General features: G+C 45.2%; 3 protein-coding genes and 1 long non-coding RNA gene across 5 annotated transcripts; 1 reads left to right on the forward strand and 3 right to left on the reverse strand.

The window, feature by feature from the left end:
- The first annotated feature begins 7,312 nt into the window (after window positions 1-7,312).
- Window positions 7,313-16,892, forward strand: LOC117032971 (uncharacterized). The gene is made up of 3 exons (XM_033124764.1): window positions 7,313-7,408; window positions 11,513-12,102; window positions 15,331-16,892. Exons 2-3 carry the CDS (start codon window positions 11,741-11,743, stop codon window positions 15,767-15,769), a joined length of 801 nt encoding a protein of 266 aa, XP_032980655.1. The 5' UTR covers window positions 7,313-7,408; window positions 11,513-11,740; the 3' UTR covers window positions 15,770-16,892.
- Window positions 16,893-22,266: 5,374 nt separating this feature from the next.
- On the reverse strand, window positions 22,267-23,887 carry POU3F3 (POU class 3 homeobox 3). The gene has a single exon (XM_033124763.1). It carries the CDS (start codon window positions 23,885-23,887, stop codon window positions 22,409-22,411), a length of 1,479 nt encoding a protein of 492 aa, XP_032980654.1. The 3' UTR covers window positions 22,267-22,408.
- Window positions 23,888-24,042: 155 nt separating this feature from the next.
- LOC117032972 (uncharacterized) lies at window positions 24,043-26,131 on the reverse strand. 2 transcript variants are annotated; one of them, XR_004424818.1, is made up of 3 exons: window positions 25,687-26,131; window positions 25,402-25,462; window positions 24,043-24,800 (listed from the first exon to the last, which is right to left on the reverse strand). It is a non-coding gene; the product is annotated as an uncharacterized LOC117032972 (long non-coding RNA). The 2 variants fall into 2 exon arrangements; XR_004424819.1 differs by having other exon boundaries at window positions 25,588-26,131.
- An 8,177-nt stretch (window positions 26,132-34,308) lies between these two features.
- Window positions 34,309-36,482, reverse strand: LOC117033291 (translation initiation factor IF-2-like). The gene is made up of 3 exons (XM_033125369.1): window positions 36,166-36,482; window positions 34,920-36,056; window positions 34,309-34,420 (listed from the first exon to the last, which is right to left on the reverse strand). Exons 1-2 carry the CDS (start codon window positions 36,480-36,482, stop codon window positions 34,967-34,969), a joined length of 1,407 nt encoding a protein of 468 aa, XP_032981260.1. The 3' UTR covers window positions 34,309-34,420; window positions 34,920-34,966.
- Window positions 36,483-70,799: the final 34,317 nt, after the last annotated feature.

Below are 70,799 nucleotides of genomic sequence, written 5' to 3' on the forward strand. Positions count from 1 at the left end.
TGTGGACTAGACCGGATGAAGGAGAGAATCTGGCAAGAGGGAGCTTCTCCATCCTCCTGGCTGTGGAGTGAACAGGTGGCCCCAAATCTGTCTATGTGCTGGTGGGGGTGGGGGCGGTGCATGGAGAGAGGATGACTCTGAAAATGTAACGTTCCGAAACTTAAATCCGAACCACATAAAGGAGGGGGTATAAGTTCTAAGGTAGTAGTCTCAAAATTTTCCACCAAACTATCACTGTCAGAAGAAACTGCCTGTGCTTGGATGCGAAGAAGGGATAGGTATTGGTTCAAAGCCATCATCCCCAGTCACAAAACGCATTTCAAGTCTTGGTTTTTGTTTTTTAAATTATATGATGATTTCGTATGCTATTGTACAATAGATCCATGCTGGTTTTCACATAAATGTGTAGTTTGAAATGATCTTTCAGTTAAATTCCTGAACTTGTCCCCCAAAGAATCATGTAGTAAATTGTTACTCCAGGAAGGCACATCATGCTCGTCCTGTAACTTGCTTTTTGTAACTTGGACACACCGCCTGCACCCCTCAGTAGGTATGGATTTAATAAGCACAGCCATGGGACAGGACTTCTGCTATGAAAAAAAAGCGCAGAGGCTGCAGTTTCAGCGGGAGGATACCCAGTGAGGAGGGGGAACCAGTGCCCTCCCCCCACCCCCGGCGGGCACCTCTGACTTCATGATTGCTGCCCCATTCTGTTTGCCAAAGGACTACACAGCTATCTTTAAATATTCTGGCCCAAGTGGGAGAAAATCTTGCTTCTGGGGATTTCTCTTAGCCTTGCTGAGATGGGTAATTTTTTTTTTTTCCAGGGAGACTTAAAAGAAAATAAGGAGAAAACAAATTATAAATTAAGTACAAGAAACACAAAAAGTCACCTTTCTTGCCTCATCCAATTGCTCTCAACTGAGGTAACCACACTTCATCTCAGAGGACTAGCAGGGCTTGGCCACCATTTTACCTGATGCCAACTCAGGTCCCCCTTCTAGGACATGGTCCCCTGGACACCCAGAGGAAGAAGAGCAGTGGCCAGAGACCCGATGTGACTTAAGACACATATGTGTTTGTGTTGTGTGTGTTATGTGTTGTGTGTGTTATGTGTGCATGTGTGTTGTGCATGCATGTATGTTGTGTTTGGTATGATACACACACACAGAAATTTTGGAACATAATGCAGTAAATCTTGAGATCAAACAGAGCTCAAGTCTATCTTTGCAGAGTAGAGAGTTTTTCTTTCTTTTCTGGGTTCTGGAACCATTCGTTGTTATGGAGAGGCAAACAGATCAGAATGGATTTGAGGGTACCACCTGAAGAAACAAGGGTGGAGTTATATGTGCACTTACAGGGAAGAATTCAATGGCACCAGCAACAAATACAAACACAGCGCCCAGCACCCAGAACCCTCCCTTAGTACTGCAATGTGAGATCTATTTGTTTTCAGGAAATGGTAAAGATAAAGTGACTGCCATATTGAATAATCCCAAACCTTAGACGAGATGCTAAGTCTTACTATACACAGGATCTGCCTCCATCTTGTATTCTACCAAGTGTAAAATAATATAGATTCACACAGCAAGTACAACACTCAGACACAAATCCTAAATGTGGACCAGTAAGAGTGCAGCCTTATCACAAAGGGACGATGCAGAGCAACAGCACCGAGCTTCCGTCGAGAAGACGGAGGAGATGGGAAATAGTTTAATTACTTTGTTACAGTCTATCCTATGGTATATGCAGGTAGACAACATTTATATAACAATATGAATGATAAATCTTCAGCTTTCCTATACCACTGTGAAGAAACTGGCAGAGAAGAGAAAGAATCCACTTAGAAATAATTCATCCTCATTTCCAGAACAAACCCTACAGCTGAATTTAGTCTCTGAAATTTGGGTAAATTGCATGATTTTGTTTCTGTTCTGATCTTTGGAATCTAACTGATGAAGGCTGGGTCTGCAAGCACAGCCAGTCCATCCTTATACTAACCTGACTACTGGATAGAAACCATCTAGTTCAGCCAGGCAACCAGCTAGCAATCGGCTAGTTAATCTTTGCTGCTTACAAGTTTTCTGATTTTTCAGCTGCTTGCATCCAGGTGCTCGAAGGAGCCTTTTCCTTTAATCCTTGTCAAGTCCCACGAGGCCAGGAAGGACAGTCTTCTGTCGGAAGGGTCCTTGTACAAATTAGAAAAGATCCAGTGACAGCAATTGAGCCATGAGGCCACAGCCTCCCAGCCAAGCCACATGCAGAGGGCACAATGCTGGCTTGCCTCTGATAGAGCTAGATTCCATTTCACAGTGGAGACACTGGGACTGGACTGGAACCGTGGAAATATGGGTGGCATTAGTGCACACTGTGTCATCAGTGGAGATCCTCATTGCAGACTATAAAAATAAGACACCAGAATTAAGCACGATGCCTGTCCTGTCTGTGGTCTCTGGGTTAACGGGAAGGACATTTTGCAGGTTAACTGTGTGTTAAGGATAGACTTTGGCTATGTCCCCTGGCAGGGTCAGTTGGAGGGAGAGCTAATCACTCAATAAACAGAGAAGAGAGATGCTTATACTTAATAAGCCATTGCAAATGGAAAAAACGAGCTCCTACCCAATGTGATTCTCTCTAGAAACAAATGGCTTGAATCCAAACACTACAAAGCCCTTTCAGAATACTGAGAGGTCTCCCGGCCCCAGAGTCCCCCAGAACGGTAATTCTTCTGCATCTTCTCTTTCACATGGAAGTAGCTTTAACAAGAGAAGAGGAAATGATTGTGTGTGAACGTGTGTCACAGTAGTGATTTTTTCTTTTGTCTTAAGTTACGGAGCTCCTGATGTGAAGTAAGTCCTCTCTGGGGAGCAGACACAGCAGTTAAAGAGGAGGGCAAGCCAAGTACTGGAGCTGAGGTACTAAGATCTGCCTCCACAAAACCCCTCCCAAAGGGGGTTCCGAGCCGCCTTCCTCCACACCCCTGAATCCCAAAGAGCTAAACATCACTGACCTTCAGCAGTTCAGCAAGTGGAAAGTCTGCCTGCTGGCAGGAGGGAGTTTGAGGTCTCTGCCAAGGCCTGCTGCTCTGGTTTCTCCCATCTCTGTCCTGTGCCAACCCTCCTGTCACATGAAAGAAACAGTGTGGTTCAGTGGGCCAAGGAAAAGCTCAGGCTAGGAGCCTCGGCCATGACCTTGTCACCACAGTCCTTTCCATTTATTACCTTGTGCCCACTCTGGATATTTTCACTTAATGTGTGGGGGAAATGGAAACCAACCTGTTTCCCCAGGCTGGAATATAAAAAAGAAGAAGAAAGGATAATAGAGCACTCTGTAAATACTCTACACATAACTACTAAATAAGGCTGACCTGAGATTACCAGTCAGTAGGGCCACGTAAGGAAGTAGAGGGGTGCTCCGCGTGTGAGATAGCTCCCAAACAAGGGGCAGCGCTGCTGCTTACATATTTGCTGGTTCTCAGCCCCTTTCTAGGAAAAAGGACTTCAAAGATTTCTACCAGTCCACACAGCAAATGTCTGGGACCCTAGCTTCTCTTTCAATTGGAATAAGTCAATGAATCCAGGAAGAAGGCAAACACAATTTTTTTTCTCTCTCTCCTCTGCTTAAGAGAGGGTGATTCTCTGGTCTCCATTTGGAAATAAAGAAAGGAATAGATTCACTAAAACTATATAGTCCCTCGATTTTCCAGCTTGGATTAGAGAGAGGCCAAAACAGGATCACGAAACAGCGTTGGTTCTGTGCACCCCTCTATCTGGGCCATTTCTCCTCTTTCCCTTTTTCTAGAACTGGACTCAAAAATTAAAGATCAGAGATTTGAAATAGTAATCAGGTTATTTCCACTCTGCTAAACCTGTAGTTAATTTGCTCTATTAGTATTATTTCATTATGTTTTATATTTATACTGAAAAAAACTGTTTCAAAACCACAATTGGATGCCACTCCACACCCATTGTGCTGTTATTTCAAAAAACAAAACAGAAAATAACAAGTGTTGGTGAGGATGTGGAGAAATTGGAACTTGTGCACCACTGTTGGGAATGTAAAATGGTGTAGCCACTATGGAAAATGGTATGAAAGTTTCTCAAACAATTATATGTAGATTTACTATGTGATCCAACATGGGTAATCTTTTGGCGATTATCCAAAAGAAAGTAGGATCTCAAAGAGATGTTTGTACATCTATGTTCACGGCAGCATTACTCACAATAGCCAAAAGGTGTACACAACTCAAGTGTCCATCAATGGATGAATGGATAAACAAAATGTGGTCTATAAACACAATGGAGTATTATTATTCAGACTTGAAAAGGAAGGAAATTCTGACACCTGCTACAACATGGATGGACCTTGAGGATATTATGCTGAGTGAAATAAGCCAGACACAAAAGGACAAACACTGTATGATTCCACTTATATGAGGAACCTAGAGTCAAATTCATACAGACAGAAAGTAGAATGGTGGTTACCAAAGATTGGGGTAAGAGGGAATGGGGAGTTAGTATTTAATGAGTACAGAGTTTCAGCTTGGGAAGACGAAAAGTTCTGTGTGATGGTGATGGTGATGGTTATACAACAATGCAAATGTTGTATATGTACTTAATGCCACTGAACTCTGCACTGAAAAATGGTTAAGAGAGTAAGCTATATGTGTATTTTACAACAATAAACTAATGTGTAGTTACCGTGTATTCCCGAAAATAAGACCTAACTGGAAAATAAGCCACAGCATGATTTTTCAGGATAACATCCCCTGAACATAAGCCCTAATGAGTCTTTTGGAGCAAAAATTAATATAAGACCCGGTCTTAATTTCGGGGAAACACGGTATCTGACTTCATGTTTTGCCCTCATAACATACTTGAGGGAGGAACAGGTATTCTAATCTCCATTTTATAAACCCGAGAGACCAGGGCAGAAGGCTCTCAGTCCTTCAACAACTCTTGGCCTAGACTGGGGAGATCCACTGCTTTCCCCTGGAATCTAGACTCCAGCCCAGCCACCTCTGGTGGCATCACCAGGGCCAACTACCAGGTGTTTAAGACTGCCCACAGACCGTCTCTGCCATTGGCCTTTTGCTTGGAGGCAAGGAGATGGGTCACCCATTCACACTGTTAAACAGCAGGACAGATGGCAGCTGCTCGGGTGTGAGGAGAAGATGCTTTGGGCCTGACTGGCACTTCTCCTCCATTTTCATCCTTGTTTCACAGCTGGTCAGAGACACCAACCCTTCTGCTACCTTCCCACACTGCATGATTGCCTTGAGCTGACAAGAGTGCAAGGCCCAAATGTGTGTCTCCTATGACCACTGGCCTTCACAGTGGCCTAGAATCCTCAGAGGAGGCCTTCTCAAGCTCCAGCTCACTTTCTAGGTAGGTGGGTCCATTTTTTCCATCCCTTCCTGCGCTGGACTTTCTTCCTCCTCCAGAAGCCCCTCCTGGGCATCACCACGTGTCAGGCTCCTCAAAACAGCATCGCCCAATTTCCTGAGAACCCAATCCTTCCCTCTCCGGAGACACTTAGGCCACTGAGGCCACTGTAGGGCCAAATCTTCCAGTTGGGCCCTTCTCCTGTTTCTCCACCATTATCTTTTTTCACCTCCTTTCCCCATCCCTCTGGAAGACCTCTTCATTAGGTAGCTGTTCCTTTTGGAAAACAAGTACGACCACCTGGCGCTACTTGGGACTTTCCATCACAGGCCAAAAGGAACAAGACAGAGCTTGAATGACATCAGGGCCCTATGAAGGCAGGTGCAAGACTATTCTTCCTCTTCGGTGGCCTGGGGTTACGCGGAAGGGAGGAGAGGACAGGGGTGCAAGGGACGGTTCCAGGCTGGCAAGGGCGCTGCTTCCCGGCCCCTGGGAAGACGGGCTTCGGGGGACTCCTGAGTTCCCAAACGTGTGTGTGTTTTGTGTGTTGGGGTGAAGGGGGTGACGAGCCCCGGAGTGCGAAGAGGGTAGGGGAGAGGGCCCCCCACGCTGGTCCCCGCGCCTCTTCGGTCCTAAACTCCACCCGTCATCAACTTTGTGCTGCTCCCGTTAGATGGCGCCCAAGACTTTCTAACCACTTGTGAAAGTGCGCCTGGCCCTGAACAAAAAGAACCGCGGGTGTGAGTGTGAGTGTGTGTGACTGTCAGGGCGCGGCGTCAACCCTGGCACCATGCGTGGCCCCGTCACGGGTCGGCCGGGCCCCGGCGGGGACGCACTCCCTGGCGGGCCTCCGCTCGGCCAGCCCAGAACTCTCGCCTTTGCCCTCCCTCTTCCCACTTCTGCTCGCGCCGGGGGCCCTGGCCGCGCTCCCCGGGGAGGAGCCGGGCGCTGGCTGCGGACTGGGGAAGCTGACTCCGGCTGCCGGTGACCGCAGGGCCTCTGGGCGCGGGAGTGAGGGCTCAGGGGCGCGCCGAGGCGAGAACTGGGGCACCGACAGGAGCCTCGATAACGCGCTCATTGCAGCCCCCTTTCCCGCCCTGACTTGCCGCCACAAACAGGGCTCACTTTTTGAGAGACGGGGACAGGTGAAGGTGTGGTTGTTGTTTTAATCGTTCAAATGAAACTGTTGTTTAGGGTAAGGATTACTCAACTTAGGGCGTGCGTGGGTTCCAACAACACAGGGCCAACTTTCTTGCTGCCACCAATGCCTGTGGAGCCTGAGGGATGTCGGACAGTCTCCTTTATAAAAACCAAAAAGCCCCTGGAGACCCTAGGGTGTAAGATGCGAGAGCTGGTTTGAAAATAACTATTTAGGGATTGGGGGGGGCAAGCTTTCTCTCCTCCGCCAAGTCCATCGCTCCTTCCACATCCTCCAAGAAAAGTCACTTAAGGCTAAGATGATTCCTTCCTCTAGGACTCTCCTTAATGTCAGTCCGAGCGGACACTGAGCGGAGAGGGGCTGCATCTCCCCAACCTCGGGAATATGCAGGAACGGAGACCTTCCTTTGTGCGTCCCCTTGGCTGTGAACTTTCCCGCGCGGTAGATTCTCCTTTAAGAAAGTAGCGGTCTCTATGAATATTTAATACCGAGCGCGGCCCGGCGCGCGGGCGGAGGGGAGCCCACCGGCCCCGTCCCCGCGCGCGGCGGTCCCGGCTCAGAGCGAGCGCTGCGACACCCGCCGGGCCAGGGACAACCAGGGGCTGGCAGGACCGAGGTCCGGGAGCCGGGCTCCGGGAGAGCGGCCTTGGCGGTCATTTCCATAAGAAAGCTGGAGTCGTGGTTGGCCTGAGGATTTCTAACCGCCCTCCCCCGATCCCCGGTTTTCTGCAGGAAGCAGGCTCCCGAGCTCAGAGCCTGAAGTGTGCGCTCTTGGCTTCGGCGATATTGATAAACGGCAGTTTCAAATGGTGCCCCGACCGAAGCTGGTTTCCTGTCCGGGTGTGGAGTGGAAGGACCGCGCCGGGTGAGTCCAGAACGCGGGGAACCGGCAGGAGCAGCAGGGGACGAGGAGAGGGCGGGCGAAGGCGAGAGGCGGACGGCACCCTGGCAGAGGAAGTTCTCTGGTAGGTTCCGAAAAGCGGTGCCAGGCTGGAAGGAACGCGGACCCCCAGCACAGAGGAGTCTGTGTGTTGGGCGGGGGGCGGGGGTTGATCGGGGCCGAGAGGTCGCACCACCCAGAGTCAGAGCGGCCGCAGGTGGGAAGGTCTGGCCCGATTCGCGGTGTCCCTCTTTAAAGACCCGGGGAAACTTTGTCTCGCAACGGCTCACCCTCTTCCTGCGAAGGAATAAAGTGGACTTGCTCAGATACCCGATTCCACTAGCGATTCAGTTCTTTCTGCTTTCACATTGACTTTCTTTTCTGCTTTCCGTGTGAACAGCAGCCATGTGTCCTCAATTCTACAGCATATTAAAAAAAAAAAAAAACCTAGGTACTGTATGAGCCCATCTGGATAAATTAAAACCCAGATCTGTAATGTTTATTCTTAGATAGTTTACAAAAAACAGGAAAAAAAATGTGTGAGACACATGTCTGCAAATATAACAAAAGTACTTCCCCTTCTGGTGAAAAAGTTGCCTGCAAATGCCTTCCCTTTACTGATTCTGAACCACCTGTACTTCCCCCTGAAACTAAATTGGGTCAGGAATAAATCCACAATCACATCAAACAATTAAATACCAATTGTGACTATTAATGACTTTATTAGTAATGATTGGAGTTGAGCACTCCAACACTACTTAAGGTCATCGAGCTGTTTTAAAATTCTGCTACCCAAGATTTTTATAGCACACCACCCCAATAAAGGAGGTAAGAAGATGAAGTTTTCAGAGAGTTTTCCAGTAGGTATCCCATAGTCAGTGTTCAGTTTATTTCTTCCAGTAAAGTTTATTGCTACTTCTGGTAAATAATGGAATCTACATTGCTGGCGTGTCAAGTATGCAAAGTGTAATTAATGGTGGTGGTTACAACGTATTTGGTTTGGATGCAGAATTGGGGTGGGGAGGGTTCCTTCTCTCTCCAAGTAGTCTGTTAATGCTGAAAACCTCAGAAGATTCTAAGGAAGTGTTTTAAGTCTTCAGTTGGGGTGTGGATATCGGGACAGCTGGGCGGCGAGGCAGTGAGGCATGGTCAACTCAGGGGAGCAAAGGAGAAGTAGGAACTTGGTCTACACTTTTAAATGTCTTGTTTGCTTATGGGTTAAAATGGTTTTGGCCACTGGATGAGTGACTGAAAAGAAAAGGTTAGTGAATATAGTCCGTTGGTGTAAAGGCTCCTGTGGCTGGGTTTATTTATTAGTGAAGATGGTTTGCCACCCTGCACTGCTTCTTTATTAACAACCTTCTTATCCCAAATGGAAATCCATGCTCACTGCTGGGATGGGAGGAGGAAGCAGGGAGGAAGAGAGGGGATGAATCACTGCTGGGAGTCCATAGCAAGAAGAGAGGAGAGGGCAGCTTGCAGGAAGGAGCTCTGGTCAGCCAACATGAAGCAGGCGGCGAAGGGCCCCAGCAGTTGGAGGACCCGGCAATTCATCTGGGTGTAGGTCACCTCTGCTCAGTGCCCCATAGTTCAGCCCTTCATACTGGCCTGTCAGGACACTGGGTAAGTTAGGGCAATGAATTTCAAGTCTGTTTTGTGGGGGACATCTCCCCAGAACCTCAGCTCCTGGGTGGACGCCCGCAGCGGCGGCAGCAGCAGCAGCAGCAGCAGCAGCAGCAGCACACATCTGGTTCTGATGTATTCACCAGGCTGGTATGGAAATGCCCAGGCTGCATGGCAGAAACCTGAGCTGCTTGGGACAAACAAACGTCTCTGCTAAGCAGTGTAAAAGTTTGGGTAGTTTTAGAGTGCTAAGTGGCCCCTTCTGTTGATGTGAAGCACATGACCCCCTCCCCCATAATATTTTGTTAGAGTTAATTGCTCAGCAGTGAGGGCATTTCACACCTCATGTAAGGAATACCGCAGAGAAGGAATCCTCCACAGGTAACAGGATGGCACAGGTAACACGGTATCCTCACGTGAAAAACCTTACCTGAGTAAAATGGGCCTGGGGTATTCTCCCTGGGGTATTCAGTGGCTCCCCTAGGTACAAGCCTCTTTGCCTGTTAGCAACCTACGTAAGACCCTGAGTCCTGACCAGAAAGCTACTAGAGCTTCTTCGAGTGGGCAGCCAACCCCAGAGGCAGATAGTATGAACTGGACAGCTTCGGATGTCAGCAGCAAATTCCCTGCTGTCCCTAAGAACCCAGAGGCACCCTGAGAACAAATGCCCTGCAAACTCTGAGAACCCCATGAAAGAGAGGACCAGAGGCTGACACACAGCTCAGCAAACTCCCAGCACTTTGGCTCTGCCTACCACTAAGCCTGGCATGGGGGACAGGGGCAGGGCTTGGGAACTAGGCTGAGAAAATCCACTGTTCCCTTTTCTTGGGTCAGCGGCAGACAAGCCCAGAACAGCAAATACCTGTGAGGAGGGGCAGGGGTGGAGGGTGGAGCTGGCCCTGTGGTCCTCTTTGGCTGTCCTGGGGCAGTTTTCAGGCTCTGAGCTGAAACACCAGAGCTCTACCAAAGTGCACTGTGAACCTAGGGAGGTGGCCTAGGGCAGAACACCAGAAGCCTTTTGGTCCTTCAGACCTTCCACCACTCCCCTCCACCCCACCCCTTACCTTACTAAGGCAGGCATCACCACCTAGGTCTGAGAGACTTGCTTTCTGAGGAAACCTGATCTGGTGAGAGTTGGAGGCCAGTTTCCTGCACTTACAATTTGTTTGGAAATTGACATATAAAGAAAGAGGAGAGCCAGCACCCTAACCCAGATAGGGCCTACATGGTGTCAGAAAACCTCTTTCCTCCTGGTGAACTTCCTGAGACCCCCCCACCCCACCAAGCAGCCCTACAGCACATTGTTCAACATGTCAGGTCAGCTGGGAGACGGAGTTTGATCTGTCCCCTGCACCCAAGTAAATACAAATGAATTTTGTTTCTTAAAAAAAATGTGTTATGGCTTTAAACTTTTCCCAGCCAGAATCCACCTAGTTTTGTCAAGGTTTCTTGTCAGCAACCACAGCCCACCCCCACCTCTTTTTCGTTTCTTCTTTGTGGCTTAAGTTCGCATTTTAGGAGGGTTTATAAACTGTTGTTTGTGTCAGCGAGCCGTCCTGTCCCCACTCTCACCCCATCTCCCTGGATGCAATTGCAGTTGGAAATCACACACACAAAAAACTCTTTTTAAAATTTTTTGCTATTCTTCCTGACAAGTAGAGTTGACAAGACATAGACACATTAAGTTGCATAAAATACAGTGGACTGATCAGCCAGCATGCATCTCATTTGCACTTGTATGTAGCCAGGGGTAGGCGCTTGTGTCACTCAAGGCCTCCAGCCCTCTCTGCCATGCTGGGCTGGCTGGCTGGAATTTCTGAGCAGGCCCCACCGAAGGGTCCATTTGTGAGGTGGCAGCCCCAGCCCAGCCCCGGCCAGGCCAGGCCAGCAACGGTGGCGGGAGTTGCAGAGGGCACTGCAGGCCTGGCCTGAGGGCTTGCACCAGCTTTGGCAGACTGTCTGCTCTGGGCAACTGGAGAGGCGGGTGGTGAGGGGGCTAGAAGGCCTGGCAGGGTGGGTGCAGACAGGTGGATGCCTGGGTCTGCAGCAACTCTGAGGGGCTTGACCTGGGCAGAGTTAAAGAAAAGGGACACTGTGAAGTAGAGCATTTAGTCACTGAGCAGATTTTATACCCACTTCTACCCCATCCCAAAGTTTTGTCCTCTTCATCCGGTTTGTCACCAGTGGAGGGACACCTCTGCCTGATGGATTCCTCCACCTACTCCTAGTCCTGAACTGGAAGACCCTGAGCTTCTCACTTCCTGAAGGCCTGCACTGAGCCCCACTCCTGGGCCCTAGGTTCCCAGAGAAATACCTCTCCTATGAACCCGGAGAGGGAGGTGGGAGCTGCACCAGAGCCTTGGGGGAACCTATTGGGGCATCAGGGCGAAGTCATGGGTCATTATGGTGTGGCCCCTCACCACCCACGCACTCCCCTGTCTGGGTCTCGATTCTTCCTGTCCTCAGGTGTCACAGTGCAATTCCTACCCACCGACAGGAGGCCACGGCTGCACTCAGATGCTGGGTCACCGCCAGGCTTCCCCGCCCGTGGGGTAGAGGGGCCAGAGGAACTGAGGTCCTCCAAGAGCTCAGCGGGGGCGGAGGAAATGCCTATGTAGCCACTGTGAGCGCCCCAACAGCGCATCCTGGGGGCATCCTTTCCACAGTGTCCTGCTTGCTTTCCTTGCAAAAATCATGGTGACAGACCCCGCCATCCCCAATGCGCTTCCTCTCGCCCAGCAGGGAGGCCTGTGGCATGCTTCTGGGCCTCCATCTCCAGGCCCAGACTGCAGCCCCCGACCTTTCCTCCCGGCCAACCACAGGGGCAAGTATGCTGCCCCAAAAGACCACCGCCTCACCGGGCAGCTGCCTGAAGAACAGACCAGGCCATGGACTCAGGCGCAGCCATGCACCCAAGCCCGCGGCGGCCGCAGGAGCACAGGGGCCGAGGCTGAGAGGCCTGCCAGCGAGCCCTGCACCATTGACAGCCGGGGCAAGTCTACGGAGTCCAGGGAAACAGTCAACGGACTTTATCCCCGGGAGCTGGGAACAGGCCTGTAAGGTGTGATCCTTTAAAGAGCTTTGGTACTACTTTTGCACGAATCCTTTGTTACAGCTCTGTCAGCCTGCAAGCCCTCAGCAGCTCCCGCTCTCGGGCCTCTCCACCACCCTCCCGTTTCCTCCTTCAATCCCCACTGCGGAGAGGGTCTGGTGCCCGGGATCTGCCCTAATGAACTGCCCTGCTCAGATCCCCTCCTGCAAAATACTTCTCTCTTTGTTACCATCTCCCCTTCGTGCTTGGGGCAAATGAACACAGTTTGCACCGCCTTCACCTTTGGGGCAGGTTCTCTTCGAAGAAAAGGCTTTCTAAATGTGACCTCCGGCTGCTGCAGCGGCGGACTCCTGCTGCTGGCTCTCTGGCCACCAGCAAGGGTGACTGGGTGGGCATAACAGGGCGCATGGGTAGGGGGTAACCTGCCCTCCCACAGTAAGGATCTGGGGATTCTGACAAAAAGAGCAGGGTGAGGATAACACAGCTCTGAACTCACTTGGCTCCTACTCGATACAGGGCAACCAGGTCCCACTTTTCGGGGGCTATATTGCACACTCCCAGTCCCCATTTAGGTTTGACTCCTCTTAAATCAAAGTGCAGCCCTAGGCAAGGTGTTTAACGGAGGATGCTCTGGCGCACAGGAGGGTTGCAAGAAAGGAGTGTTTTCATGCACAAAAGCTGACATGCATCATCACATATGGCTACACAGTTCCCCATAGTTTTTTCTTTTTATTTAATTTCTCTTCACTCCTTCTTTCTGGGCCATTCTCCCTGCACATAGTCATTAGGAGAAAAATCAAATGTGAGCGCCTCCCTGCAGAAGGCTCTGTATGTTATGTAACACACACAGGGAGTCCTCAAGTTACCATTTTGCTCCAAATCAGCCAGCACAACGTTTTCTGACCCGGGTGGGGTGGAGGTGGGGTGTCAGTGTGATGCAAAAGGAGGTGAAGGCTTCATTCCCTGGGGCGTTTTACTTCCCTCCTTGAAGCCCCAGCTCAAGGCCCAGGAACAAAGGGGATAGGTAACTGACCCATCTTTTCGTCTCTCTCCCCTCACTTCCATTTCTTCCTCTTTGATAAATAGGGGAAAGCCTGTGGGGTCAGGTACCTAGGTAAGTGGTGCTGATCTCCTCTGGCCCCTTCTCACTGAGAAGCAGAAAGCCCATTTTAGGTGCAGGCAGCCTGGGCCTTTGAGAACCCACTACTTCCACTGCCCCAGACCTCACTGGATTCAAGGCTACTTACTCGCTTAGCATCCCTCTCTTGTTACAAACATCCCTGACAACTATTAAATAGTTCTTGGGAGAGTTAAAGACATTTCTCAGGTTTGAAACATTTTTAAAGCCCTGTTTGGAAGAAATCATCGAGGAGTGCAAAGTATAACCAATAGGATTGCCTGAGAATGTTTTAAAGATTTCTCCCCAAAAATGTTCATTAAAAATAGTTTGTAGATGTTATTTTGTTCATGGATCGGTTTTCCCCTATTGTAAGTTACAGATACTCGAGACCAAGCTAGTAACACCTTTCTTTTCATTTTGGTAGTTTCTGGGTGATACTATACTTTCTGATTAGTCCTATTTAATTAAAAAATATTTTTTAGGCTCTGCTGGAGGGTTTTCAACCTTGGAAATATGATTCAAAAATAGATTCTCCACTGGAGATTCTTAAACGGTCTGAGTGGAACAAACCTGTCTGGCCCCTACTCCCACCTCGACGAAGCAGCCCTGTCTGAACTTGGGTAGACTGACAGTGGCAGGTTTTGGCATCTTTTATTTTAGTGCTGGCACAAGGTGAGCTCTTTGAAAATGAATATCTATTCTATTTCAGTGTGCAATGCTCCAGCCGGCTAAATGGGCTTGCCTTCTGCGGAGAGGCAGTCCTGAAGGACAGAACTAACGTGTGATTTCCCAGGAAGCTCTTCATCAGAACATCCATTGTCCTTTTGTTTTTGTATTAAAAAGATGTTTTTGCTTTCCTCTCAGTGTCCTTCCTGTTATTTTGTAGCTACAGCAATGAAATGTGGGCAGCAGTTACCATTCTTTCTGTCCTTCGTAAATATGCCCTGTACTGGGAACTCACAAAGCCTGAGACATACTTCAGGTGTGTCCTGTGCTTCTGATGTTTACTTAGGACTCCACGGGTCACCTAGAGATTCACACCTGGTTCTGCCTTCCCCTGGACAGCTCTCTCCCAAACAACGCCCCTCTCCTCTTCTCTACTAACTTACAGGGGAAGGGGTTTCACTTAGAGAAAGCTTCCAGAATTAAAAAAGACTAGACTTAGATTCTCCAGGTAAGTGATACTGGCTTATACTGGTAACTAGGAAGCCCTCTCAGAAAGGAGGGAGGGCAGCAGGCACATTTCCACAGACGTTTCTAAAACTATGGCAACTAAGTGAGTTTTACAGATAAAATTCTGGTATAGTCCCAGCCAGCTCAAGTTATTTAAATGTAAGTTCTGTTCCCATGTACAAACACACACACAAACACACACATACACATACCACACAATACACACACACACCAACTAAGGCTATATTACCAGCGCATTTCTGTCGGCCAACTCTGGTGACTGCAACCATGACCAACAAACTTTTTTTCTGAAGAGTGAAAAAGAAAAAAAAAAAAACACCCCAAACCTCTCCACGTCTTGTAAATGGTTATTTTATACTGTTTAACATCCCCACAGACAGGAATTGGCCAGACACCCTTGCTCCTTTTTCTAGGAACAGGTAAATTAACCACTCTCCCTTTCCCTCCCCCAAGACCCAGCTATGTTTAAAAGCTAAAATTCCTCTTTCCAAAGGGAGGAAAAGGAACAAATTCCATTAATGAATTACGTACATGGAATGCGGCTAGTCTAGGACAATTATATTTGTAAATAAATGGCTTCCTGTTTATTATGTCCGTTTTACCAAAAAAACGAACTTGGATGCCTCTGGAGCACTTAATACAACAAATACTCAACTTATGGCTTGATTTCCACTTTTCTTTTCTTTTTTTTTTTTTTTTGGTACTCACTAGAAGGAAATCGAGTTAAATGGAATCAGTTGGGGCGGGGGAGGGGGTTTCATCGTTCTTCCCCTTCCAGGCTGAACGTCTAAAGTTCTCACTTTTGCCAAAGTGTGAGCGAAGGGGGGAGGCTCCCTGGCAATGTTACTGGAATCAGTCTGGAAAGTTTCAGTTTTACCCGTGGATCTTTCTAAAGCTGACCACGGCCTCCTTTTGCAGCTTCAAAAGCGAAGCCGTAGCGCGATCTTCTCAGCGCTTGGACTGGGCACCGACCTGCCGCCTGGCACCCTTGCCTTCCCTGCCGCCCGCGCTTGCCCACCACCGGCTCAGCATCGCTGCGCACGCCCAGGGCCCGCAGTCCCTGGGCGGGGACCGGGAGCGGGAGGTGAACGTGACGCGGCCGAGCACTGCCTGCCACCCTAGCGTTCGCGGGACGCTGGAGTTCCCCGTCGGCGGTCAGCAGAGGTGCGCGGGCCAGGTGCCTCGGGCTCCCCAAGATCTCCCTCCGGATTGCTACGGCGCGCAGAGCATGCGGCCGAAACTTCACAAAGCCGCCGGCCTCCTCCCGCCCTGCCCCGGCTCCATAGGCCAGTTTCCGAAACCTCGGCGCATTTCTAAACAATGCGACCCACACGCACGCGAGGCCAGTCCTGGTTGACCCCTGCTCCCCCCTCCACCCCCACATTCGGGCACATTCTGAACCAGCACCACCTCTTCCCTGCGCTGCACCCTTGGGGCTAGACTCAGATTGCCCCCCTTATGGAAATCCCAGGCTCCGGTGTCTAGGCTGGGTCACAGTCTTTGAAGACTCAGAGGACCCAGCTCCGTCTTGACTTTTGCTCCAGGACTCCAGGGCTGGGGTAGCGAGGAGGTGGAGCTCAGAGAGAGTCGGGCACCAGGCCCTGTACTCAGCCCTTCTGATCTCCACGGTCCGAGGAGAGGGAGGCGGCAACTGAGGTCCCTGGTAGAGGAGGCTGGATCCCAGGACGCAAAATCCGCCAGCGTCGAGCAGAGGTCGACAGGGATTTCTGCCTTTACTTCCCAGCTGCGTTCAAAGGGTGAGCGCCAGAACCTCTGGAACCTGAGTCCACCGAAGCTCAGCAACTCCCCCAACCTTCCAAGAAAACTTTCACAACTTTCTATTCTGTCGGTCCTCAATTTTTTAGATTATCTGCAGCCACCGGCTTCGTCGATTGTTCTGCCAACCGGGAACCCTTTTAGTCTCTAGGGCTCCCAAGGCCAGAGTATTTCCAGAATAATCGTAATTGTTATTATTAGGCTGGGAACCAGAACAGGCTCAGAGAATAGTGTACTGAGGGGGAAGAGGAGAAATGTTGCTGAAAAGGGACATTTCCACCTGTGTTTAAAAAGGTTTCATCGGACAATTATCAGTAACCCCGACAGACAACTCTATTAAAAAAAAATTTACTACTGCTCTTGAAAAGCCGTTATTTTTACATCGCTTTTAGGAAGATAGATGAACAAAACATCGCGTTTCAAGCCATTTTGATCTGTAATTAAATGGCAGGATCGGTTTGTATTCTCCTACAGCTTTTACAGAAGTTGCAGTGATCCAAAGTCGGGTTGCTGTGTCAGAGTGGCATTTTTATTAATGAGAATACAAAAAGCTTGCATATTCTTAGCCCCGCTTGAATTTAGTTGCTAAGCAACCGCTGTATGGTAATTCATCCGCGAAATTTAAATCTTTGAGAAAGGATCCTGCGTTTTCCTGAATGGTCGCCACGAGGAAAACAACTTGTGGGACTGGCCAGCTGTTAAGGCCTGGCCAGGCCAAGCAGGGATCGGGCCAACCCACCGCGCCCGCCACCTCCCCTCCTCGCCGCCGGGCCCTGCCCTGAGTCCCGACAGAAGCTGGGCTTCTGGCGGCCGTTGCCCCAGGTCCCTAGAACCACCCTCCTTTCCGCTCCTCTGATCTCCCATTTCCATGTGAGGCAGGCCCTGCACCTGAACAAGCCCTCTGCGTCCCTAGGGTTTGAGAGACCAGGCTGCGACTTTCTGCTGCCCCCTCCCCTCACCTGCACACGCAGGCGAGCGCGCGCGCGCGCGCGCGCGCACACACACACACACACACACACACAGGCTCACACATCGTGTCACTGCAAGAAGGCCAGTTGCCCAGACCCCTCTGAGGTCACTTCCAGAGCCGGCTCTTCCTTGAGGAAGACCCGGCTCATAAAGAACTCAGCCCACAGACCTCCAGAAGGCCAGGAGGCCGCCGCTGGCCGGCAGTGACATCATAGGCTCCTGCTCGCCACGCTCGCGCCCACATTTTAGGATACAGGAACAAACACGGATGTGAAATCAAGAATGAAAGAGTAATCTAATTAATAGGCCATGAGCCAGGCTAACAAAATCAAAGAATCTGATTACACAAGTACCCCTCTTGCTATCTCCGCTGCCCCCGCCCCCATCCATCTCTTCCAGCCTCCGCACGATTTCCTCTCCCAGACTGGAAAGTTCAGGAGGCAAACCCAGAGCCCTCTGATTTCCTTATTGAAATCTAGATCAAGCCCATGGTGGGGCTCCGCGGCCGGGAGGTCACGTGGGTGACCTTCAGGCCCTCAGACCAGCCGCCTGAGGAACTGAGATGATCAAGAGGCCTACAGAACTTGGAGAGTTGGACAGGTGGTCCCCACACTTCGTACATATCACTCTTACAAACAACATCACCACCTGTACTGATTGCTTATGCTGTCAGGAACAGGACTAGGAGAAAGAGGTTCTTCACTCACAGCCATTTTAAGAGGACTATATTTTTTAAAAAAAACACACACAAACAACATAACACAACTCTTTTTTCTACGTCACCTTGTTTCTTGGTCACTGATAACCTCAAAGTCTGAACTCTCTTTCAACACCCTTCCCCAGGATAGAAGTCTGAACACAGCCAGGTATTAAGTTTTATCACTGATACATAGCATCTGTTCTAATCGGTCCAGTCAGCCACGTGCATTTCATGAAAGAATTCTTTAATTTCTACCCTTCTGCCTTGAAAAAAACCAGTCCACCTCCTAAATAATTAATTTCAAGCCTGCATCCAGTGCCAATACTTGTTGCATCCATTTTAGAGTGTGATTAATTACCCTGGAACTTGGGCAAACTAAACTCCATGTGGAGAGAATGTCTCTTCCTTCAATTTAGTTCTGAAAGCTACACGTTATTGATGGATCTTACTCTATTTACATACAAATTGGTGCAAATATGCCCATCTCTTAAAATGCATTTTGTATAAATATATAAAAGTGTCATTTTTGATTTAGCTTGAAGAGGTTGATCATTTATTACAAAAATAAACGAATAAATACAACAGTATATTGTTGCTTCCAACAGGATAAATACTTTACAAATATATAATTTAAAAAACAAATTTAATTGTTAAAATTATTTAAAATAGTACACTTATCGATAAAACTATCAATCGTATATACTGCATTTAATATTAGAACCAATTATTCTCTGAAGGTTGAAAACCATTCATACAAAACAGATCATGAGCATGGAAATGAGCACACACTGGAGGCTACAGGGAAGCAGGGGGACTCCCTACGATCGATAATGAACAGTTCTGTTTTGGAACAAAGAAGTAGTCCTTGGCTAAGTACTTAAAAAAGAAAAATAAAAGGCAGAGCAACAACAGCAAAGTGACTATTTTAAATACACCTTGAATGATTTATCGCCCAGACTTGCAGGGGAAGACTGTTGGGTGAATGGGATGACTGTGGCTTGGACAACGGATCAGGAGCCACAGGGGACCGACTACAAACTATAAATGGGCCTAGTTTGGGATTAGCCAGATTGATGGAACAGAACTTTGTCACTTTCCTTTGGGTTGGAACGGGAGGAGGGGGTGGATGGAAATGGAGGAAACAAATGGGCACTTTACGAAGCACAAGACACTTGCTCTGCAAAGGAACACAATGACCAAATTCATTAAAAAGATCTGGTGATATATAACAATATTTTCATTATTTACGTGTGTAACAGTATCAGCCTTAGCACAAAACCTCTCAGTTGTATCTGCTCTCTTTTGTTTTTAACCATGAATTTAATTTTGTAAATACATTCAAAGCGTTGATTTTAAAAAATATGGAGTGCAAGCATTAGCTCACTTTTAAAAATGCAAAATAATGAAATAAAATGGTCTTGCTTTTCCAGATTCCCCAATTAAAAGTTACTCTGTTACCCCTAAGCCAGGGCTTCTTCCAAAGTAATCAGCAAAGGTTTCTTTTTAATAGAAAACAGTGCGAAATCTAATGGTAGCTCTTTTGTCATCAGCCAAATCAAGTAAGCAAATAGCTCCTAAAATTTTAAATAGACCCATTCTCTGTCTAATCAACCACTACTATTCCTGTAGGGAAAACAGGAGTTCACCTCACATGCCAGTAGTATCCACCATATAAAAAAAAACACCACACCCAATCCTCAGCTTTCCAATAAGGCCTTCTTTGCTTGCCCCTGTAGACCTTCAAAAAATGATGAAGTTTGTCCCCACCCTACCCCCCACTCCAGGTTGTAAATTTGCTGGGCAGAGTGATTACAACAGCAAGAGAAATAGGGAAACAAGAAAGCCCAGAAAAGTAAATTGTGGTTTCTTGTTTTCATTTTTTTCTTCTCTCTGTTTAATAAATATGGCCTTTTTCAGATTTCACAAATCAAAATGATTGTGATTTTTAGTACGATTTGGTGTTTAAAATAATGCAACCCAATACACGGCCATCTGGCTGGGCTTGATTTATGAAAGTGACACAGGGTCTGTCTGGAAGAAATAACCGTTCCTTGTTGCTCTCACAGTTTTCCGGGGTTTTTAACCCCTGCATCGATATCATAGGGAGAGGAAGTGGAGATGAGAGAAGAAGGCAAAAAGTGAATGACAGCTAAATGAGGTTAGGGAGAAATTAATCTATAAAAATCACTGCTTTATCACCCCAAAATACTTTTTTAAAAGTACAATATGAAAGGACCCAACGAAGCAGAGACTTTCGCGTCTTCAGTACTCACAACCTGAGGCATCACACTTCCATTTTCCCACATTGTAAATATTGATACATTAACATGATAAATGTGACCACTCTGTAGGGTGTATCTAAGGAGTGATCCAAAAAACTAAAACCCCCAGCACCATTAAAGAAATTACAGAATCACACTAGGGAAAGACCAGAACACAGAAATGTAGAATCTTATGTCTGAGCTGGTAATCACAGAGGGTTATGCAGTGTGGACCATATTCAGGATTTTAGAACTACATTCTTAATTACAGGAAAAGCAAACAAAACAAAAAAACCAAAAACAGCTTAATAATTTAAACTTAATTACATATAGTTATTAATGGGAAGTAATCGATATAAAATATTTTATAGACTTGTAAGCTATTCTTCACAATTATTAGCCTTCAGAAAAAGAGGAAAGAGACATAGCAATATGGTGGGGGACGAGAAGATAAAAAGGCTAAACTTTGGGGGGGGGCTCTGTATTAACTATTAATAAGGAGTTGGCACATTTTTACTGGTGACGTAGCCCAATCTTCTGATAAAGATGGTAAAGGACACAGGTATCCCCAAGAAAAGTACCAGTATTTAGACAATCTCCCCTAAAAACACTAAAAACACCCACTAAAATTAAGGGAGAGAAAAATATTGCGAAATTTACAGTTTACCAAGAAGTGACTACTAAGTTAAAGTACTAGCGGTTTCTGGCACGTCTGTCCTTTACTCTAGATTTCCAAATACACCTTAGGTGGAGAAGGCTCGACTTCACTTTCTCAGCACTACCACTTAAGGATTTGCATTAGTAAAAAAATATTTTCTAAAGAATTCTTTTCTTCCCACACAGTGTTTATGCATCAGACACAGACTATTTCATTCTAACAAATTTATTTTCTCGATCAGCTCTTACGGAATCACTACTCAAATTAAATTACAATCAAATGATCACATCAAAAGATACCCTTATTACCTAACAACTGTCCATATTTTCATTTCATTTTGATTTGTGCTCGTCTGAAAAAAACACGTAATACAAGATCTGGGGAAAAATAAATTACCGTTTTGCAGCAGTTCATAAGTATTCTGAATAAAATATTAAAAGAAGTCATTTAATGAAAATATAAAGCAAATATTTTTAGATCAACAACGGATCTAACAATTCTATATTGCCGTCTTTTGAAAAGTCTGTTTATTAAAACCTACCAAAAACACTGCTTGGAAATGGCAGTATTATATAATCACATCCACAGCACCCATTCAATCAAAGTTGGCAACAGATTGAGGAGCGAAGTCCAAGAAGTGCAGCGGCTGGTGCTCAGTCTTTCTAAATCCCTTTATCTGAGTCAGTCCAGAAATAAAAAATTAAAAATATTAATAAAAAAAATATTAGCGGTGGAATCTTTAGGCATCGCCAACCGAGTGACAGCCGTTGCAGCCGGGGTTGGTGGCCGGGCCTCGCTCCGTGCCCAGTTCGCCGGCCAGCGCCCTGGCTCGGCCCGGCATCTCTCACTGCTCGGCGGATGGGCGGATGTCCCCTTCCCCTTGCTCATCCTTCTGCTCTTTTGTGATGCTATTATTTCCAAGGTTATTTGGAGAAAACATGTTTTTTCTTTTGGCTTTGCTCTTCAGTTTGTTAATTTCAGAAGCTGTGAATATGGTTTTTGCTGGAAACTGTACCTTTTTTTCTCCTTCCCATTTCATAGTTTGTCCCCAAATGACTTTAATATGGCCAAGAAGAACAGGGTTCCGGAGCACAGAGTCATCCCTGATTAAACCCGGTGCCTGTGCTTTCTTTCAGGTGGCTCCCAGGAAAGAAAGTTCCGGTGGGTCACTTTAGGCAGCCCTTTGGAGGGAGGGGCGCTTTTTTCAGAGGAGAGGACGAGGCAGGTGCCAGGTGCTGTCCACCTTCGCCTTGTGGGACTTGTGAAGGTGGGAAAGACCTCCCGAGTGCAGGTTTGGTGCGCTGGGCATCTTCACCCTTCTTTCAAAAACAAAAACAAGAACCAAAAACGAAACACCACCACAGTATAAACGAGATCTCGCGATCGCCCCCTTTTTCTCTTCCGGTTTTGTTTGTTATATATGTATCTAAAACCGTCTGGGTATTTATTATGCTTGTTTGTTTTGCCCCTCCTTCCTTGGGTTTCAAAAAATGTCTCCTCGGCCCGTCTCTCTTTCTCTTTTTTTTCCTCCAAGGGCCTGCATGCCGGTCTTTGGGCTGCGGGGACGGTGGCGGTGGTGACAGCGGCAGCGGAAAAAGCGGCGGCGGCCCTCTCGTCGCGGCGCCCCAGCCCTCACTGCACGCTAGTCTGCAGCCCGTGGTGCGGCGGCGGCGTGTCGGCGCTCACGGCGCCCACCTGCGAGTACACGTCGTCCGGCGTCTGCTGTTGGATCCCAGGCGGCGTCATGCGCTTTTCCTTTTGGCGCCGGTTGCAGAACCAGACCCGCACCACCTCCTTCTCGAGCTGCAGGCTGTCGGCCAGGTTGGTGATCTCCTGCGCGGAGGGCTTGGGGCACTTGAGGAAGTGGCTCTCGAGCGCGCCCTTGACGCTCACCTCAATGGAGGTCCGCTTCTTGCGCTTGCGGCCCTGCGCCGCGATCTTGTCGATGCTCGTGGGGCTGCCGGTGCTCGAGTCCGCTTCCTCCAGCCACTTGTTCAGCAGCGGCTTGAGCTTGCACATGTTCTTGAAGCTCAGCTGTAGGGCCTCGAAGCGGCAGATGGTGGTCTGCGAGAACACGTTGCCATACAGCGTGCCAAGCGCCAGCCCCACGTCGGCCTGCGTGAAGCCCAGCTTGATGCGCCGCTGCTTGAACTGCTTGGCGAACTGCTCCAGGTCGTCCGACGTCGGCGTGTCCTCGTCCGAGTGCGCGTCGTGGCTGTTGAGCCCTGGCCCCGCGCCGCCGCCGTGGTGCGGGGGGCCCTGCGCGTGGTGCGGGTGCGGCGGGTGCGCGTGCGCGTGGTGGTGGTGGTGGTGGTGGTGTTCGGCCAGCTCGGGCGTGTCCCCGCGCACCAGCCCCGGGTGCACAAGGCTCTGGGCACCGCCGGCAGCGCCGCCGCCGCCTCCGCCGGGCCCCGGGGGTGCGCTCAGCATGCCGTTCACCGTGAAGCCCCCGGGCTGCGAGTACAGCAGGCTCTGCGGCGGCGGCTGCTGGCCCGCGGCCATGGACGGGAGGTGCGCGGCGGCGGCGGCGGCAGCGGCGGCGGCAGCGGCGGCGGCGGCGGCGCCCCAGCCCCCGGGGTGGCCCTGGTGCGGCGGCGGCGGCGGCCCGAGGTGCGGCGGCCCGCGGTGGTGCAGCGCGGTCCCCGCGTGCAGCTCGTCGCGCCCGGCGCCGCTCTTCACGTCGGGGCCCTGCGGCGGCGGCGGCGGCGGCTGCTGGGGGCTGCCGGCCATGCCCACGGCGCTGCCGGACCACGGCGAGCTCGCTTCCACGGCGGCGGCGGCGGCGGCGGCGGCAGCAGCGGCGGCGTGCGGCAGGGCCGTGACCCACTGGTGCGCGTGGCTGAGCATATGGCCGCCGTTGCTGGCGGCCATGGCCCCCTGCATGAAGTCGCTCTGCACCATCTTGACGGAGGACGGGTCCCCTCGGTAGGCGCCCGAGGTCACGGCGGCGCTGCCGGGCTGCATGCCGCCGCCGCCGCCCCCCGCGCCGCCGCCGCCTCCGCCGCCGCCGCCGCCGCCGCCGCCGGCGCCCGCCGCGTCCGAGTGGACGATGGAGCCGGCCGCCAGCAGGCCGTTCCCCGGCAGGTAGGGGTTAGAAGCCGCCGTGGCCATGCCGCTCCGCTCCCGCCACCCCACCGCCGCCACCACCGCCGCCGCCGCCGCCGCCGCGGCCCCCCGCCCCTCCCCCCACTCCCCCGCCCCGGGCCCCTGTCGGCCCTGCGCCTCCGCCGCCGCCGCCGCCGCCGCCGCCGCCGCGGCCCCGGCAGCAGCTGCAAGGCCACTCGGCAGGGCGCAGGGGTCGCCGGCCGGCCTCGGTCAGCAGCCGCGGCCGCAGCCGCAGCACTCTGGGGAGGGGGGCTCGCTTCTCGGGGCGCGCTCCGTGGCCACCCCCTTCAGGGGGGGTCGTGGCCGCCCCCCAGCCCCGGCGCGTTCGGCTCGCTCCAGTGGGGCTCGGGGCCGGAGCGTCGGGTCCCGCTCCTCCTGAGGTCCCGGCGGGCAGGCGCGGACCGGCCCGGGCGCGGGGCTCGCTCCACCTGCTAAGCGGCGATCTCACGGGAGACAACAAAGAAAGAAGCCGTCCCTCGCTTCCGGAACCAAACTGGGGACAGCCCGCAGCCGCCCGCTCCTTCCCCTGGCCGCTGTCCTTGTCCTCAGGAACACATTTTACGCGTTGTCCCTCGGAGTCGTAAAACTTTTCCCGTCCTTGAAGGCGTGGTGATGCTGGCTCCTGCTGTCCCCGTCCGGTCCCTTCAAGTTTTGTTGTGTCCTAGGAAAACTTCTTGCGACGGTGCATTTCTCTGAAGTTGCTATTGCCGGAGCTCTTGGTTACCTCTGAAACAAGAGTCCTTTTTCATTCTCCTCGCAACAGTCACAGTCTGAGGCGACATCTTTCCTTTTGGGCAGAAATGAGGAAACACATATAACAAGGAAAAAAAATGGAACAGGAGAAAAATGAGGTCGAATGGCTCTGTTACCTTGTTGCTGAAGGTTGGGGTTGGTGTTTTATTTTTTTCCCAGCAGTTGTCTGGAGGAGGAGGAGGAGGAGGAAGAAGAGTGCATTGGTGGAGATGGAGGGGTGTGTGTGCATATAGGGGATCCTGGATACACAACCAACTCCAGTGGGTACGTTGCGCGGCTCGTAGGGCGCGCGGACGGCGCTGGCGCGGGCCCTGCCGGAGCGGAGTTGCCGCGGGAGCTCGCTCTCAGCCCTCGTTCGCGCTCTCTTCCTCTCTCACTTTCCCTCTCCCTCCCTCTCTCTCCTCTCGCCCGCCCGCCGGCTCGCTCGCGCTTGGATCTGACAGTTCGCTCTCCGTCCCTCCCTCTCAGAGCGGGGACTGTCGAATGTTTACCCTCCGCCGCGAGCGCGCACCCACCACCACACTTTCCCAAATACAAGGAAGTCGAGCGCCAGGGCCCCCGCTGATTGGCTACCCGCTGGGTGATTGGCAGGCCCGGAATGACTGGCTCAGGACGCGAGGCCCCCCTTCCGGCCGTTCCGATTGGTTGCTTTTTAATTTAGGCAGAGCATCGTAGATGCTGGAAATCTGTCGTCCCCCAGGCTCCCTCCCCCTCTCCACTTTCTCCTCCCTGCCCCTCCCCCGCCACCCCCTTCGCCGCATCTTAACTCTTAGTGTCCGGCTGAGTCGTCGGCGTCCCCTCGGTGGTTCTGGGCGTTCGCTTAGAGGTCTGGGAGGAGGGAAGGAAAGGGGAGAGAAAAGGTAGGGAGTGACGGAAGAAGTTGGGGGTGGGTGGGTGGTGAGAATCAGAAGGAAAACGAAGAGGGAAAAAAATCATGAAAAATAGTAACCTACCCACTCTACCTAGGACTGCGTGGTGTCGCCGCCCTCCCCACCTCTCCATCTCAGAGATTTGTAAAGCGCGCGGCAAGGATGCACCATCCACGCTAATACCTATAGACAGATGTGTCCCCAGTGGTTTCAAAGTTTCCTTTTTCCTTCACCAGCAGGCCCCCATCTCTGTCTCGGCGAGGGTGGGAAGGGGGTTGCTCGCCGCGCCAAGAGCTCGGGTCGTGGCCACGCTCCTTGGAAATCCGCCACCGCAACTTTCCGCAGCCGCTGCGCTCCGGCGGCGGCCCCCTTTGTTTAAGTTCTCGGATGCCATCATCTGGGAAACCTGCAGCCCCGGACCGGCGCGGTGCCCGCGCGTGCGAGACGGACCGCTAGCTGCCGCGGCTGCGCTCCCCCACCCCCCTCTGCCTCGCTCCCCCGCCTTCCTCCTCTCCCTCCTCCCTCCTCGGGGATTCAGGCAAGTAGAGTGCGTGCCCTTGTGAGTTTGGAGGGTGCGGGTCAGCGGAGGCAGGCGATGTATTTGAAAAGCAATCAGGCCGACCTTTTCCCATACATACATCGTAAGTGTATTCCACCGCAGTGGCTTTAGGAATTCCCGTTCAAGCAGGAGCCGGCCTGAAGACCCGGGATCCACACGCCGCGCCCTCCACCGTTCATTCTCTGTGTGTGTGTGTGTGTGTGTGTGTGTGTGTGTGTGTGTGTGCGCGCGAGCGCATATATATTTTTTTTCAGTGTGGTTATTAGTGGTGGGGTTTGCTTGTTCTCTATTCTTAGGCACGGTGTGCTTTTTCTTTCTTTTCTGTCTCCATTGGGTTGGCGTAGTAGAGGAGGCTGGCGGCGACAAATGTTTTCTCAGCCCCAGCCCGGCTGAAAGAGTTAAGGGGGACGGGCGGGGGAGTGCGCGGGGTAGGCGGGAGAGGCGGGGGTGGGGGACGCGGCCAAGCGGAAACGCTGCACTGAGGAACCTCAGCGAACCAAGGAAAAAGAGAAAGTGGCAACGAAAACAAGGGCAAATTGAACCCTCCTCTGGGATTTCCAATGAACTAACCCAACTCGGACATTCAATAAATACATCGTTCCTAATGAGTGTGCGTGTGCTTGAACCCCGCACCCCGGCTGCGGTGTGCCCGCCCTGTGTTCGCCGCCTTAGCCTGATCTTGCGACCGGCAGCCCCCAGCTCCAGCGGCGTGCGCCGGAGCCGCGGCCCTGGACGTGGATGCGGAGCCGCCGCTGTGCTTCGATTAAAATGTGAACCGGGCTGCCCTTCCCTCCCCAGGAATATCTTCCCTCCCTATCTGCTGGGAGCAGTTAGGTGAACTCAGTTAAAGCCAGAGAGCCCAGCCGCAGTTACGCAGCTTTTGCGTGATCTCCGGATTAACAGTAGACGCGTAGAATTTATGTAGAATCTTGTCCAGCTCCTGCTTGCCGGGGGAGAGAGATCATCGTAGGTAGGTTTTAACAAAACCATTATTGCTAAGGCATAGATATGAAAGGCAGCGGTAACCAAACCCCAAATAGCACGGATGTTTTCCTCTGGGTCCCCCTAAGGTTCCTTTTCATATTTATGTATGCGTATATGTATATATAAAAGATGGAACACAGATTTCATTGAATAAATCTAAGATCTCCAGGTGCAGACGTTTGAATAGTCTGTGCCCGCACCCCGTGTTTTCCTTTCCTGCCGATTTTGCTTGGATCCGGCTCAAAAACCGAGAGAGTCTCGTGGTTTTGTTTACACTGAATGGGGAGGATAGGAACAGAGCCATGGGGCCGTCTTTCATTAATATACAGTGAGGATTTTGTCTAAATTACTGCTATGAATTTCACAGTACACGCTTTCAAAAGCAGTCTCAGGTGGCCTGATGAAACGTGATAGCGCCTCTGCAAACAGATCCACTTTCTTTCTTTTCAAGGAGGGTGTGTGTGCGCGAATGGGAAGCCCCCCAAAACCCTGTGCTCCTCGGTAAGAGAAATGCACTTCTGTTCCGAGGTCTGTCCCCTGCGTACCCCCCTTTCCTCCTACTTAGTTCTCCAGTCGCTCCCCAGCCTCCCCCCAGCCCCACCCCATCCGCCCCCTCCCTTTGCGAGTGTGATTGTTTTGTCTGGAAAAAAAATCCAAAGTATATAACAAGGGGAGAACAGTTAGTGCTGATTTTCATTTGCATACATTTTCATATATTTTGGTGAAAATAATAGACTAGTGGAGAGCTGGGCTTAGAGGAGTCAGTGTAAAGGGAAGGCTAAGGATGCATCGGTTCTGGGGAGTTGAGAATATGCCTTCCCCCCCTCCAGTCACCTTATTAAAAAAATAATAAAACATCTTTATTTTAAAGTCTAACCCCGGAATTTTGCTCGGTAAGTGTTTTTTTATTTTCTTTCCCTGCTTTCTCTCCCCCCCCCCTTTTCCCGGTTTATGTATGGTCTTTTAGGTTTGCGAGCTTATTTTCATTGCTTGGGACAAGAGAGAGTTCACAGAGCAACCGTTTTGAAGGAAGGGAGGGAAAGTGTGTTGGGGGGAGAGTAAAACAAAACAAAACAAAACAAAACAGCCCTGCTAAAATATTACATAAAAAGATGGACTCACTCCAAAGCTCCCACAGAAAGGCACTTTTTGGGAGTGGGGGTTGGGGTGGGAAGGGGAATGCTATTAAATTTAATTGTTGATTGTGAGAGGGAAAAGGCCCTAGAAAAGCAGTGATTAAAAAGCACACAGTATTACAAATATTTCTTGTTTGGGGAATTGAAAAAAAATCAAGACCAGAGGGAAGAAACTCCCTTTCTGTAGCTAGTGCTGATGTGGTGAATGAACTGTGTGTGCTTGCCTGGGATCGGGGTGAGGGGATTCCTGCTGGGATCAGGGGGATGGAATGGGGGGGGCTTGGCAAAGGGAGGGCAGAGAGCTGGAGATGCAGGAAGCAGGGAGGAAAGAAGAGGCAGGAAGTCTCTGCACCCCTGATTCCTGTCCTTTCTGGGAACCCCGGTTAGTTGCAGCCGCCCAGCTTGGCAGTGAAAGCCCATCAGAAAGAGGGTGATCAATCAAAACTAACCAGGACATCCTACATTTTATTCTTAAAAGAGACTGGAGCTTGAGCAACGCAAACTAGATTTTACTTTGTTTTCCGTATTTGACAACCGGCCTTGCCCCCCTCCTTACTAACTGTCCCTCGGTTTTGTAAAAATTGAAGGTGCAGTTCATTAGATAAATGTGGCTGGAGGAAATAGCTAGGCCAAGTCCAAGCCCGTGTGAGCACCTTACCTTCGAGAAATAGGCTGGAGAGGATTCTCAAAGCTTGGTTTTGTTCTTTTTAAAGGAAGCCGCGTCTGGGTGATGAGGGGGTAGACTCAAATGTCTGGAATTTTATTGCACTTTTGTATCCAGAACACCTTGCAATTTAAAATTTGTAATTTCTTTGGCAACAGTTGATGCCAAATCAATGAAATGGTTTGTAAGGAGGGAGGAAGAGGTTTCAGTTGGGGAGGGGGGTAAGAATCGCCAGTTTTCCACTCCTTGTTTACGTGCTTGGCAGCCTCGCTTTTGACTGGGGTTAACTCTCTGTGCTCCTTTGGACCAGATGCCATATAGAGCTGCTCCCTGAAGATCATTTGTTTCCTTGATGGGGAACATTTCTGAGCAGAGCATATTGGTTGCCATAGAGAAAGAAATAAAAGGAAGAACACTAGTCACATTAAGCTATATGTTTGTGCACTGGGCTTTAGATAAAAGGACCTTGGTTCAGCCAAAGAGAAGAAGCCAAACTAGAGATTTCTAACGCCACTAAAACTAGCTTTATTTTGTTTTGGACTTTTACAGTTGAAACATATAAGCTAATTTTGTTGGTTGTTAATTTTATATGACACGGTTTACTGAACAAAATAAACTTTGGAAGTGCTCGGGAGTCGCACTAGGGACTTGACAGCAGGGGGCGCAGTGACTCGCCTTAGCCGGTCCTGAGTAAAATGTAGCTGTTTCAAAAGCAAATCAGCTCATCCAAACTTGCCAAAGGAACAAACCTTTCTGTGCAGATTCACGATGAAGAGTGAATTCGTTTCATGACGCACGGTTTTAAGTATGAGGACAATGACTTTCTCATCTCCCACCCACCCATGTCTGTGAAATGGCCCTGAAAGAAACAGTTCAGTAAAAGATTCGTCCATTTCTCTCAGTGAAATTTATATAGGAAAACAGAATTGGCTGTGAAAGCAAAAACACTTTTAAAAATATTAAGGTCATGTAATAAGATGCATAAAAGCTACCATTCAGGTTGTAATTTTTTGGGGAAAAGTTAAGAAAATAAAATGCATTCTGAGATAGTATCTATTAAATAATGAATGTTTTTCAACGTAATACATGCTTTTACTTCGAAATAAAACTCGAGTTCCTGGAGGTTTAGTCAAGGCGTTTAGGATCTCTTTTACTCTATTTGATATTTAATGGATACTTTAATTCTTGGTACCTCCTATGGCTGTAGAAAGGTTTTGGGTTTATCCTTGAACGAAAGGCTTGTTAGGGAAGAGAAGATACAAAATAGCCATGGGTTAGAGGTAACTGTGGGTTTGAAACTTTTTAGCACAATATTACTTAACACAGTTGAAGAAAAGTTTTAATAGAGCACCAGGTTTCCGCCTCAGAGGTTTTTAGATACTGCCAATAGAGACTGAACTTCATTGTGGTAGAGGATAAAAGATATCTGGAAAACTTCCTAAAATAGTGAAGGGCAAATCCTGACTGGTCCTGAGGAATTAGTTTGTTGCTAACAATTTTCCCAAGGATATTTAGAGAGCATGACTAAGAAAGGGAAGCCATGAGTGACTGGAAGTGAGAAGCTGGCTTCCACACGGTTCAGTAGTTCAACGCACCTGTGACTGTGTCACCGAGCCTGTTAGGAAGGAGCACATTACCTGAAGCTCTAATGTTGCCCTGGAAGAAGGGGAGAGGCACCTTATTCTTTCTAACTCTACTCCAAGTGAACCAGCTTCCAGCCATGAGTTTTTCTTTAAAACTGGCTTTCAAAAGTCCAGGTTTGGCTTTAAATGGCATTTAATCTAGGAGAGTTGCAAGGTTATGGGACTAATGTAAGCAAAGGAGACATTCTGAAAAGCATTTTAATTCCGTGATTTTTGTCTGCATGCTCTTACATTTAGAGTCAGGAAATGTACTGTCAGGTTTGTGCTAATAAAACAAAGTGGAGAATTGAGGAAACTGTGTAATTTGAGCCCAAACATTGCTTTTTCTTCAGCTCTGTGGACATTTCACACAAAAGACTTCTGGGGGAGATCCACATGAACTGGAAAAATGCCTCAAAGTTCTAGCTTACTTTGCACGTCTGGGCTTCTAGATGCGTTTAAAAATTATTAAGGAGAAAGAAGACATTTAGCCAGACATTTTGCAGAACACTAGTTAAGCTAAAATTGTACATATTTAGAGCATAATTTCTGTTCCACTTTTCATGAGATCTGTGATTGTATCTTGGCCACTACTTACTTTCCTTTTTTGCAAAGGTACTTAAACAAAAAATACCCGAAAGAAACAGAATGTTTTCGCCTCATGATATCTATAGTCTTAGGTTACTTAAAGTAGAAGAGACAGAAAATAATAATTCTGGGTAAAGCAACAAGTTAATTTGAGAACTGACACATTACAGAGACTGCGTTAGCATTCTGTAATGATTTGGAGGTGGACATGAACAAGCTGGGTATATGAATTAAGATCCAAAATGCTGGGCAAAGCTACAGACTTTTAATTGTTGGGGTTGGTGAAATTGCTTCTGCCAAATGAGAGAATAAAGAACATTACCTGGGTCAAATGCACATAACACAAAGTGGGTATTTACTCATTTGCTTCCAGTTGAGAATGATAAGGTGCTGGATACCGTAGCAGTGCAGAAACACACTTGCCATTAGCATTTACAAATTAAAATGTTAAGCATACTCACAGCCCACACTGTGTGCCATACACAAAGGAAAGGACTCTCCAGTGGTGGCTTTTGGGTGGAAATGAATATGTGTCCTCTTGGCAGTGGATGAGTTGTTTCTTGGTCTTGCTAAGTGTTTTTGAAGCATGCGATGGTTCCCCCCAGTTCTTTGTATCACTTTGATAACTGATTTATCTGATCTGTAGGGAAGGAGCAAGCACTTAGTTTTCTTAGATGGGTTTGAAGGAGCGATTATAAATTCAAAGGAGTGATTTTTTACCCTAAAGTAAGAAGCTTTACTTATGATGCTTATAGGACAGCTTTAGACTCGCGGGCATTACAGATTGGGGAATCTAAATTAAGAAGGCATGATAAGTTGGTAATCGAGTGCATGCTTTTGAAACAACCCATTTCCAACAGTTTGCCCACTCTAGCTGCATGCGTACACCTGACAAGTCTGGTAATGAAAGCTACCAATCGCTAGGGAAGCCATAGCTGACACAGTGTGATGGACTATTCTTGCCTGCCCCCCTCAGCGGCCCACCCCACCCCTCAACACAATGGTCTTCTTCGAATTTAAATTCACAGGGCTAGGTAATGTGGAGCCCGGCTGACTGACCAGAGTGAGGATGATGATTTAGTAACAAAAACATATGGGTATGTCCTAGGTAGAAAAATATTCCAAGGTCAACTTGAGGTGGTGTGTGTGTGTGTGTGTGTGTGTGTGTGAGTGTGTGTGTGTGTATTTGTGTCTGTGTTTTTAAAAACAAAACTCACAAATATTAACTCAGCTTTGCCAGAGGAGTGGTTGGATTTTTTCAGTTTGTGGTCCTAACAGAATTGAACTCTCCTCTCCTTTGGGGACATGCTCTCGCTACCCCAAACATTCCCTATACATTAGACAGTGTTTCCTATCTAGGTTGGAAACCGAGTAGTCTCACGATGGATGATGCATTGTGGCACATTGTGAAAAGACAACTCTTGCACTTTGGTATTTTATTATTAGATTTTTAAACGTTTGAACTTAGCTATTATCTCTGGAGCTGGGTGCAGATTGCAGTTGGCCAGGCTGAAGTCTGCTCTTTTGGGCAATTCCCTCAAATGGTGCTTCTGTGATTTCTTCTCTCCAGTGAATGCTGAAGCTCCTACTTCACTGCCCTGCTTCTTCCCTAGGCTCACCCCAGACTGGTCAGCCTTAGGGGATCTTCAAAAGTGTGGCTGTTTTGTTCACTTTAAAAACACAGTACTAATATTCATGGATATTTGATGCTTCAAATATTCCATGGTTTGCAGCAATATAATTTCAGCCCTAAAATATCTGGCGAAGAGACTTTGGTGGTAGAACTCAGTGACTTTGCTCACTGTAGCTTCATGCTCCTGGGGTTTGTTTGTACCAAGTTAAAAGTTTTGTGTCCCCTATTGCTTTGCATACTCACCCTCCTCCCAAATTTTCTGCAGGGAGCCTGGTTACTCAATAAAGCCCAAGGGGAGAATCCCAGGCTTCAGTGGTGCTTGACAGACGACAAATCTTAATTTAGTGTTATATCAGAGTGCAAAAAGGCTCCAGAAGTCAAGGCGTGTATTGTCTAAATGGCTCAGATTGTGTTCTCTTAATTTTTAATCCACATCGCACAAACAAACAAAACTTCACTCAGAAAAACAGTAACTATTAAAGTATCCTAAGTTCGGAAACCCTACGATTTAATGGGAGGGTCTGGCAAGCGATCCCCTTCCAGGGTTATAAAGTCAGATTGGAACTTGCCCTAGAAAGGTTTGCCTTGGGGGACACCATCACTCACTCGAGTTCTCTATTTCACAGAGGTGGGGGGCCTACTACCCCACACCCCCATTTGTGGCCACCGTAAGCAACTTCTCCCGAATAGGCGGCAACTTGTGGGGACCTAGGGCCCAGCTCCGCTTGCTTAGACTGCATTTCATTTTATTTAAAGTATAGTCTGCTAATAAAATTAAGAGGATCCCATTATTTCTCTTTTCTCCCTAAGTACCAAGGCACGCAGAGCGGCCTTCAGAAGTCGACTTAGCATCAGTTTTTCTACGGAAAGAAAAAATGAAAAGAGATTTTTAGAAAAGGGGCAAAGGGAGAAGGGTACGGTAAAAGGAGTGAGGTGGAGGAAAAAAGCAGGGAGAGATGGAGGAGACTGGGGACAGAGGAGACAAGAGAAAGGAACACAGGGGTGCGGGGCAGTGAAGAGGTAAACGCTGAGTCACCCTAACAGGTCATTGAGTACACAGGAACGAGATGCCGCAGCCCCGGAAAAACCGAGTGCAAATAGCACCCCATCTTCTAGGCCTCCGTCGCGTCCCCCGGTAGGAGCGCAGACTTGGAGCTCCGCGCCGCCCGCTCGCCTTTGTCACTGCCTCGGTGCGCGGCCGCGGGCTCCCGCGGTGGGCTTTGTTCTGGCAGAGCAGGGCAGGACCCCTCGCACCAATGTGTCCCCGCCTTCCCCGAGCTGGGGACGGTGGGGGTGGGGACAGCGCGACAGGGATGGGGACCAGAGGAGCATCGGCCGGCGCCTCCAAGCCTGAGATTTCGTTCCTTTGCTCCTTTTCGTAATTGAGACTTTTCCCCTTGGGGAGGAGGACAGGGTTGCGAGGGAGGAGGGACTGCAGGAAAGGGGACGGGGCTCTGAGCCCGAAGCAAGGACGAGGTGCCGCTCTCGAGCCTGCGTCCGCGGATTTGTATTGTATGCATGGATGAATGCATGGATGCATGAGGACAACCGCTGAATTTGGTCCCACGTTTCTGGCCGAGGTTTTGGCAGCTGCAGGGCGCCCCAGGTCGGTGCCCGGTTATCCCCTAAGATCTGCTCTCGAGGTGCTTTGGGGCCGCGGGTGGGCGCTGTGGACGCACCCTGAGTCCGGGGGCTGTTCACAGAGAGCGCACAGATCCCAGTCGTGGAGGCCTGTGGCGGGGGACAAAGAGGCAGACACTAGGAGCAAGCGGAGGGCAGGCGCACACATGCACCCACGCGCGCACCCCACCCAGGGCTCCTCCCCATGAGTCCCCGCGCCTGTGAACCTAGGGATATGCGTCTGGAAAGTTCGCCCGTTGCAGAGCCCGCTCACTCCTCTCACCATTGCATTTACCAAACCGCGTGTGAACGTGTGTCACCTTCTCCCTAGCCACCCCCAAAGGTGTGGGCAGATTGTAAGAGTTGCTGCTCTGTTATTGTTTGTCAAACAGCCCTTTCTCTTGGGAGAGGGTCGAGGGGCATGTGGCGGATCCCGGGCCAGGATTACATTAATCAAAGCATTATTTCCCCAGAGATGCCAAGCACAAATGAGAGTAAATCCTAATAAAATTGGATCGCGGAGAAATGGTACGCTTTAAGTAATCTGTGCTGCCTGATAAAAATCTCACATTTATAAGATGTGGGTCTTAAAAAAAAAAATTCCGCACACCTTGGTTTGGCAGTTGGGTCCGGATCAGGACGGGGGGGGGGGTATAGTTACCACCCAAAGCTCAGCTGAACTTCTGGAGTGAGAAAGGGACATGGACACCCCGGAGTTCGAGGTTTCACAAAATCAGGTCGACTCCAAGGGCACTTTTGGCCCTGGGCGCCCCCCTGGAGTATCTGCAGAGCCGCTGGGCCGGATCGAGTACCCTTCGGTGCCCTGCGAGTAGGCGAACTGTGGCTCTGGGATCGTGGTCCCCACTTTCCTCCTCCAGCGAAACTGCAGGGTCCGCAAGTCCCCGAGGATGGGGGCGCAGAGCCCACCGAGCGGGAAAGCGTTTCGCTAACTGGGCAGGGCCGGGAGGCAGGGCGCCGTGAGTACAGCAGATTCCTGGTTCTTCTCTGGCCCCCAGCCCAGGGCTCGCCGCGTCCGCGCGGCCGTGTCTTAGGCGGCCTCGGGTACCCTCGGCCAGGGAAGGGGCTTGCATTTGAGGGTGATTGCTGGGGAGGCCGAGGGCGCAGCTCGCCGGTGAGACTTGTGATACTTTCGGGTCGTCCCAGCCAGGAATCAAGGCTCGCACTCCATTCGCCGTCGTCCCCCAAGTGGTAGGAAACTCCCCAACCCAGCGAGGGGCTCTGCGAGCACAGAAAAGCAAACCCCCCCCAGCCTCCCCCTGACCCCGCTCCCGACCCCAGAGCAGTGATTAACCCAAGACCAGGGGGCAAACTCCCCAGCAGCTCGAGGCCTCCTGCAGCTGCCGAGGCCGGAAAGCGGACTGCGACGCCTCGCGGCCCCTCATTGGTGACAAGTGTGACAACCTTGTCCCAGTCCTGCGGCTGAGCACCAGCCTCAGGATTCCGCCCGACCTTCCGGAGAGGCGCGGAGGCAACCGGCTTCTGTCCGGGTCCTCCGCCGGCCCCTCCTCCGCGCCCGGGGCTGGCAGCTGGGTCCCGGCGGGGTGCGAACGCGCGGGCGCCCCCTGCAGGCCAGCGCCGGCGGAGCCCGCGCGCCGCCCCGGTGGTGCCAGGCTGCCTGGGTTCTGCGCACCGCCCACGTCCTGGCCCAGCCGGCGCGCACACGCACCCGGCGCCGCGTGCTTTTCCAAACGCGAACTCCCAGCGGCGGAGGAGCGGCGGGCGGAGGCTGAGGGCACAGAGGCTGGCGCGGAGAGGGATGCAGCGGCGTCACCCCTCCCCGGCTCCTGCCCAATCCAGGTCTGCCGCTCCGCTCCTGCTTCCTCTCCGGTCCGCGCCGTGCATCCCCAGCTGGTGCCGGCGGCTGCGCGCCTCGTTCCCCGCCTGCGGGCTTCGGGGCTCGGAGAGCCGCGCTGTGCGCGCGGCGGGGCTGGGCCGCCTCACCTCGTGCTAGCGCGCCTCGGAGGGGCCGCTTCCCCGGCAGTCTGGCGAGGAGAGCGGCTTGGAGCAGTGTGCGTGTGCGAGTGTGGGCGAGGGCGGGTGTGCGGGTGAGTGCGGTGCGTGCGCAGGGCAGGGCAGGAGGCGTTACAGCATGCTCTGGTGCGAGCGTAACCTTTTCAGCCTTGAGATCTAAATCTGCAACCCTAGAGCTCATTTCCCCCCCCCCCACCCCCCCATTCTCTACACGTGCGTCTACTTCTTTCGCCTCCATCCCATCTGATTCCCAAAGAGATCCCTCTTGTGGTCCAGGGATATTCATGGACACCCTGACTCAAGTGAGCGAGTGTTAGGCTGAAAGGGACAGTGTTTGCTGAGAAGTGCCACGGAGAGCTTTTCCATCGTCCAGCCTGTTCTTTAGACTGATTTTTCCCCTCTGGGAAGCCACGTTTCAGGGGCTTGTGAATCTTCGTCCTCTCTGTCTTGGCTTTGAAAATTGCTTGCATGGAGGTTGTTTTTATTTTTGAAGGCATAATGAGGCGACAGAAATCAACTGAAAAATCACTTTTTGGGTGTTCTGTTATGTACCACTGTCCTCAGCCCCTTTACAATGTACTGGCTTCTTTCCAGTGATGGGAAATTTTTTTGGGGGGAGGGGTAGAAGTGAAGACACCCACACCTTTTCAGTTTTAAAATAATGACTGCCTTTTCCTCCAGTCTGTGATTTCCATAATTTCATTACAAAACAGGGCTGTCAGTTATCTCTCATTAGAAAAGAGGAAAGCAGACTAGCAGAAGAACACTTGGGCCAAATGACACTCCCCCTCCTGAAAACATTAACCAGTCCCATCCAGACTGTTCAGCTCTCAAGGGAAAAACAGGACAGAGAGAATTCAGAAAAAGACGAAATGTTTCTCTCTGTCACTGAGAATATGAACCCAATTGCCAAACTGTATTTTTGATAACATGAGATGCAGAGTATCCTAAAAAGAAACTTTATGAATACTTTTAGTTGTCCTCTTTTGGCCCTAATGTTGCTTTCAATAATTCAGAAATTGTGGTGTATATTTTTTGTGTCTTGGATTTATTAATATTCAGTGGTTTTACTATTAGTCATAATTCTTTATAAGCCCGCCTGTCTTGGAGAAAGGTTCACAGTAAAATTTGCACACACTCAACTCAAGAGAACCTCACCAGCCTGTATCTTGATACAATTTTCACCACTCCTTTTCATAAGAGAATTTGTAGACAGCTAAATTTTAATAAAGAACGTTAATGGTAAAATGTTAATGTTAAAATAGATGAGCTTTTGTCTTCAGAATCAAAGTTCAGCTTTTCTTTGAATTATTTATCAAGCTGTTTGCCCACAGGCCTTCCTAAGAGAAGGGAAAGGTGAAGGGGAGGGTATCAGTCATTGATTTAAAGCATATGTGGGCATAAGGTTATAAAACTAGCCTTTTGGAAAACAATAAATAAGTAAACCACATCTATAAACACCCACCTTTGGGACTGTGAAAAAAAAGAAAACCTAATTACTTTCATAGAATACAGCACTTGGTTAACAATTAAGTAGAATATTGTTTGGCAGTCCTTAGAAACTCCTCCTACTTCGGTATAGAACCCTTGGTAATGCACACATATTTATACATGATGTAAATATACATATGCACATGAGTAGATGTTTATGTACATAATGTAACAAAATATATACATACCCCAAGTGAATACATTTGCATATAACAAGCCCATGTGTAATACACCAAGCTTCTGCGATTAACAATACATCCTGTGACAGATAGTCTTAAAATAAGAGGAAGAGTGAGTAAATCTTGATGCTATTAAAAACAAATTCTAAATTTTGTTTTGAAATCTGAATTGTGCCAATTGTACATGACACCACAGAAATCTATAAGTAATACATGCACAGTATTAATATTTTACACACACCCCATTTAAAAGTAAAAGTATTATGAACTTTTATTTTACATAAAATAAAAAAATACTTCAGGATGCACATTTAAAATATAAACGTTCTATCTGAATTCACTTATTTTTTGTCTCCACCCCCTCCCCCACCTGCAAATTAAATACTGTTGTCTTGGAACAAAAATTATATCCTGGACACAATGAAAGAGAACATTAGTTTTGTTTTCCATTCTACTGTAAAGAAAACATTTTTAAGTAGTTTAGTTTTGTGGGCTTTTATATCATTAGAAGACTTTGAGTGGTCTAGTGATAATGCAAAGTGTAAAAGCAAATGTGAAGCATATATTTATACTTGAAATGATTTGTATAATATGGGATGACATGTTACTTATTTGCTTCTTGTTAGATAGTATTTTGAATCTTTGCATTTTCAAAGGCTTTTTGGGGGGTTAAAATTAGAATTGCAGTTAAAATGAATACATTGGCAAGAACCCAATGCTCATTTGTGCTGAGCAAATGTAAAGAAATGTTACACTTTAACAGTTATTTGTCCTAGTTGATAAAGGAATCAAAAATAAAATTTTGAAATTTTCTTGACGCCCATGATAGAAGGAGATCTCTCGTGTAATGAGAGTTATTTTTACTAACGTTATAAAATATTTTGTTGGCTTTTCTATGTTTATGTAAATGTATATTTCTTTACTGAAAACATATATGATGTTTATGATGGCATTTATTCCTCCATGGAATTTATTGCTTATTTTTTTCAGAGAGAATGTTTCAAAGACTGATGTCTCACGGGTGGTGTCTAAATAGTAGCATAAGCTTTAGTAATGAAAATTAAAATCAGTTTTTTCCAACTGCTTTTTGAGTTTTTTTTTTCCCCTTCATCTCTTAAAAAGTTTGAAGTTAAAATCATGGAAATACCACAAGTGAAATTTTTTAAAAAGATTATTTCTTGGAAAGAGGTACAAACATTTAACTTGAGATGGGGTTTAAAATCAACTGCAAAAATAAGTCTTTTATTTTAGAAAGTTTTCTATCTGATGGTGTGCTGTGACATAAGGAAACATAAGCTATAAATGATTTTAAAAAGAACAATGTTCATGCAAAAAATTGGATGAAGAGTTATTCTCTACAAAAATGTAAAATAATCTTTTTTGTTGATTTAATTAATGAAGTGGGTGAAGGACTATTTTAGTAGGCTCAAGTTACACACATAGAAAGATTCGTACGAATAAATATTTTGGCATCCTGTGGCCTAAAAGCAGACCTAACTATAGTATAGCAAATAAAACTCTCCAGAATGTAGACATCCAAGATTCAATTTCATTAAAAAATTTGGCAGTTAAAGAAAAGAAGGAAAAATGCTTATTAAGTCAGGGCAACTGTAAAATGTTGACAGACCTTAAGTTTCGTATCTAACTAGGCTCTTAGAAAACTGCTAGGATATTGGTGAAGTACACAGGTTATTCTGTCAAACAATTTTACATAGTGAATTATCTTTTCAGTACCTTCAAATTTAAACTCCCCATTTTATAGACTACCCATTTCCAACCAACTTCCCCTCCCTCCCTCCTTTTCTCTTTCTTTCTTTTTCAAGTCTATAAGCAGTTGGGTGAGGTTAATTTAGTAAGGTTCAGAGATACCCAAGGGGGATTTAAGGTATTCAGCCTCAATGTTTAGACATTATCAATGACACACATTGAGGTAAGATGTGTCTGTGTTCTCTCAAAACATTTATTTTCTTTCCTCAACCAACTACCGGCGTCTTTTAAAGAGAGAACTAGGCAACGTCTACTGAAGGCAAAATAAATCGGAGAATTGAATTAATTATCTGGAGAATTCAGGCATTGCTGCTTTCCCTTCCACCTACCTATTAAGAAAAGAAAAAAAAGACATAGTGAAATTTAAACAATCTAGATTGGCTATCTGTAGTGATTCAAATTGTAAGATAGCAGCTAATTCTATAAGCTATTGCTTGACTCCTCAGTCTCTCAGTGTTCCGAGAGATGGAGCACACACCTGAATGGACCTCCAGTTGAGACATTTACCAGATTTAAATAAAGAGAGTTAAGGGGCCTGACTTGCCAGGTTTGGCTGAGAACATTGATTGAAGTTATTAGATAATTGTTCACCTTTCTACTTAGCCCCATGAGAGGAGACACACACATATATTATAAAATACTTTAAATTAATATTAAATAGTCCAACTGGGATTGCTTGAGTTATTTACATTTAGCAATGGATTAAAATGTTAACATCATACATTTAATGAATTAGAATCTTAGTCTCCTTGTATGCCCTGACTTGGAAATGTTAGCTGAACACATTTTCAAGGATCTTTTAGGGAGAACAATTTTCTCAGTGTAATTTGGTGAATTGAAAGGTACAACCCTTTTACTTCCTGTGGGGGACAAAAATCGAGAGAATAAGAGAGGACAATGTTATATATTGTAGATGGTACTTAGACCCGTAGACTATTTTAAAGTAGTTTTGGTAGAGTAGGATAAGATTGAGCATGATTTGGGTTTAGTCTAAATAACATTTGTAAACATTAATTACAGGGGATTTTAAAAATATATATCTAATCGCAAATATTATTGTGCCTTTCTCAAATATTTCTGGGAAATTATGTCATTACATTTCACATTCATCTAATTTAATTAAACAACTGAAGTATTTTTCTAACACATAAAGCGTGAATACTCCAAGAACAAATAGAAATGTATGATAGATAAAAAGAAAATGTTGCCAATTTCATATTTGCTGTAATTCAAGGAGGGAGTGACCAGGTGAAAATGATGGGCTGGTAACGCTTTATGTTTATAAAGTCATTTTATTACATTAACAGGAATTATGTTCTTTGTATAAACCTTAGAAAAAGTGTGATAACCTATCAAAATTTTTAATGATTCCTATTCCTAGACACACATAAAAATAGGGAAGTACTTAATAACTTTAATATCTGCACAGAAATTAAGCATATAGAAAGATTTAATGAATAACTGAATGAAGGATGTTTAACAACAGGGCAGTTAGACCTCAGATTGTACTTTTGCTGATTGTAACTGTTAGTCATCCTATGCTATTTTCCCCCTTGAGCCTCCAAAAACTTATGCAATGTGAAATTGTTACAGAATTACTAATTATTTCTCACTCCAGACCATTTTCAATAAAGTGATGCCATCCACTGAACATTTATGGTAAAACAAGACAATAGATTTATTAGGAAGTTCTCCTGCCGTAAGAATTTACAAGAATTTTTGGAAATAATAAATACCTAGAGGAATATTTTCTTTTTTGCTTCTTCCTTTCCTCATTTTAAAGTTAGGGCCTTATTCTCAATGTTGGCCGTTGATCACAGTGGAGGCTGTTGAGAGGTAGCCATGTAATTTCTTTATCTTTCACCTGCAAATTACACACATTATTTTGCAGCTCAAAATAAGCATTCGCAATGAGTTGGATTCAGTAAATGTCTTTCACAGCATTAGTACAGAACCGAGGTACAAAAGAATATTAATCTAATACATTCCAAAATTCAAATACTTGTGATTAATAAGCATTATTATCTATAAATAAGGCCCTAATGATACTTTGGCAGTGTTGTAAACACAAGAATCAGAGGCAATTATTGTCATTATTGTTCGGCAAGTACTTCCCATGAATACCAAATGGGTATTGCTGTCCAGCTACTTGGCAAGTAAGGTTCCTATAAAGAAACAGATGTTGGCCAATCAGGACGGGCTGCTATTAACTGCCCTTAGCCCCAAAGGCAGTCCCGAAAGAAAGAAAGAGAGAGAGAGAGAAAGAGAGAGAGAGCCCAAGATATTAAAACAGTGTTGACACGATTTAAAAAAAAAAAAAAAGCCCTTTATATTAAATATAAAAGCATCTTGAAAAATAATGCTGTTCTCCAACACTGAGTTTGGTGAATTGGCTGTATTAGCAGCCATTGTGTGGCCGAAGGAAGTAAAGGTCTCATTTGTGAGGCTCTAGACCCAGTATGATGAGGTGCCCTTGAAGTCTAATCAGGACAACAAAAAATAAACTGCAACTACAGGAATAACCCTTCAAAGAGCATAGGTGTGACCACTTCTTCATCTTTTTTCCCTTCCTGAGGCCACACAGAGCTCATTCCCTTCTATTAAGCGGACCAGCCCACCAGGCCCAGTTCCAACACCGTGTGTGTGTGCGTGTGTGTGTGTGTGTGTGTGTGTGTGTGTGTGTGTGTGTGTGGTGTGGAGGGAAGCTGCTGCGGTACAAGTTAAAGCAAGTTGCTCACACTCAGACAACTCGACACAGGCCCCTAGCCACACATTCGCTCTGCTCTCTGGGTCTTAGAAGTCAAGGTAGAGCCGGCTTTGGCTGGGTCAATGAGCTGATTTTAGCTTGCAGTCCTAGTAAATTCAGTGGTGTCGGGTAACAGCGAAAGTGGTTTTTGTGGAGAAGAGAAAAAGCGTTTCGTATACATTTTCCTAAGGGATAGGTGCATGAAGCATCAAATATAGAGTTGTTGTCTATTTTCAAATCTTGTGCCAAGCCTTATGCTTTAAAGATGTTACAGATCTGCACGGCGGGGGTTGAGAAAGTGTCGAATTGGTTCCCCAAGGCGTGGGAGACACTTAGAGAGGAGTGGGGTGGCAGTGCGGTAGGTGATGTTGCCAAGAAACACCCTTTTTGCCAACCGTTGTTGTTGGCTGTCAGTTCTTAGCGGGGCGTGTTCTTTATGGAGAAGGCATTGTTGAAAGGGGTGAGTGAGATTGTTTAGTATGGACTCCCCCGTCACCCGACCCCAAACCCGAAACACACACCTCTTCATCATCACTTTACCTTTGATCAGATTCCCCCTTCTTGCCCTCAGGGAACTGAAACGGAAGGGATTTCATTACTCTCACAATAAACTGGCAGGGGAACCAGGGTGATGGTCAATCTCTGAAATTTTCCTCCAGTTCCTTCTGAAAATGTCCTTGCCACCTTCAGCCAGGACTGTCATGGGAGCATGGTGGCCTTGCTCAGGACTGCACGTAGCTGGGCTCCAAAGCCATGGCTGACAGAGGCAGTGAGGTTGTTGCTTGGGCCCTGGGCACTTTCTCCTTCCATTTTCAACCCCTTTGACTGGGCAGGAGGGAGAATGGTCCACCAGAATTTAGCAACCTGTGTTCAGTCTCTGCAGTCTCTGCGTATGGGGAGATGAGAAAAGGTGAACTCTTCCAAGCAAGTCTTCCCTCTTTTCCATGCGTAATGACTCAACGAGAATTTCTATAATGACAACAACAATAATAATGACACAATTTTACTAAGCACTTAGCAGGTAGTGAGTATCAAAACATGCACCTTATGGGCATTGTCCTGTTTAAGCCTCTGAACAGCCTTTGAAGTACAGCTGAAGTACAGGTTTGACAGATGAGTCCACTGAGGCATATGGGGCTGAGTCACTGCCAAGGTCACGTGGTGCAGGTACCCAGTTGTGAAGGTCAGTCATGTCTCTTAGAGACAGTGTGCTTTTCACAGCACTGCTTTACTGCTTCCAAACTCTTGGAGACCCTTCTGCTTTCTCCCTTTCTTGGAGTTCCCCAGATGTCTCCCCTTTGGGGACACCTCTGTGCTAGCTTTCGAAGCAGTCCTATGACATTGTGAGTGCAGCAGCCCCACCAGTGTCTTATGAAAACAAGCATGGTACAGGCTCTTTAAGGCTTCCTTCACACTGTTACTACAGTCAGCCACATCTCCCAGCCCTATGTGATCATGAGAACAGAGGAAGGCTCGCCATAGTAACCTGAAATGATTTGGTTTGGGTGGTCCATTTATACTGAAGTATAGCCAGTTATGATAAGGGTCTCCGAAAGTGCATGTGTGTACATCTATGAACTCTTGCATTAAATGTACATCTAGTGACATGTCAGTCTCTCTATATATGAGCACCCTGGGGAGGAAAATAACTTACTGATGGGAAGCAACGTCCCTAAACATGATGGTGACTATTGACCCTGGTGATTGTCCTTATCTCCAGACTGGGACTGCTTTGGCTGGTTCTGTTCTTTACCGTGCTCAGCTCACAAATACCTTTGCAGCGACAGTGTGGATACCTCACAGCCACAGGCAGAGCCACTGTCTTAAACCTCCTCACTGGTCTTGGTGTCTTTTGGGAGACAATGGAGCTGTTTCAAGGGAACCCAGGATAAAAGAGTGAGGCTGGACTCTGCGTCCCACGGGAGCTATGAAGCTGGGCATTGCTCCTCCATCCACTGACCCGGGAGTAGAGCAAACGCTGGTTCCCGGCTAGAGGGAAAGAATGTGGTTTTTTGTTTGGGGTCTAAGAGGGAATAATCAGCTATGGAACTTTGAGAAACACTGGCACTCCACTCACAGCACCTGTGACATAAAAATTGAAAAAAAATCTTAATAATGATTTCATTCTAAATGAAATCATTGCTGCCACTGGCCCCCAAAGGTCAAAATGTTATTTGTAAAGGTCAAAGTGAAAAGGTCACTTGGCTCTCAGAAAATAACTTTCACCCATCAATTAATTAGTTATTAATTAGTTAATATTCTGCCTCATTCCAAGAAATAATTTAAAGCAGTTTATAAAAAAATACGTGACAGAAACTACGGTGGGAAAAGCGAGCCAGGGTAAAATCAGAATAAACTGCTGCGTACCCTCAAATGTTGCACGTGGCTTAGAGATGTTAGAAAGTCACACACAATGAACTGAGATGGGGTTTGCTTTCTCTGTAGCAAAAAATGTATTAAAATTTTAAAAAGAGCTTTATAGTAAGCTATTCATCTATGTTAACTTTTATTTAAAAAGACACTGTTTTCAAGATGAACTATCAGTTTACATCTGACTTGAATATACTTCCTAAACATCTTTGACGTATTTAACCTCAAAGAAAATGTTCTAAGTGGAATTTACTACGATATCTTTTGTATTAATAGTAAAAACGTCCATCTTGAGTCCATTAGAATTTTATATTGGAGAAATAGCATGATGATTTTTTTGGACAATTTTTAATGCTAGCAATTGGCATTGTACTTCCTATATTTGCTTCCCATAAGATAATTTGACAGTTTGCAAAATATAGATCACGTCTGTTTCTTCCCAGTACATCCCAGGAAATCAATAAATTATATATATTTTACTGTTTCTTCTTCTTTTTCTTCTGTCTTTTTTTGGTTTTGTTTTGTTTTTTGTTTAGGTAGTCAAGAGGCAGGTAATATAAAGAGTTCAGTAAATATCCTAGCATTCAGGGATATATAAATTCATGCACTAAGCCACAACTAGTGTACTGACTTGGTTGTCTCGTATAACACTTTTGGTATCAGTTTTCTCGTCTGTTAAATCAGGGTATGGGATTTAGTTGATCTTTAAGTTGCCTTTTAGTTATAAAATTCTGTGTTTTGAGTTTCCTGTCATCTAGAGAATCCATTAATGTAAGTGCAATTTTTAAATATCTAGTTCTGTTTCAATTGAGATAGAACTTGCATGTAAAGAAGAACAGAGGGCATTCTATTATGCCGCGTAAATCAAGAAAATGAAAATGTATCCATTGACAACATTTGTATTTTTACCTGTTATAGACCTGTGCCATCTCTTTGAATACAATACACTTTTATGCCCCATTAAAACATGCTTGACATAGCTTTCAACTACTTGCAAATGCTGAGAAGTTGAAAAACATAACATTTACAAAAGATACATCTGGTGCATATTTATATGACTTGGAATAGGGAATCATTTAAATACTGCTGAGCCATCTCCATATTAGGAGAAAAGATATTCCATGTCCATATGTGAAGTCGGTAGTAAAATACATGTAGGTTCAAATTTTTCTTATGCATGTTTTTTACTTGACACATGTTAAAAATATGGAAATATTGATTAGGGTGTAATTTATCTATTTGAGTTGTTGGAATTGATTCTTCCCTGAAATGAATAGATTACATCATTAAATCTAGTTTAGATTCTAGAGGAAATAAGTTTTGAAAGGGGTTAAAAGTAGCACTTTCTACTCAGAAAAGTGGCTTTTTCATGGCCGGGAGTTCTTAATCTGGGGTTCCTGGACCTATGAAGCATCCAGAGATGATCTTCAGGGATTTTGTGAACCTCCTGAGTTTATATGCAAACATTTATGTGTGTATATATGCATGTGATCTTTTTTTAATTATTATTTTTAATTCAATTTATTGGGGTGACAATGGTTGGTATAATTACGTAAGTTTCGAGTGTGTGTTTCTATAATACATCGTCTATATATCATTGTGTGCTCACCACCCAGAGGATCTTTCCCCCCCAACCCCCCCGGAAAAAATTTAACTTACATCAGTATCTCAAAGAGGATTATGACCCTGGTGTAGTGGAAAGACTTGGAATCATAAGAAATACTTGGGGGTTTCCCTGACTCGTTGTTTAACCTGCCTTCTATAGCCACCTACCTTCTGCAGACCTTATCTGTAAACTAAAAAGGTTGCACTAGGAAATCTCAGATGCCCTTCCCAACAACCAGCATTCTGTAGTTCTGAGTCAGAAACTTGCCTCCATCTATCTAAATACTTAAGCAATGCCCTCAGTGTTTGTTCTCTCCACTGCCTTCATTTGTAGGTTGTTATTGTGGAGTTTCTGTGTAGAATACAGGCGAGGTTATGCTGAAGAGTGAGTAGGGCTGCATACATATTAAGCTGGGAAAAAGCACACCTAAAAATTGTACAGCTCTTCTAGAATGCCATGTGGTGTAGCATATGAAATAGAACTTGTACCCTCCAGCTCACACACACTTTAATTAATGTTATGGGCTGTGCTTTAAACTGAGAGAAGTGAGAAAATCAAGGTTAAGGACGCTCTGTTTCTTACTATGTAGAAGGAAAAAAAGAGACAGCTATGTAAATTAAGGAGTTCGTATCTCCTTGTCAATGTCTTATCTGTTGTCAGTTTGAATGATTTCTAAATCAGAAAAATGCTGAAGATCTGTTTTCCCATCACTTTTGAGCCTAAGGAATTTGGAGTTGGAGTTCTGAGCCAGGAAGCAGTCCTGTTTTGAATTCAGAGGCTCCACTGCTGAGCACAGATGCCAAGCTGATGATAAATTCCAAAAGGTTCAGCTTGATATTTCAACTCCAGAGGTCAGAGAAGAATTCCTGGGAGTGGGCAGATGAAAAATAGCAAATGTGGCCAGGGAGTCGCCAGTGGTAGTACCGGGAGAGTAGCATCTCAACAGGCTTTGGGGACGTGATCAGCCAGCAGAGACCCACCTTTACTAAGTAGAATATTGTTGTAGTGGGCACTGTTGGCCTCAGGCAATAAGGTATCTCTAAATTTCTGTATATTTGTCATGGTGTAGCTCCAACATCCTCAAGGCTTTCTGAATTTTTCACTCTATAGTTATTATGGGGTTACATAGACCCAAATTCCAAAGCTGATAGGATCTATTGTGAAAAAAAAAATCCTTAATTTGAGGGGTATTAATTGGATATATTTCCCCAGGTTTTTCTTTTCTTTTCGAGCCCTTATGATCGGTCTTATCAGGGTAGCAGCTGTGAGTGTGGACTAACCCCACATTCACCCGACAAACCAGATTCCAACCTCAGAGGCAGGCACCCACCCCCACCGTTCTTTCCTTCTCTTTCCTCAGATACTTTTCTACATTGCAGATGTGTTAAAACTCTTTCAATATAACAAGAGATGGTAACTTTTTCTTAGTTCAAATCCCCACGGAGACTATTTTTCTGGGAGGATGGCTTGAAAGGGTCGCGTAGAGCTGAGATGTCAGCAGTCAGGAACTTCATAAGAAATCTTACTTAAATCTCATATAATGTGATGTATATTGATGACATTAAGAAATTTGAGAACATTGGGATTTATTTATTATTAATTCGTACTTCTAATAGTTAACAGAACTTTTTAGGACCAATTGAAATGACAAAAAAGGACACAATGAAGGACTGAAATATCAAAGACCGAATTTGGATGAGGAATGAAACAAAAGTATTTCTTTTTTCCTAAATGACCATCACTCTCGTGCTCTAAAGCCTTATCCAAACCAGCAATACATTCTGCACTGAATATTTCCTTAGGTGATTAAGTTATTTATCTGTCTCTTCCTGTGATTTACCCTGACGGAAAGATACTCAACCCCAGTGTCGAGAAACCCCAAAAGGTGGGAGATCAGAGTCTGGCTAATCATGTTGTGTTTTCACCTTTGGAAGGAAGGAAGGAAGGAAGGGAAATAAAAGACTGCTAACTTTTGATGCCATTTTGTCTCCATTGGGAGAGATTTGCATGATGGGAGCAATCCTGTCCAGTATTCTACCCTCCCCTTTCTCCCAAGCCCCTCCTAGCAAGGTGCAGTGACTCCAGTGGTATGATAAACGAATCTTGTGCTTTCTACCTAGGAATATTCTCGTGGGAAACTCTGAGCATATTAAGAAAGCAGCCACAATAAAATTGAATGGCGTGCCATCTATAACCTTATCTGGTTTAGGTTTAACTATCACCTTCAGTCAACACTGTATCTCTTTATTTATATGTGTATACATGGGGTTAATATTATTTGATGGCAGTATCATAATGACCTTGGAAACAGAAATGAAATAAACTGTGTCAAAAGCTCCTGAGAGAAAAACTGCCTATGGGTCAAAAAAGTCCTGTTACCTTTACAGTGACTCAGTGTGCCTGGGCCGCTGGATGTCATGACTTCCCTTGAAATGGAAGGTGATAGACAAACAAACATACAACAAAGGATCTGTGACATTCTTTTGCAGTGCTCCTTACCCAGACCTTTTCAAGTCCCTTCCCTAAAGCCCTGGTATTCCCACTGTACTCGACATATATTATTTTGGTTTGCAAACACCGTTTGTTCGTTGTGATAATTTTTTCGGTTGGATAGTATTATTTAGAACCGAGGGGTGAAACTCCACATTGGAGAGGTGATACGTGAGCATACATGAGAATTGGGACCCTTCAGCTTGATATCTAGTCTGGGGTCAGTCTAGAGAATCTTTTCTTATGTCTCTTTAACTTTTATATATTAATTTTATTAATGATTTAGGTGAATTCCAGGATAATTTTGCTAAGTAAATATGAAACAGTAAATGTGAATGGGAAAAAAAAAATCAGATATTCTGCTACCTCACTCCTCTTCAGTGAAGGCACTGAGACCAGAAATCTAAATGAGTCTTCCATAGACATTGCATAGAAAATATAACCACGACATTACGAAAAATGACCCAGGACAGTTAGGATACTATATTCTTACGTTCTGGGCTGGAAAGTATTATTTTAAATACAGAAACTTTTTTTTTTTTTTACTAGTAGTTCTAAGCCTAGTATACAAGGTCTTAAATTTCTTATTTTCCTCATATTACCAACCAGGAAGATTTTTGTGATGGAAAAGATTACTGAAAGATAAGGGCATGTGACTTTTAAAGGTATGATTCTCCATACGAAAGGCATGGGCAACTAAATTATCCAAATAAAGTGGCATGAGTTATTAAATTATCACTTTAACTTTGAGAATTTAGGGGTGAATATTCAATATGAACGTTCATATTGTAGATCCAGAATTTAAGAAAAGCCATTTTGCTAATAATGTGCCGTGAGGAAGCAGTGCAAATTAATTAATATTGAGGAAAGCCCATATGTGTCTATATCCTAAAAATGTTGGCCTGTTTTCACTGAACTGAGTGACAATTCAGCTATAAATTCCAGTGAAGTCCGTGAACCAGTGGACTCAGTAAACAAATTAAGTAGGGCTAAAATTTTTTTAAAAATGTATGGTTCAATTATGAAAATCAAAGCATTCTATGAAGGAATATGGACATAACCCCCAAGATGAGGAATTTCTTGTGATACATTTACAAAGCAGTGAAGGAAGAGATTGCAAACTTTTTTGGGGGGGAGGGGGGTAATTATTTGAAGTGAATGTGTGACTTTGGTTATATAAAATAGGAAAATAACTGGGGAAAACGAGTTCACTAAAAATCTGGAAGTTTGCAACAAAAATATTGTTTAGAAACCTGATATTTTTAAACATTAAAAGGCTTTTCTTTTTCTTATTTTGGTTATGCCTTTTTAAGTAGCTAATATATTTATCAGAATTCTTAACCTGAGTCAGATGATTTGGCCCTTCGTAAATTTTCTAGGGTTTCTGATGCCTATTTCAACTGGTTTTCTCAGGAGACTGTATGTATTTACTTTCTGCAGAAATAATTTTGACCATTTCAAACTGCTCTTTTGCTATTTTACTATTTGGATATTCTTCCCTTTCAATGTTTAAAGTCAATCTCCCAGAAATCTTTCCACACTTGTTTTTCTTTGCTTTACTCTATGATCCCCTCCTTTCCTAGTGATATAGCACTGGGATGTTTTTCTCTGCCCCACCATTGAATTTCCCTGTCAATATTCCTTATGCATCTACCTACTACTATCCTTTATCCATAGCACCCTTATCTCTGGCTGTTCTTTGCTTTTATGGCTATTAGATGTTGCTTCTTCCTATAGAAATTTCCTAAGCTGTTGGAAATTTCAAACCAATATATGTTAATGGGCAACTAACTAACTCTTCATGTAGTTTACATTAAACTTTGAATTGGACTTGCTCCCTAATTTCTTTTTCACAGTTGCTCAGTCTTGCCCTCACTTCCAGATGGGCACAGGCCCTGTCTTTTTGTCCTCACTGGCCTGTCCGGATCCTTCTTCGTCTGGTAGGCCATGGTTACATTGAAGAAACTCTAGGTTGAGAGTTCTGCCTAGCCAGCTTAACGTGGCAGTTTAGTACATTCTTCTCATCAGCTAAGTAAAGAGCACCACCGCATGCATCCTTTTTGGAACAGACGTGGTTAGTAGCAGGAAGACCCCTCAGGTGGGAGGTGGCACTGTGTGTGTTTTGAGTCAATGGACAGAGAGGGTTCTGACCAGGGCTCTCCACGTACCCCTGTTTGTGTCACCCTGGGTAAACTGCTAAATTCTCTGCACCTCTCTTCATTCTTGGAGATAACACCCAACTCATAGGGTTTTTCTGTGAATTTTGTACTTGGCGTAGTCCCAGTAAGTGTTAGTTCCCTCTGTACTTGCCTGTGTAGAGACCTCAGAAAACTTAGAGCAGTAGAAGGTAGACACAACAGACACAGTAGATGAGGTGGAAGCAAGGCGTGGAAAAAATAATGCCATTGACATAGCACTTTGAGTGTTTTAAAGCACGTTTATATCGTCGATTTCATTTTATCTTTACAATGACCTGAGGTCTGGTGAGGATCCAAGCCCCTCGGTAGGGAACTGGGGTGTCTCTTTGGGTCACTGACACAATGTGATTAATTTGGGAGGAAAGAAATGCCCACTAAAAAGCCACATGGATATTATGAAGGTAATGGCTAGTAAGAGATCATCTTGAGTGTGGAAAATCAGAGCCATTCAGCCTCGTAGAAAAGAGAAGTTTTATGTTTCATTTCCAAGTTCAGAGAAAAGAAAACCTTTCCTTTTCTTTCCTCTTTGTTGTTGTTGGCAAGGCTCCGTAAGACTGCAACTCACATATAAGACACACTGGGCCAAATTTTCAAAGAGCCTCTATACTTTGCATGTGTTAGATTTTCATGCATAGCTGCAGCTCTGGGTGGTGGTAGTTTGTGGGGCGGAGGGGGGTGGGCACAGATGGGCTTTTCACATTTGCCACCTCACTTTGAATGTGATAATGTACTAATTTTGTGAGATTTGGTTTTCTTTAAAAGTAGAGTTCCTTAAGGAGTCTTATATCTTGCGCAGTGCGGTCTTGAAGTGAACAGTTCTCAAAACGATAAGGCATCTGTGTCCGTCTGCCTGGATAGTGGCAAGAAGGTGGTTTGTTGCTTGAAATAGAACTTAAATCAAAAGAAGGTTCCAAATTTTCCTGCAGGTTTGTGCGGGCTGGAGTGACTTTCAGTTGCTTGCAGGTCATGCCGTACCTTTCTCCTAAGCACTTTTTGTCTAGTCACTAGGGAATGGTTACATGTCTGAGTTAGTGATTAGACAAGAGAGAGGCTTGAGAGCTCAGTTTCTTCTTAGAAAGACAAATTCGTTCTTTCTGATGTGACCACCCGTGACTTTAAACCCCTTGTTTTAGCTAGTTGCCATCTGTATCTGTTAGGATAGAGATGGTTATGCTCTGGTAGCAAATCACCATCAAAACCTCAGTGGCTTCAAACAACGAGTTTATTTCTTGATCCCACGGCATGTGCATTGTGGGTCAGAAGGGGTGTCTGCCCGCTGTAGACATTTAGGGGCTCAGGATGATGGAGCTACCTCTCCACACCTGTTTCCACATTCACCGTTGTGGGGGAAGGGATCATGGTGACCCTTGCCCTGGCTCTTAAAGCTTCTGCCCAGAAGTGATACCTGCCATTTCTCACGTTTCATTGGTGAAAATAGTCACATGACCATGCGTAACTTCAAAGTCTTTGGGGACATTCAATCCTACTGTGAGCCTAGAAGGAGAAGAGAAATATTAATAAACTGCCTGTGACTTTCTCATCATCCATTAAACACAACCGCACTAGGAAAGGATTTCTCTGTGTTTATGGTAATTACCACCACTGGTAGCAGAATTTCTCTTCCCCAGACACTTTCGAGCATTGGTTTAAAAAAAAAAGAAAAAAAAGAAAAAAAAGAAAAAAAAAAGGGTTGTCACATATCTCCACAATAGTCCCCATGAAGTGAATGTTCTGCATCCTTAGAATCTTACAAAGCTTCAAGGACTATTGATACTTTGAAATGCTTTTAGTGACAATGAATATGATGAAAATAATAGTGAAGAATCAAAACTCACCCACAGAGAGAAATACATCCCTTAAGCAGTTGCTTTAACTCTACTTTTCTCCCTTTCTTTTGAAAGTGCCTTTCAAGTCTTAATCAAAGAACATCTTCGTGATCAGAGTCATCAACATTTGGTGGATGAGGAAGTTAGGACTCAAAGAAGATGGGGAGAGTAGACTTCTCAAGTCTCTAATGCATAAGTTAAAGTGTTTAATTCATTTGGGGGGGATTTGACTGTAAGTACCATCACCACTACCACTACCGTCACCATCACCAGCATCACCATCACCAGCATCACCATCACCCTCTCTGTCACCACCACTCTCACCATCACCAGTACTTCCATTACTGCCACCATCTATCATTATAAACACACATTTGTGTGACCCACATGTTTCTCTTCAGAGCATCATGGAGACCAGAAAATTAGGTAGGAATTTAAGCAATTAAGTTTGTTTTTTTCTACATATTGCATAATCCAGGAATTATTTAAAAGGTCATGGAAGAAAAGTGGCAACTCAGAACTGTCCTGGGGATTGGGTTTGAACTAAACCCATCTTACTCATTCTTCAATTTGTCTGTTTTTTTTTTTTTTTTTTCATTTTGATTTCCTTCCTGTAGTACTTTCTCTCCTTCAAACTTGAAAGAGAACCAGAGGTATAAAAACAACATACTCCATGACCTTCAGGTCCCTGAAAGGGGCTATGTATTGCTGTAGCATGCCCTTTAACTCTTACCACATACGTCACTGAGGTGTACCCCTTTGAAGTGCACAGGTATGGCCAGGATTTCCAAAGTTGGGGTGGTTATTCCTGCCAAACTCTGCTCAATAATGGACAGGGGGAAAGACCAGTCCAAAGTGAAGTGGCATAATTGCTCAGGGCATAAGAATGATTTGGGAGAATCATTGCAATCGGCAGGTCTCACTTCATGAATTCACTTGTCCGCTCTGATTTGGGTGTGATGTTCCAGGCCTCTGGAAACAGTATTCAGGGTGGGCTTTTTCTGGAGGTGATTTTTCACTGCCCACTGAGCTGTGGAGATCAAGGTTCTGTCATAATCTCTGGTTTATGTGGGAAAGATGGCATCTTGGACCCTTGCCCGTGGCCTGTGTAGTTTTAACAACCCTTTGCAAAGCCTTCAGGCATTTGTGTCTGTAAACCCCCATGCTGGCTGAGGTAATGGTGAAGAGCAGAGAGATTCTGGCCCAAAGCTAAAGCTCTAGAGCTTTACCCCTCCCTCGCCAAATATTAACAAAACAAGGATGTTATTAAATTACCAATCCTGGCTCCAACTGAATATTTGCCAAGAATTCCATGCTTCTACCTCACATAATAGGTTTTCTTTTTCTTTTGGGGCTTTGTTTTCTGAATCAGTTTACTTCTTCGTGGTCCTATAATCACCAAATGGAATTCTCTCCATCTTTCATCCTTCATCATTAGGGGGAAAATACAGTATCATTTTCTGGCAAGAAATAAATATCTCAAAATGAAAGACAATATTTAGTGACCAAAACCCCCAAATCTCCCAAGAATACTACTTTTCTGATGAATCAGAACTGGAAGCGATTAAGGGCTCAGTGCATTAAAACAACGAGCACTCACATCCAGTCCTTCATTTTCATAAGAAAATCAAACATCGTCTTTTAAGCAAGTGGGGGGCTGCTTCACAAATCTTTTAAGTCAGCCATAGATAAGTGCATTGGCGTGGTTTGAGGAAACGTATAGAGGAAATTAAAAATGTTTATTTTATTGAACTAATATTCCCTGCTGGAGATTAAAGTAGCAAATTGAGCCCCAAACTCTAAGATAGATAAAATTCAACACTTTAGCTTCTATTTATTTAGTTCCTCCCTGTCAACTTGAACTTGAATAGAAGTTTTAAATTGTAACTTACTAAATGCTTATAAGAATGTTCCTTCAGTATAAAATGGGGCTGTCTCAGATTGTATTTTCAGATAAAAATATACTTAGTCTGATTTTATTTGAATTGGTGGATTCTTTTTTTTATAGATTCAGAACTTGAAATTCCTGAGAATCTTTAGGTTGACTAAAATTTTGGTATGTTGTTGACAATTATGATTTGAAGTTGTCCATTTTGTTGTATATTTTGATCAGGCCAGTTTGGAAAGTTCTTTATGCCATTTTGTAATGCATTTCATAAGAAAACATTGTTAAAGGCGTCATTTAGAAATCGGGACTGGCTATTTTCATTTTAGACTGTTACCTCTTAGCTATTTCAATCATAGCGCCCTGTTTAAGCTTGGTTGTGGTAAGTGTAATCATCAGTGTTATGTTCTTGGATGTAGAATTGTAGGACTTCATTTTTATTTTACATTTATAAAGGAATGGATATCTAGAATACAGACTAGAGTCCACTGAGATAGCCATGTTTTTCTCAGGAGGTAGATAGCAGCTGCAGTAGTTAAGTTTCAATGAGTAACTACTATGTTCCGGGCAATAGACTGAAGAATTTTCTGTCCATTATTTCATTAGATGTGGAGACAGTTACTATTTTACATTTTACAGGTGAGGAAATTGACAACTCAAGGAAGGTGCCTAACTTTTCCACAGGCCCCTTGCTGGAAAGTGGCAGAACTGGGGTGCTCCTGAGATACCAGGTTGGTTCATTCCACCAGATGTCGTGGGGTGTCTCTTACAACAGGCAGAGATATAGGTATTTAAAGATGGTTGTCAAAATCCTGGGGTGGAAGGTGGTAAGTGCAAAATGCAAGGCTCTATTCCCATCCTCTTCCACTTCATAGAAATTCTCCTGCAAAACAACCAGGCATTTCAAGCAGGCTTTTCCATGGAAAAGCTAGCGTGGGCACACATTCAATTCAATTCCCAGTGCGCTTTCTCATAGAGGTTCTTCCACAAGATTACAAAGACTGGGAACTTAGCCCATTACTCATATTTAAAAAAAGTTATTCTGGGTTCTTTCAGGGCCATATCAGTTTCAAAGATCGCTGTCAGGGTGGGAGCAACTGAAGTTGAAATGGACTGAATGCTAAATGTAGCCTCAGAGCGGAAACTGTTCTGCAGAGTTGAAAAGTCGGTGGAATATTCATAGAAATGTAATCCGAGCACAGGATACTGAGTCAGTGTCAAAACTTTGTTCCAAACCATATTTGCTATTTGTAAAACTGGCTCCTCTGGCATGTGCTGGGGATAAGGTAAGAGGGTGGAGTGGGGTGGGTTACAGCATGCCTGGAGCCAGGGCTGCAGGGCGGGGTGGGGGTGGGTCTTCTCCCTAGGGAGGGAGGGTCACTCTCCACAGGAATTAGGGTTCTGGGGGCAGGGAGAGGTAATGGGGTCCAGCAGCTCCCACTCTAAGAGGGCCATCAAAGCCTCAGGTATGGAAACCTTTCCTTCATGTTGCCACCTAAATTTTGTGTTTGATTGCAAAATAGAAACTATGGCGTAATGTATACAAAAACCATGGTGCAGTGTTTTGCAAGTGCATAAATGACAGCGTTTGCTTTTTCCTTGGAAGTCTCCTGCTCAGGATATTGATAAAAAAACTCCTGGAGATGTAGAGTCTGATGAACATCGTCTTCAGATGCTGGAATTATGTCTTAAATGTAACCAACGGGATCATCTACTGATGACCCGAATTTCCTTTCAAGAATTAACAAATCTCTCTCATTTCTTCCCCCTAGGAACTCTACTCATCTGTAGTTAATCTAAGAATTAACATTTAGCAAATTATTGCTTCAGTGCCTTAAATGAGGTACGTGCCTGGTGGCTCAGTTGATTGGAAGCCTGTGCTAATGAGGTCACGAGTTCAGTCCCCAGGAGGGCCGGTTCACTTGACCATGGTCCCCCTTCGAACCTCAGCCAGGCCTCCAAATGAACACTGCTCACAAGTGGCCTTCTGGGGAAGAATCAACAGAAATTGTGGGAAAAAATTGTGGGAAAAAAACAACTCAAAGCAGATGCCTTGAGTTAACTTAGAATATGACAGTGTTCCCGTGGGGGAACAAAATGGTACCCTAGAGGCTGCAAAGACTTCTTGCAGGCTGTATGTGTGCCACACTTCCTGGAGGTGGCTTCTGTGCTGGGAAAACCGGCTTTGATGTGCGTGGGAGGTTCCAGTTGTGCAAGTTAAAGGGGAATATCATCCAGGAACTGTAGGAGGCTGGATGCTTATTCAAGAGGCAGACTCAGAGCAGCTCTTTAGGGGAATTTTGTTGAGTTTTCACTGATCACTTATTTAAAAGATGGACCATTTTGGGGTTTCCAATGAATATCTATAGTCATGTAACACATGGGACCATTTCTCCCACAGCCCAGGCCACTCTAGCCATTTGTCTCAGGCTGGCAGGAGACACAGTAACCATGAGATTTAAGAGCACGGGTAAATCTCACTCTGCTTTGTCTCCATTGTCCACTCTCAGGAACCACCATTTTCAGATCCAGGTCCAGTTCCGAGGCTACATCTCACCCAAGAGTGACCGGATGCATTGATATCCTCTGCGGCCATTTCTTGGGTTTAGGGAAGAGTAATGCCTAATGAGCTCCAGCTGTGCTCAGTGGCATTCACTGTTGAAACCAGCAACCCCCACTGGCTTTCTCCCGCTTACCAAAAATCCCTTCTCCAGAGCAGTGGCCACTTCTTCTTCTTCTTCTTCTTCTTTTTTAAAAATTTAAATGAGTTTAATCACTGTATTCCTATCACTTAGCAGAACGCGTTGTATGTAGTAGGATTTCAACAACTATCTGTTGGAAGAATGAGTGAGTGAATGAAAGAATCAAATGTTGAACTGGTTCCATTGAGACAGGGCAACTTTTTTAATGTTATCATTTTCTTGTCTTTCTCTCTACAAAATTACACATGATTATTGAAAATAATTTAGAAAATAGTGATGAGCAGATATCAAGAAAATAAAATTACCCATAATGCCATCACTTGGAGATAAGCTTCCTTGACATTTTGGGGTGTGTGATATTTATGTCTACATGTATATCTACTATTATATGGAACTTAGATAATACATATTATTGTGTAACTTTTTTTACCTACAGCAGAAAATTTTGCATGCTATTATACATTCTTTCACATTATTTTAAATTTTTTCAGAGCATTTTATTGCATGACTTCAACTGAATCAGTCACATATTAAAATATCCTTGTTGCTTAAACTTTCTGCCTCGCTTTGTTTATCTCCTTGGGATAAATTTTTATGAGAGGGATTGCAGGGCTCCATGGTTTTCTAACTCACTATGTGTTGGCAAGTTATCAGTCAGAGAGGTATCACCGATATGTACTCCTGCCTGGAATAATCCAGTGCACTGCCGCTCTCCTCCTTTGCTGAACAGTCAGTATTATCATTCTTCTAAATATTTGCTAATTCACCAATCAAAAGTATATCAATGTTTTTGTGCTTTGCACTTCTTTTATTAAGAGTGAAATCGACTGTTTTTTTATGTGGCCATTTTAATGTCTTCTTTGCAAATTGCCTGCTAATGTCTTTTAAGACCCATATATTTGGGGGGCCAGTGTACTTACTCCTCTCTATTTCCTAGGGCTATTGTAAGAATTAGTTGAAGTAATCTATTTGTATATGTTTAAAACCTACAAAGCAACACACAAATGCGTTGATCAAATTTGCAATGTGGTACGGTGAGGGTCAGTAGGAATAGTCACTTGCAGACAAATGGGCTGAGTAAATGGGTACAGAGCGAAGACTTAGGTAAGCTTTGAAGAGGAGGGATGGAGAGAGTGACACCTGTGGAGAAAGGGAAAGAGGCCTTGGCCTAGAGATTTGTTAGTTTGAGAAGGTCACTGGAAATAGACAAGGTCAGAAATAATAGAGGGGCTGTCGGCTCGAAATGTGAGCCAATTAGAAACAGAAGGAAGCTAGAGGGCCAAGGAGTGACGGGAAACCAGAGACTGTGCCCAGGGGTGGTCTGTGGTCTGGGGTTGGGGGTCAGGTGGGAAGGAGACAGGCATCTCCTCAAATGTCCCCCAACCAGCAACCGGGAAGAGAAAACACCAGCAGTGCTTCCTCTCTGAAGACTCACCTGAATTCCAGTGTGACCAAGGCAGGTGCGTTTAAGGACAGAAAGGGAAACACGTGCTGTGGCACACAGGTGTGGTCCTCCAGCCAGAGCACACCTGTGCTCACCACTAAGTGTCTGGAGTAACCACACCTGGGAAAGGCAAGCAAACGACATAAATGGCTGGTAATTAAAGAAAAAATGCTGCCCTAAAGTTCCTCTGGAATGTAAATGACCCTACTTCTGTAAACTTATATGTAATGTAATTATATATGAATATATCATTATATATAAGTATATTAAACAGAAATCATTCTATGCATTGTGTATGTATTACACTATATAATTATATAAGTAACTCATGAATATAGGCATGGTACAGTGGGACAGGGAGAAAGAATTGTCTTTGCTTTTATTCACATTTTTAAGTGTTGTTTCACTGGTTACAACTAGTATATATTCTTTAATTCGAAAATGATCCAATAAATAAATTTTAAGACTAAAAAGGTGTGTGTGTGTGTTGAGTGTGGCCGGCCACTCTCCACTCTGCAGCACGGCGGGGAATTCATTTGGCAACAGGAGCTGAAGTTCTGGGCTGTCACTGGAGCCCGTGCTCACTCAGACAGAGGAGCCCTAGGAAGCACCTGAGAGTAACACCTGGGCCCCGCAGGGCACCGAACTCACTGCCATCTCACACTTCGATGACAGGGGGAAGCTGTGCCTCCTTGGCAGGCAGGACCCTGGCCAACAGGTAAGACATTTGCCAGGCTGGGAGTAAACACAGGCCTTCCTTCCAGATCAGGTGTGTATCACCGTCTTGTAGGGAGGAGGCACAGATTAATTGCAGCAGAAAGAACTTGAGCTTGTGGAGGAGGAAAAATGAGAACTTTTCTCTTTTAGTTCAAGGGCTGCCACTGCAGCCGATGCCACCAAGTACCTGACTGGGGTGTTATGTTATTTTACACCAGGTAAAGCTGCTTTACGGCATCACTGTTTCCTGTGTCCTTCACGTGCCAGTCACTGCGCTGGGGCCTGGGGACAAAGTGAGGGAACGAGACTGAGCTGATCTCTGACTTTCTGGAGGTTGCAGTTGGTTGAGTTGCGGGAGATGAATGGCACAGGAGGGGCCAAGCAGGCGGAGTGTCACACAGGGTAGTGACTGCTCTGAAGGAAACTGAAAGGGGCAGGAAGATCAGGGCTGGGCCATGTTGCGTGTGGAGGTAATGGAAGGTCTCTCAGAAGAGAGGACATCTGAGCAGAATCAGGAATGAAGAGATGGGGCCAGCAGGTGAACAACCAGTCGGGGGGAAATGGAGACCCTGGGGGCGGGACTCCAGCTCCGCTTCTTCAAAGTGTGTCTGAGGGGCAGTGAGCATGTGGAAGGTGGTCAACATGAGGTCTGAGAGGCCAGCAGGCGTCAGGTCCTGGCTGGCCTCAGACCTGGCCATGTTAAGGAGTTTGACTTTATCCTAAGTGCAAAGACCAGGTAAAGTGTGCTTAGAAATCCAACATAATAATGCAGAGCCTGAGCCTCAACTCAGCCTATGTAAGGATTTGTTGAGTGAGTGCAAAATATATAAAAAGTGATGTGCCGTGCTCAGAAAACATCTTATTTTATTTTATGTTTAAACTTTGGTTCTGACTGTTATCACTTGAAACGTCACTCCCATTTAGATTTATTTTCGCTAAAAGACCGAGCCACAATGATGAGAATACATCAAAAAGTCTGATGTTGAGAAACGTGCCTGGAATTAAACGAAAGGTTAATGAGACGCGGTCCCCGCAGCCTGGGTTGTATGAAGCGCTTTCATAGATGAGGTCCTGTGCCATCTTTATCATCATCCAGCGTGCTAGGCTGAGCGGCAGTACAAGTGTCTGCATGGTGCAGATGAGGAAGCAGCCTCAGAGAAGTGACAAAAGACTGGGTGTCCCTGTGAGCAGTCCTAGGAACAGTGTCTCTGTTTTAGTGAACTTTCTGTGAGCCCAGGGCAAACGGTGTCCACAGTGGGCACACAGGTTTTCTGGTGGCCTCAGGGGCTCTTGCTGTAGGAGTCTATGGGAACAGGAGAGAGCTCACCGGTGGTCGTGGTCGGCTCCCGTTACCACTGAGGGACAGCTGGGGCCCCTGACTGGTATCTGCTCACCAGGTAGACAGGGACTAGGTCCCCTGATCTCACTCTGTGATTACTCAGTAGCCACATCCTACACCTCTTTAGGGCTCCCACCTCTCAAGGTTAGGGAAAGGCACAAGGCGATCAATGGAAGATGCCACGTTTTCCTCCCATCCCAACACTTAATAATATGGAGCATGGTGATTTTGGATGTGCTGCCTACCTGTAGATTAGCATCTAGGTCTCTGTCATCCTGGAGTTCTTGCCTATCTTGCTCTCATCCTTGGACTTGTGTCCAAGGAGTCTACTGTGGTCACTAGAATCACTTTTGTTCTCTGAGGTTCAGAGAGGGACATCAACATTTTGGGACTCACACATGTGGCATTCAGACTAGCTAGTGCAGATTGCCAGCTGCCTTGGATTCTGCATTTCCTGGCAGGATCCCAGCAGGAAGTCTTTGGGGCAAAACGATTCTTTTGCAACTTAACCATCAGCATGTGGAATACAGTATTCCCTGTCTGAGCTTGAATGCAAGGAAACCCATAATCTTTCAGCTCTAGCTCTTCAGAAAAATGGCAGCTGCCGCCAGACATAAACATGACACTTGAAATTGGCAGACACCTGGGAGTTAGTGTGAGGTAGAGAAACAAACATGGGCTTTGGGGCTGGAAAATTTGGGTTCCAGATCAGCTCTTGACTTACTGTTGTGGGATCTTGGAATAGACAATTTGTACGATCTCTGTGAGGCCCATTTCTCCATCTTTAAAATGGGGGTAATACAGTCTGCCTCATGATGTATTGGTGAGGATTAAAAGAGGAGAATTAAAATATCTGGCACACAAGAGACACTCAAGAAACTTTAGTGTCTCTGTTCCTTTACCCTCAATAATTTAATAAATCCTTCCAAAAATAGAGCATTCTTTCAAGTAGAACCCTACCCATTTTTTGTTGATGGGACATCCAAAAGGATATCAGATTCCTTTGTTTGGTTTGTGGTAAGTTGACTTTGCACTTTAAAAGGGAAAAAAAGGAAACCTGTAGTACCTCAAACAATGAGCCTTTTAAAAGTCTGCATTGGACTCCAATTTCAAAGAATATTCTTATTAACATACGTTTTTATAAATGGAGCACTGCTCATCAAATATTTATAAGTGGTAGCCTGAGAAGCCAGCGCAGTGCTTGGCAAGCCTAGGGACATTTCCCACATGCACTGTGGGATGGCATAGGCAGGGGAGACCGTTTAATTTGTGACATGGTTTGGGGGCTCCAGCGTGAGCTAGTCTTGGCATGGTTTCTCCCGGCTCTGGGCCTGTTCTGGAGCCTTTCAGGACTCCCACACAGCCCGTCCTTGCAGGCGACTCCCTTTGAAGTCCCCGGGAGTTCTTTGAATGGAAAACATACACAACGGGGTGTTGATGCAAATAAGAATCAGGCCTGATGTACATGGGGGAATAAAGGTGCTTCTTACCCCAAGTGTTAGCTCTTTAGCCCAGAACTACGGTTTGATTATTAAATAAAAGAGCCTCACCCACCCTGGCCGCAATCTACCACCCAAGACCTACTATCCGTGTGCTCAGGAACTGATGAACCTGCTAATTACCTGAGAGTTTAATTAAGCAACAGGTATAGACAGTGCAGGGCTCTGTTTTTACTTTAAACGTATCGATATGATAAACATTCTCAATTCTAGGGCAACTTGCTAAATAAAAAAAATAAACACTACCATCTTTTGAAATATCACTCATCAAGGGTGATGATTTAGAAAAATATCTCTATTACAGATATTTTTGTGGTTGGAAATGCAATTGCCCATGGAACACAAAGCTGCAATTTGTAGACAGGTTAAGTAAATTAAATCACTCACTGTCTTTTTTTTTTTCCTCCAATGGCTTTAAAAGTTAAAGTAATTTGGAAAGAAAATGCTCAGTTTGAATTGGTTTGTAATATCTGTTAATGATCTTTAAAAAAATCCACTTATTCACAATCTTGTCCCCGAGGGAATTCCAGCGTGCTATCAGAAAAATTTCTAAAGTCTGAAATGTCATTAGCTGGTGATTTCTTTGAAGTAGAAAGCCCTGAAAAAATAAATTATATAAGGTATACAAGTGCACAGGACAATCACTTTGATGAATAATATCTGTGTTTTTCATACCTAAAAATGCAACAATTGAAATCCAAGCTGCTAAATGCAGCTGCTCCTTGCCAAGGAGCTGTCTTTGGAATTACCTCAGTGTACCGTGTTTCCCCGAAAATAAGACCTAGCCAGACAATCAGCTCTAATGCATCTTTTGGAGCGAAAATTAATGTAAGACCTGGTCTTATTTAACTATAATATAAGACTGGGTATAATATAATATAACATAATATAATATAATATAATATAATATAATGTAATGTAATGTAATGTAATGTAATATAATATAATACCAGGTCTTATATTAATTTTGCTTCAAAAGACTCAGTAGAGCTGATTGTCCGGCTAGGTCTTATTTTCGGGGAAACACGGTAGGCATCCCTACACTGTTTATTCTGCACATATATTGAGATCTCCCCTATATTTCTAGATTGTTGTTGCAAGAACAGTAGTGTTAGGAACAATTTTGATGATATTCATGTGTTTACCTTTTGGCAACACAAGGTGTTGCCTAAATACAGGCCTGCAGGTGTTGTCACCCAGGATTAAAACAATGGCCTGTTTCAATGCAGCCTCCTGGGTCCCAAAGCCAGGTGCCGTGAGCGGAGGTGCAAGTACTACACAGCCCCTCCGATGGCTCCATATTAGATAACAGGACTGTGAAACGCTACACCGAAGGGAAAATTTTCTCCCTGACCCCAGCTGGCTATCAGTTTTTGCCTGGAAGCAGGGGAGTCTTTGTAATACAATATTAGTCAGTGTAACTGCAGAGGCTGGTTTGGCTGCTATAAATAGCTTTTTTTTTTTTTTTTGAGGGAGGAGTTGGATTTTACTAAACTACTGGCTACAGGTTAATTATATGTTTCATAAGAAAGCATTTCCTTGTAGGCAGCCTAAATTTGTTACCTTTTAATCTCGCTTTATATAATATGGCTGGAATTATACAGGCGTCTCCAGCAGGCCCTTCATTGTTGTCACTATTTTGTACATTGGGCCTTTAACGTTTTTTTTTTTTTTTTTTCCCTCACCTTTTAGCTAAACTGCAAAGAGTCCCAGTTTTATTTGTTTTCCCTCAGGGAGAAGGCATTCTCTTTTCCTTAATTCAGCTGACCTCTGATCAGGTGTGGTTCTTCTTTTCTGCTCTGTAACGGACATTAAAAGAGCAACCTGAACACAGGTAAGAACAAATGACTGATTGAGTTTATTAAACATATGCTATAATATTTTCTGTGTTAGTCCCTCCTTTTACTTCACCTAAGAAATGGCAATCAACATTGGAAACTTTATTGAAAGCATTTTTGGGGTTCCACGTCTGGAAGATTGCACAGAGCAGAAGCACACAACTTGGTGCGTGACCCTGAGTGAACACGTCCTCTAACCACCTCCCTCCCCTCAAGATGAGAAGGAGCACATGGCCAATGTTTCTGATTGCCCCCTAACCTCCTAATGGGACTCCCTTTCCTCCACCGACATAACCATTATCCTGATTTCTGACACCATAGTTTGTTTTTTGAACTTCGTATAAACGGAATAATATGGTAGGTGTTGTTCAGTCTGGTTTGTTGTTGGGTGTAATTACAGTGTATTTTCCTTCTGTTGTGTCAATAATATCCCACAGTTTACCCATTTTACCTTTGATGAATATTTGGGTTGTTTTCAGTTTGGGGCTGTTTCAGAGAGTGCTGCTGTAAACTTTCCTGTCCACATCCCTTGTGGGTGTGTGCATACATTTCTGTTGGGTACATCGACTAAAGGGAAAGTTACTAAGTTGTACCAGGTGACTACACTCAGCTTTAATAATGTCAAAGTGTTTTCCAAAGAAGTTCTACTAGTTCCCACTCCCACCAGCAGTGGGTGAGGGTTATGTTCCTTTCCATCCGTGTTAACATTTGGTGTTCTCAGTCTTTTTGATTGTGGTCATTCTGGTGGTATGTAGTTGATTCTCACTGTGGTTTTAATTTGATTTCCCAGATTATTGACAAGTTGAGCATCTTTTTTGGCCATTTGGCTACTTTGTGAATGGGCTTTTCAAATGTCTTGTTAATTTTTCGATTGCATTGTTCATCTTTTCTGATTGATTTGTGGGAGATATTTCTATATTCTTCATATGATCCTTTTTTGGTAATATATATTGCAAATATCATATACCACTCTGAGCTTAACTTTTCACTCTCTTTATGGTATCTTTGAATGAACAGAAGATTTTAATTTTAGTGTAGTCTAATTTATCAGTCTTTTCCTTTATAAATAATGCTCTCTATATCCTATTTAAGAGAACTTTGATTACCTCAAGGCCATGCATGTTTAAAAGATCCTTTTATACTATCTTCTGGAGCCTCATCGTTTCATCTTTTACATTTAGATCTATAACTCACATGGCATTGATTTTTTTTGTATATGGAGTGAGGTTGGGATCAAGTTTATTTTTTCCTCCATGGATATATGCTTACCCAACACTGTTAATGGAAAACACTTCCTTTACCCAGTGCTCTGAAGTGATGCTTTTGTCGTAAATTAAGCACTCACTTATTTATAGAATGATGATATGACTTTTTTTTCCTTCTTTCTGTTAGTGTGGTGCATCATTCCATAGGTTTTTAAATGTTAAACCAATTTTGCATTTCTGGGCTAAGCTTAACTTGATTAGGATGTATTATTTACTTTATGTATTGCTGCCCGTTTTGATAATTTTTACAACAATGTATATGAGGTCGGACAATCAAGTTCACGAACTCATCCTAGAAAAAGTGCTATATACCTCATTGCTGAATATCACTACGGTCACCTTCAAAGTCCTCCCCTTGGGGATCTATGCACCGTCTCCAGTGCCTAGTCCAGCCTTCAAAACAATTTTGGAATTCTTTTTCTGGAATGGCCATCAGAGCTGTCATCCTATTACACTTGATGTCCTGAATGTCATCAAAATGTCTTCCTTTCAATATTTCCTTATCGTCGGGTAAAGAAAGAAGTCATTGGGAGGCAGGTCAGGTGAGTAGAGGGGGGTGTTCCAATACAATTATTTGTTTACTGGCTAAGAGTCCCTCACAGACAGTGCCGTGTGAGCTGGTGCATTGTCGTGATGCAAGAGCCATGAATTGTTGTCGAAAAGTCCAGGTTGTCTAACTTTTTCACGCAGCCTTTTCACACTTCCAAATAGTAAACTTGATTAACTGTTTGTCCCATTGATACAAATTCATAATGAATATTTCCTCTGATATCAAAAAAAGGTTAGCAACAGCATTGCAACAAGTTCGCGAACTTAATTGTCAGACCTTGTATAAGTGAAAGTTACCGGTAATTTTCCTTTAGTGTGATGTCCTTGTCAGGTGTGTTATCAAGATTCAACTGGCTTGTAAAATGAGTTGAGAGGTGTCTTCTTTACATTCTTTGAAAAACGAAAACACAACGAGTCTAATGTAAATATAGGAATTAAAATATATGTAGTTTGTCCTAAGTATATTCATCAGGCTTTTCCAGAGAAACAGAACCAAAAGGCTATGTATCGGTAGACGTGTATAAGAGGAGACTTATTATAGGAATTCGCTGGCACAATTATGGAGGCTGAGAAGTCCTGCGATCTGCCATCTGCGTGCTGGAGAACCAGGACAGCGATGGTGTGACGCAGTCCCAGTCTGAAGGCCAGAGACTAGCGGGGCAGGGGCTGAGGGATGGGGCTGGTGGTGTAAGTCCTGGTGGGATTTTGAAGTCCCGAGAACCAGAAGCTTTGATGTTCAAGGGCAGGAGAAGATGAATATCCCAGCTTAAGCAAAGAGAGAAAATTCACCCTATCTTGGCTTTTCTGTTCTATGCAGGCTTTCAGTGGATTGGATAATGCCACTGCAATGGGAAGGGTGATCTTTCCTCAGTCTACCAATTCAAATGCTGACCTCCTCCATAAATACCCTCACAGACACACCCAGAAATAATCTTTTGCCAGCTACCTGGGCATTCCTGAACCCAGGAATACAGTAAGTATTCACCACAATTTACTTTCATTCCAGGCTTCTATGTATTTTAACTTAGACTTGTGGCAGGAAACTGTTTTTGTGTGAGTTTTGCATGAGTAAGTACATAGAAGTTAGACTCTGTTCTAGGAGTTTTCACATGGTACGCAGCAATATGTTCATGTGCCCAAGGCTGACATTGGTTACTGTGTCTCAATTCCGGAATCCACGATCGAGTTCCATCCTAGGTTTAAGGGAGAACCTATAAGAGGACAAGGTTTTTGGACGTATGACAAGCATTCAGTTAAAACACCGACTCCCCACTGAGATTCTTCAAAGCCAATTTCATCTCCTACTTTTGACCCCTTCAGTCACTTTAAAAAAAATCTCCTTCAATGCTGTATATCTCATACCTCACCCACCTCTCCATTCCTACTTGCAGTTGTCCTACTTCAAGGCCTTCTCACCCCCTGTCTGGGCTGTGGCATTTGGGACACCTAGTCTCCATTTCATCATCTTCTCGACCATCCAAATGCTTGCTCTAAGATGGAAAGCTGGCCATGTTAGTCCATCATTGAAAACTGTTTGGTGGCTCTTCCTTGCTTTACAAGTTGAAGTCCAGGCTCAACAACATGACACAAAATTTTTTTCTGTGACTTGGCTCTTGCTTCCTTCACCAGCCTGCTCTCTTGCTTCATGATCCAGCAGCTCTTGCAGTCCCCAGTAAATCACCTGGGATTCTTTGTGTCCCAGCTTTTGCATATGCTAATCTTTCTCCATGGAATAGAGTGTCCATATCTTTCCTCTGGATAATCCATTCTTACCAGTCAGCTCAGGCCAGATACCCTTGACCCCACTCAGCTGGGGCTGCGTGGTCTGCTTTCCGCCAATGCCTCTGTCTCCGTGATTAGACTGTGAACTCTTTGCAGGCATGGGCTAGTCATCTATGGCCGTCCGTAACTCGCTGTGTGCTAGTGGGTATAACAGGTGCTCAACAAACATTTATAGATTCAAATAGAAGGAACAACACTGACTATTTGACTATTTTGAGTTTCACTTCATCTCTTTTTGGAAGCCTGAGATGGAATAAAAAGACCAAAATGCCATTTTATTAAGTAAAATGACCAAGAGGCAAACGCTATGGAAAATCTGCATACACAACCTCTTCCTGTATGATTACATTCAGTTCAAATGATTCAAATTCTACTATAATGGAATCTGCTTTTTGTAGAATAGATGACTAACAGGGAGATATATATATATATATATATTCTTCCCCCTCCCCAGAGGAGCAAATCTAAACAATATACTCAAAAAATTTAAATGCAAAAAAATTCTATTTAAAAGGCAAATTGACTAATATTCTCCCCATTTCTCTTATTAATAAAAGAGTTTACACAGAAACTCTACAAGAAATTGTGTGAGATTCACAAGGACCGTTAAAGTCTCTACTAGACTTTCACTTTCACGTTGTAAAATTGGTTATACACTCAGAATGGTATCACATAAAAATGGAGTTTCTGGGGCTCTTATATATGAATGGGTTTTAGTTGCACAGTGGTGCCATTCATGTTATTTGGCCCATTTATTGCAAGTACATTCTAAATTTGGCCTTAATTATTTTTCCTTTCACAAAAATATTTTGTGGGATCTTTTTGAGCCCTGACTATTTCCTTCTTGCCCCTTAAAACAGAATCCAGGAGCGTTATTTTTGTTCTCTTCTAATTAAAATAATTGCTTGGTTCCTTTTAACTAGATTCATGCAGTTATTAGCCTAATACGTGGATGGGTGCCATGAGGTGCTTGAGAAACAAAATAAAAAGTGATCATGTAGCTTCACATGAAAAAGATTCTGTGGTGCCAAGGAGCCGGCATTTTATAAGGGCCTTTAGTAAACCTGGCCCCCCATACCCTTACTAAAGGACTATTAAGTGAAAGAATAGTTCTATTTTCTTTATTAGGTATACAGCAAACTCAGTATAATTTGAAGAGGGGCACTTGATATGCTGGGTATGGCACAAAGACCTGGGGTCTGGTTTTAATCTCTGCCCCTGCTTTGTCTTTCAGAATAACTGGAACTGAATGATAAATTCTCCAGGTCCCTCTGCCAGTTGGTCTTTATCTGAGGGCAGTGGAGGAAGAGGGATGAAAGCGCCTGGATAGATGTGTTAATCAGGAGTTGTCAGGACCCTGATTCTAAAAGGAAGTGTTAAAATAATGTTTTTGACATTAAGACTGTTTTCAAAGTTGATGTAGTCCAAGGGTTTGGCAAACAAAGGTCCACAGGCTCAATCTGACCTGTTGCCTATTTTTGTAAATAAATGTTTAATGGAACACACCCATTGTTCCTGTACTGTCCACTGCTGCTTTTGCACTTCAACATGGAGCAGTAGTGACAGCGGCCATGAAGCCTGAAAGATTTACTATTTGGTCCTTCACAGGAAATGTTTGCTGACGCTTGATATAGTCTATCTAATTCACTGAGTATCTATTAAGCACCCACTCCGTGATGAGAAATATACTTGTAGGAATTCTTATAGTGGTCCTCATTTGGTGAAACGCTGAGGGCCTTGGTCACGTACTATGTTATGAATGTTTAGTTTAGGTGTACAGATAGCAGAAAGTGAGAAGGATGTGGGGAAAGTAAGACGGATTTGGGGCAAGAAGTCATGACTTGAGAAAAGGTTCTGCCATTATGGTCTTAGTGGCAAGTGACTGACCATGGCTGGGCTCTTCCCTTTGTCTGCTGCCTGGAAAAGAAGGTGTGGACACAGCTGGAACTTCTGGCTTGAAGTGCACCTTTATTAATTATTCAAGATCTTCTAATCAACATTGTGGACCTCTGCTTCCAGGCCAAATGATTGGTACCCTTTGCCACCAGTTGGTGGTTGGGAAGGTCAAGTAAGAGAACATGAGCCCAAGTATTTTCTAAACCATACGGTTCTATATTTGTGGCATATTATCTATAAAAACATTAGAATAAGTGTTATTTCTCTTTGGCATGTGAGAAGTGAGACTCAGATAGCCTACCCAAGGTCAAAAGTAAGTCAGGAGACGGGCTGAAAGCTAGGTCTCCTGGACTTAAGTCACTGCTCTTTTCAGCATATTACATGCTTCTTTATTATCATGCTTCTTTCCATGGTTTCAGAAACGCTCCATTCTTCACGATATTTCTTCATTCATTCGGTTACTATTCAACATTGTTTAAGAGCCTGCTGTGAACTGGAAAAAGAGCTGAATTTTTCAGAAAGAGTGATGACTATACAAAGAAAAGTTGCAAGACTTGTAGAACAATTTTGTTTTTGGACCCCATGACTGGAATCTGCAAAGGTACACAGATTCTTCTCTTGATTTCTCCTGTGCTACCCAAGGAGTTGGTCCTTATTTGTGATACTATGAAAAAAGAGAGAGCAGATGCGATGGGAAAGGGAGAACTATCCTGTCACTCAACAAAATGTTGTCTGACTTGTTGTTTTATGTTGTGTGCATCTGTGCGCATGTGCGTGCACCCATCTTTGTGTGCGTAAATACCATGAAAGAAAAGAGAAAGAGGGATACTGAAATGTCGATAGCAGGTTGTACCACAAACTAAATGATAGAGACAATCTAGGTTTGGGAGATTTGGAAGTTAAGATTTT

Source organism: Rhinolophus ferrumequinum, chromosome 13 (assembly GCF_004115265.2).
Source record: "Rhinolophus ferrumequinum isolate MPI-CBG mRhiFer1 chromosome 13, mRhiFer1_v1.p, whole genome shotgun sequence".
Taxonomy (NCBI): Eukaryota; Metazoa; Chordata; class Mammalia; order Chiroptera; family Rhinolophidae; genus Rhinolophus; species Rhinolophus ferrumequinum.

Bases quoted from the DNA above. Each gene is read 5' to 3' on its own strand.
- LOC117033291 (XM_033125369.1), bottom strand. From the start codon at position 36,482: ATGAGCTCTAGGGTTGCAGATTTAGATCTCAAGGCTGAAAAGGTTACG. The intron at 36,057-36,165 runs GCGCGGACCGGA...CTGTGCCCTCAG, and splicing joins GCACCAGCTGGGGATGCACG to CCTCCGCCCGCCGCTCCTCC.
- LOC117032971 (XM_033124764.1), top strand. From the start codon at position 11,741: ATGGTGACAGACCCCGCCATCCCCAATGCGCTTCCTCTCGCCCAGCAG. The intron at 12,103-15,330 runs GTAAGGTGTGAT...CTCCTTTTGCAG, and splicing joins CGGGAGCTGGGAACAGGCCT to CTTCAAAAGCGAAGCCGTAG.
- POU3F3 (XM_033124763.1), bottom strand. From the start codon at position 23,887: ATGGCCACGGCGGCTTCTAACCCCTACCTGCCGGGGAACGGCCTGCTG.